General features: G+C 29.0%; 5 protein-coding genes across 6 annotated transcripts in view; all 5 read right to left on the bottom strand.

Annotated features, from left to right (window-relative positions):
• Window positions 1-3,664, bottom strand: part of LOC112682176 — a 5,636-nt gene extending 1,972 nt beyond the window's left edge. Inside the window, exons 1-4 of the mRNA XM_025552696.1 lie at window positions 3,631-3,664; window positions 3,462-3,577; window positions 2,133-2,425; window positions 841-1,150 (exon numbers count right to left, since the gene is read on the bottom strand). Coding sequence (XP_025408481.1) covers window positions 841-1,150; window positions 2,133-2,425; window positions 3,462-3,577; window positions 3,631-3,664 — 753 coding nt within the window. The remainder of the gene's footprint in view (window positions 1-840; window positions 1,151-2,132; window positions 2,426-3,461; window positions 3,578-3,630) is intronic.
• An 8,367-nt stretch (window positions 3,665-12,031) lies between these two features.
• On the bottom strand, window positions 12,032-25,529 carry LOC112682128 (tuberin). Of its 2 annotated transcripts, none has more exons than XM_025552626.1 (29): window positions 25,197-25,529; window positions 24,913-25,049; window positions 24,177-24,394; window positions 23,382-23,582; window positions 23,127-23,301; window positions 22,846-23,046; window positions 22,645-22,786; window positions 22,384-22,532; window positions 22,141-22,316; window positions 21,583-21,748; window positions 21,226-21,456; window positions 20,900-21,134; window positions 20,519-20,643; window positions 20,263-20,425; window positions 19,822-19,983; window positions 19,565-19,761; window positions 19,378-19,488; window positions 19,147-19,316; window positions 18,586-19,049; window positions 18,369-18,529; window positions 17,556-17,733; window positions 16,932-17,169; window positions 16,476-16,866; window positions 16,198-16,364; window positions 15,952-16,096; window positions 15,677-15,892; window positions 15,412-15,552; window positions 15,170-15,340; window positions 12,032-12,486 (listed from the first exon to the last, which is right to left on the bottom strand). In XM_025552626.1, the coding sequence occupies exons 1-29, from the start codon at window positions 25,273-25,275 to the stop codon at window positions 12,208-12,210; spliced, it is 5,589 nt and encodes a 1,862-aa protein (XP_025408411.1). In that variant the 5' UTR covers window positions 25,276-25,529; the 3' UTR covers window positions 12,032-12,207. The 2 variants fall into 2 exon arrangements, with proteins under 2 accessions (XP_025408411.1, XP_025408412.1); XM_025552627.1 differs by having other exon boundaries at window positions 24,204-24,394.
• A 3,881-nt stretch (window positions 25,530-29,410) lies between these two features.
• Window positions 29,411-35,149, bottom strand: LOC112682127 (protein NRDE2 homolog). The gene is made up of 15 exons (XM_025552625.1): window positions 34,886-35,149; window positions 34,452-34,662; window positions 34,261-34,368; window positions 33,853-34,180; window positions 33,587-33,760; window positions 33,319-33,529; window positions 33,024-33,173; window positions 32,606-32,956; window positions 32,245-32,536; window positions 31,980-32,186; window positions 31,580-31,888; window positions 31,360-31,519; window positions 30,831-31,017; window positions 29,760-29,956; window positions 29,411-29,694 (listed from the first exon to the last, which is right to left on the bottom strand). The coding sequence occupies exons 1-15, from the start codon at window positions 34,941-34,943 to the stop codon at window positions 29,569-29,571; spliced, it is 3,069 nt and encodes a 1,022-aa protein (XP_025408410.1). The 5' UTR covers window positions 34,944-35,149; the 3' UTR covers window positions 29,411-29,568.
• Window positions 35,150-41,012: 5,863 nt separating this feature from the next.
• Window positions 41,013-43,707, bottom strand: LOC112682113 (N-acylneuraminate cytidylyltransferase). The gene is made up of 5 exons (XM_025552606.1): window positions 43,466-43,707; window positions 41,888-42,012; window positions 41,505-41,807; window positions 41,290-41,428; window positions 41,013-41,225 (listed from the first exon to the last, which is right to left on the bottom strand). The coding sequence occupies exons 1-5, from the start codon at window positions 43,603-43,605 to the stop codon at window positions 41,072-41,074; spliced, it is 861 nt and encodes a 286-aa protein (XP_025408391.1). The 5' UTR covers window positions 43,606-43,707; the 3' UTR covers window positions 41,013-41,071.
• A 1,545-nt stretch (window positions 43,708-45,252) lies between these two features.
• On the bottom strand, window positions 45,253-54,520 carry LOC112681967 (lethal(2) giant larvae protein homolog 1). Its single transcript, XM_025552362.1, has 22 exons — window positions 54,317-54,520; window positions 53,880-54,036; window positions 53,703-53,818; window positions 53,273-53,370; window positions 53,030-53,114; window positions 52,843-52,940; window positions 52,619-52,762; window positions 52,412-52,550; window positions 52,087-52,292; window positions 51,861-52,018; window positions 51,589-51,800; window positions 51,100-51,486; window positions 50,732-51,029; window positions 50,503-50,659; window positions 50,306-50,430; window positions 49,574-49,854; window positions 49,292-49,509; window positions 49,012-49,226; window positions 47,770-47,881; window positions 47,537-47,697; window positions 47,333-47,388; window positions 45,253-45,346 (listed from the first exon to the last, which is right to left on the bottom strand). Exons 3-22 carry the CDS (start codon window positions 53,784-53,786, stop codon window positions 45,290-45,292), a joined length of 3,291 nt encoding a protein of 1,096 aa, XP_025408147.1. The 5' UTR covers window positions 53,787-53,818; window positions 53,880-54,036; window positions 54,317-54,520; the 3' UTR covers window positions 45,253-45,289.
• Between the last annotated feature and the right edge of the window lie 12,890 nt (window positions 54,521-67,410).

Raw genomic sequence — 67,410 nt, 5'->3', positions numbered from 1 at the left:
TTTTTTTTTTTTTCTGGTTTGGACTCAATTTGTTTTTGACGGTTAACCACGGTTAAAGATGCTGAAGCATATTTAATTTGAATTCGGCTATATGCATATACGAATACCTACTATGATCTTTACGTAAAAGTAATATAAAAGAAATGGCTAATTGAAATAAATAATGAATCCGCATTGTTTAAATTAGATGGCGTACCCTTATGTCGTAATAAAAAGACGTTGCGACATCATATTTGAACAATGCATAATCCCGTGACCGTTATAAGCTATTTGTAATATGTTTTGAATGATTGATACTAGCTTACCCATCATATACATATTTATATATACCCGTCAAATTATCATAGGTAGAAAATAAAGTCCAGTGTACTTATTAGTGTGTAATTTGCAGAAATTCAACGTTATATTAATTCTAGATATCGTCTACGCATAATGTCATTCGATTATATAATGAATCAAAAAAAAAAAAAATGGAAAGTTATATTCAATTATTTTCAATGTAAAAAACAAAAATAAAATCATTTGGAAGTGCGTAGAGTATAATACAAAAAAATGTGGTGGTCGATTACATTGATCTAAGCAAAATTTAGTTCGTACGTACAACTGAACATAACCATGTGTAATTGATATCGCAAATGTTGAAGTTAAAGAATCAATAAATGTGTACTAAATAGGTACATGATAAAATTAGTTTAATTTAATTATATATTAATTGTATTCTTCATATTTTTTACCATACCGACATTTTGCGTTCACGACCTTTTTACCATTACATTTTTACTGCGACATAATTACCGCGGCATTGTGACGTGAATTCATAATTTATCATAGTAGTGTCACCTGTTTCGTTATCAAATATGGTATAAACGTTATTCGGTTAGTGCTCATATCCAACGCTTGCAGGTTGTGTAGTGTAGAGAGTACGTAGAACGTTTTCGAACTCGATAAGCCATTGTCACTCAGGTCCAGATGTTCGAGCAGTAAGAAGCAATGGTAATCGGTAATACTCTCGGGAACAGCCATCAGTTGATTGGCCGACACGTTAAGTTGTTTAAGTTTTGACGTGGACAAGCGGTAGATGTCTTCCGGACCCAGTCGGTTCTCCGAAACGTCTAGACAAATCAATGTATTCGCCAGATCGCCGTCAACACTGTAAAAACATTTATTAATAAAATTGTTGACGTAACACGTTTTCGACGGCCACGCAAGCATTACAATAATACGGATGACTCGGAATTCGATGATGATATCATCTTTAAGATACGTTTTTTTTTTTCCAAAATAAATCAAAAACGATAAACTCGAATTCATCGTAATTGTTACGGACCCGACCGTCTGAGACGTTAAAACTTTGCACGAGCATTTCGGGAAGCTCAAACGAATACGCGTTTCGGTGAAACTCGCGCTCATTAGTCGCAGCCGAACGCCGTTCGAACAACAGATTCGACGTTGCGAGATTAAGCGACATAATTAGAGAGTTTAATCGTCTCGCGTTAAACATCACTAAGTACAGAGATACTACTCAACGACCGTTTAAAGACATCTGACGAATCATTTGGTCAGTTTTTTCAGTTACGTACGAGTGTCAAAAAAAAATGTATAGCGCAGACGAATATTTAATTGAAACAACAAACCATACTTCGAATCGATATCACGCTATAGGAAGAACATATATGGCATAAGGGATATATATATATATATATATATAACTTATATATATTTTGTATAATGTATATTATGTATTACATAAAACTCCGATTTCAACCGAGATTCGAACCCTAACGACTGGAAATCGAGGGTGGATTCGGTCCAAGATAACGGATGGAGAGGGTGACTTTTTAAGCCCGAATGACATGCATTAAACAGAGAACACGTGTTACCCGGTCCATAGCGTATACGTAGCGTAAACTATAGTTTGAAATATATATTAATTTAATTACGTATTTGATTAACTGTCGGTAAAATATTACGTGCCATTTCATTATTCTTTTTTAATTTTATTTTTTACGTTAAAGGAAGAGGGTTGAGTAAAGTGATCGCTTGGATCACCCGAATCCCGCATTCACTGCAGTGAGGGAAGGAGACAGATTTTTGACACGGGGCTAGTGAACGGTTAACAAACGGGAGCGTACGGTTCGACGGATTCTAGACGGTTACGTCGCAGGCTCAGCCGCCAGACGGATTTGAACGTGCTAAACGAGGCCAATCGTAGCACATTGTCGTCCGCGTTCACGACGGTGACGCGGTCGAACGGGTCGCCCGCAAAGTGCTGACCGTCCGCGTGCACGAAACCGCGACCAGAAACGTCCAGGAAACGTTCGCCGATGCCGGGCACGATCGTGACGCTGTCGACTGTGAACGCTGATCCGGTGGGCAAGCGTCCCGCGGCGGTCACCCAGTCGCGACGATCATCGGCATCGGGCTCCTAAAAATACCGGCAGAATGTTTTTATTCCATCCGGGTGGCAGTGGTGGTGATGGTGGTGGTGGTGGTTGTGGTAACGGGAGTGGTGGCGATTTCGGTGGTAGTGGTAGTCGGACGAAACCATAAAAATAATTATATTTGTTGACGCCTTCCGATATCAAAATCCTCACCATAACGAACGTCTTTAAATATCTTATTTTAGAAATATACTCTAACGTAATAAATCAAATTAAATAAACACTCATCTGTCATACGCCTACAAATACGTCAGAGAAAACGTGCTTCCAATAAGAGTACTAGGTAAACATTTTTCACATATTTATCAAGACCAATACGCTTTAACCACGCACTTCAAGATATCTTCGTTCGCATCGGTCTTATACACTTCAAACTCATAGATGATGATATTAAGTATAATGGATGAGACACATTTTGTCGCAATAGTCGTGCGTGGGATTTTAGACTTTATTTTTTGTTCCACAGAAAAAAAAGATAAAGAAAAGATCACACATTGGATTATTGTTATGGGCAAAAATAATGGCAATTATCTGGGGTAATTTTTAAGGTTATGTACCAGTAAAACGAATACAATGAATCGTACCCTAGAAAATAATAGCAATTAATCCCTGAATGATAAAGCCGGTTGACCCGTTCATTTACTTTTTTTTATCTATATACGATCAAACTGAGGTTACTTTCGTGCAACGAAATCCTGCACACCAAAGCTTTAAATGTATTTATTTTTTTTAGGTAAGCGAATGAATACGTTAACGGCAAGAACGATGTGCCTTTTTGGTATAAAAAATAAACATTTACGTTAGATTATCATTTTCATAGGAAATCGCAAACCAATTGAACCTAAAATTAATTCTAAAATCATAAAATCTACAATGATGTCGAAATAATGTAAAGTCGATTTCTTCCGGTACAAAGCTAACGATATGATTGAAAATGCAAGGTTCAACATAATTTATATAATATGAAAATCAAAAATTTTCCATGGCATCGCTAACCACCACAATTTTTTGTTTACTTACGTCTTTGACGAGTACCCAGTGTCCAACTGTAGCTCTTCGTTTATATTCCTCTACTTCTGAACCTGGGTAATTATAATAATAATAATATGACACGATTAGACGCTGGATTATTACAACTGTACAAACAACATCGTAAAAAGTCTTAAAATAAACAGTTTTTTTTTTTTACTTTTGAGCACGAAACGTTTTATTCCCGGCAACATCGTTCTTTATTTTACATTATTTTCCTGAAAAACTGATATTATACGCCTGTGTTACACGCACGCACGCAATCTCGCACTGGTGTTTACGGAGTCAACAAAATCCCATAGATACACCTGGGAAACAAAAGTGCTAAACTATAATATATACGTAAAAGTATAATGTCACGTTCTCAACGGTGGATTTATTATATATTACATAGATATTACGCCAGAACGGTCGAAGCAATTTCTTTGTGGGCTTTCTCCATCTTTTTCTGGTAAACTATGTGTAAGTAACCGTAATATTATTATAGGACCTCCGTGAACACATTAAATATACATTCAATCTTTTTCCCACCCCGCGGCCACGATTATCTCGATAGAAATAACGTCTCGTTTGCACGCGCATTATGTCCGTGTAAACATAAAACGTGCAATCCATGGATGAGACGTTATTTTGTTGTACGCGCTCTAATACTCAAAACAGTGGTTTTCAAACTATATGTGCCATGAACATTCTCTATAGGTGTACCCGTAGTATTTCAAAAACAAATATATTATACATAATAATGCACAATATATTGCGATTTTGTTAATCTAATTAGATGGAAAAATTAAATTATGACAAAAAAAAATGTCTTAAACAGTTGTTCATGGCTAAGATATGTGGCGTGAAAGCTTTGTAAAGAACATTATCGTGTTCAAAAATAAAAGTTTTAATATCATTGGTGCAAAACTACGTTTTAAATAAAAATATAGGTATAACAGGAAGTAAGTATAATATTATCGTCGAGTACCTTATCCTTATATTTGTGTCCTTACCTACACACGGTGATTGAACGCCGCGAAAAATAGCTTACTCGTGAGAACCCAAATTAGAATATTACATCTACACATAGGTGCAATTCGGATTAAATATTTGAGGTTCCAAAATTTATGACGACTAAATTAAACTGTGAGAATCTTCTAGTTTTACATTGATGTTTATTTATTTTTATTTATTTTCTGTAAATATTTTTTCGGATAGAAATACTGGTACAAAAGTTTCATCGAACAACTTTGTGTACTCAAAATTTACCTACGGAGGTACTTTAAAAATGTAATATTTCCAAAATCTCTATATTTTTACCAAACGTGAAGAAAAACAGCCGAAAAAACAGTAAAAACGGTAAAAATGCGCTGTAAAAGAGATTTCCACATTTCAGTTTTTATTAATTTAGTCATAACTTTGAATGTAATGTGGCTATAAACTTGAAACTTTTACCTTATATCAAAGACATTTTTTTTCATAATTGGCAAAATTTTTAAAAAAAATTAAAGCACTTTTGGTTTAAATGAAGAATTATGAAAATACCTCATTTTTTAAAGTTTTTATATAATAACATTTTTATGTTTAGATATTAAGACTTAAAAATATAATATCACCTAACTCATATATATACTAACCTAATGATACTAAAAAAAAATTAAAAATCGTTAGTCAAGATTTTATTTTATGAACGTTTAGGTAAAATGTTCTACGATTTTTATGGAATTTACTGTTTTTATATAATTTATAATCTATTTATTTTTTATTTTATTTATTTACATATTTAAATTTGTTCGTCCAATCATAATAAAACTTTGGATAAAACATTATGTTTTTAATTTGATGCTGTTTTTACCATGGTAGAATTAAACATCCAATCTGAATAATATTGACTACAAAAAAATATATGAGAGAAAAGTAGATTAGATATAATTACATACATGTACCTTCGTTTTAATTAGATAGGATAGAAGTAATTGGAAATATGGATATTTGTTACTAGACTCAATACACTCATTACCGTTATCCATTCCAAGGCCCGTAAGCACGAAAAAGAAACTTTTACCATCATTACTTTACAGGATTTTCAATAATGCATTGATTTTTCACCCATTGAATAATATTAAAATAAATTAAATTAAATAAATAAATCAGATTGATCGTTTTTAATAGTAATAAATAATAATAATGGTATTTAAAAACCCGCTAAAATTATTAGTGTTTTTTGAATACATTAATATAATGTATTTAATAAAACCTCTTTTTGAATTGAAAATACTAAAAACATTTTTAGCATTTTCCAAATTAAATATGAAAAGCAAACAATAAACCACCTGGATTAAAGCAAATAATATTCAATTTAGTAAACAATATACACGTAGGTCACATAGACATAACGATTCAGACACTAATTCAGACTAATACAAGTAATTTAAATACTAACTCAGTATGATACTACGATCAGTATGTGTAATTTTTGTGTATTCACAGAAAAAATACAATCGATATAGTCAATTCGGATTGACAATAATTGATTGTGTACGTTCAATATTAAAGTTATGGTGTCCAATCCATGGCTACTACTGCAACTACCGGGATGATCAGCTGCCATTGCCTGCCTGTTGTTCTTCGCCGGTGATTGGTCACTGCAGTTATAAAAAAAAAATAAATAAATATAGTCTTAGCGCTCGTACAGTAGAAACCTATTTATTAATACTGTGTAGTATTCGTACTAATATTTAATATGGTCAATACATACATTGTTAACAACAAAATCGTGCAGCTTTTATTGGACGAAAAAGAAGAAGAAAACAAATTGTTATCAACCATTATCTAACCATCCAGTAACATAGTTATTGAATTATTACGTACTTCTTAAATTAATATTTCTTTTGGTCAGGCAAAAATACGACTTGGGCAAAGTTTTATGATTCGACCATGGTGTTTAATGGTAAAAAATATAAAACAATATTAAAATTTGCTGACGACCATCGCCGTACACTTCTTTTGACTGAGTAGAGTTGCGTGTCACTGCGACCCATTCATAGTCGCAAAGCCGCAATCGTTCATTAAAAAACCAGCCCATAGGAATGACGTAAAAATAGTGTGCCTGCTGCTAAGATATTGTACCTTTAGAGGATTTCTCCCATTTACTAAAAAATCGATAGACCTTAATCGTTATCGAATATCGACCATCGTCTTTCGTCCTGTAAAATCTTCGTCGGTCATTAATTGATAATTAATACCTACATTAATTTTTAATCATAATATAAACAATATTATATATACTATTCTCACTCTATCTATCTGTATTATTAATATGAAAATGAAGTCTTACAAATAAATGTATCCCAAAATTTCTATGATTTACATAGCATAACTAATACATATTTAATGATGGTATTAAAAATTTAGGGCTACTAAACACTCCCAAGCAACCCCCATATTAAACCTGAACATTTACATCACCGTAATTGGAAATAATGCTATCGTAGTAAATTACATTTTACCAGGACATAAATCGACTACAAATATTGTGATCCATAACGAGATCATAACTATCTCGTATCCCTATATAAATGAACGTATGCATATTTATCGCGGAGATTACAGTTCTCTACGGCTGAGAGATAGTGATTGATCGTCATTTTCATCTACAGATAACCACGGATGACGTTTATTTCATTGTTTCTCTGTCCCCTTCTGGAATAATCAATTCACATATTAATAAAACGATCATTAGATTTTAAACTCTCTCACAAGATGGTTAATAATTACTTTAAATCTAATCCCTGCTCTGGTAAGCGAATAAAAATATCAATTTTATTTGATGAATACGTAATCCAAGAACCGTGACGATACCGTCGTCAGCACTTATCTCACGGATTAAACGATTATATTATATATTGATATATACATATAGATGCGTTCACCGACCGTTTTATATAGTTCGCTACCTTTTATAAACCGTGGTCGCTTTTCTTATCTACCGATGGCGCGTATTTTTTTCGATCCCAGTAAAACGTTGACTCGTCGTTTCCGCCCAATCTGTAGATATCGCATATCTACATTATGGACTCGAATGTCAATAAAAATTTACGGACTCAATTCATTTCCCTAAGATCCCTTAGAGATCTGTACTTGTTAGCACCAAATTTGCCGTATATATACGATTTTGACTTTATGGATTTATTCCGATCTGTGAGTAATAAACGCAATGTTTCATGGATTTCAAAATAGCCAAATCTTGAATGTGAAAATGAAACAATCACCGATGCCCGGACCTGTTAAATTACTATTGGTTGTTTAAGCTTGAAAATATACTTTTAAAGTAGAAATAGTTATATGGCTATCGATTTTTTAAATTAAATTAAATTTCCGCCCCGAATAATTTATTTATGTTTTGAAATAATATGTTTTTATTTATAATCTTTGACATTCGTATTAAATTGGAATTTAATCGGGTACCACACAATAAAATGTACTAACATAATGTACTAACTAAGGTACTAACAAAATGTTACCGTTTTTTATTTATCATCATTGGAGAGCATTAAAACGATGAAAAATATTTTGATATCATATCAACACATTTGGATAAAGCTATTGTTTTTTTATAATTACTATTTATGATAAAATATTAAAACAATCACTTATGCTTTACAATTCTACATTATAGTATGGTTTTTGTTATTATTTTATGAAAATATGTTCAGTTTTTTTAATAAATCTACATATTTTTGTGTTCTTAAGTTAATAAATAGAATTTTCTTAATAAATTTTTAATTAGTAAGTTTTTCTATTTAAGCTAAGAAAAATTGAAATTATTTTATAACTTCTATACCCTGCAAACTCTAGCGGGACGTGACTAAAGGACACGGTATTATGCATTGAACCGTAACACAGACGATTTCGAAAGAACGAAGCCCAAAGCGGTGGTTAGTGATCGAGGGAAACTTCGTGACTGCATCTCCTCATAAAATATTTAATCTAGGGTTCAAATTATTTAGTTTATTTTTTTAATAAATATTGTTTAAAAGTTTTTCGGGTCGAAATAATTAATAATTAATTAATAATAATATAATAATATAATATAATTATTAATAATTAATTGATAATTCTGTGTAATGCACGATTTTCTTTGTTTTTATTTCGTAAAAACGATGACGACTTATTTATTATAATGACATACTAGTACGTTTTGATCAGTGGTGGATCCAGATTTTTTTTTTTTTTGAGAGGGGGGTTGAAAAATGTTTTCTCTTGAGATATTTTTTATAACATAGCAGTCAGTGATTGATAATGAATTAAGATAATAGTAAGTAATATAATACATCAATTTAAATCTAAGACTATTAATTTCTTGTATGAATAAAAATACAAATTATATACTTTCCCTCATACTTAAAAAAAAAAAATCTTTTTCTCAATTTATAAAATTATTGATTTTTAATATATATTTTTCCTGATTTTGTGGTGGTTTTAACACCCAAACCCCCTCCTCCACGAGAATCCACCACTGGTTTCGATTTAAATAAAATAAAAGCACACACTGATATGCAAATTCAAGACGAAAACCGGAGAGAACAACATACGTTGTGTGTCGGTATAGCAAGCATATTATTTACGTGTATTCCATGTACATATCAAAGCCGTTTCTCTGTTAGTAATATTTGGATATTTTAGAGTTTTTCATTAAGGGTGGTTTAGGTTTAGTTTTCGAAAGTTACATTTATGTTCGATATTAATAACACGGCGTCATATATAGGCAAACTTAATACACAAATGTAATGGATACATCGATTTACAAGTATTATTTTTTTATGTTTCTGAGTGAAACGAAGAATGTATTACCGTGATGTATTTAGTCTTTTTCACCCCAGTTCAACGAGCATGAAAAAGCATCCGTAGATGGTGAAATTAATAATTGATAATCGAATTCCGCGGTACACATTTGACATGCAACAACTAACTACGGACGATAATGTGATTCGTAAATATTGTAGTCACATTCTTGAATATTGTTCGATTTTCAACAGTGGTCATATGTTTTAAATTCTTTCAAGTTTTTACCAGAGAGTCTCAGATTGTGTGTATTGTTGAATAAAAAAGTCTCATATCTTCATTAATTTAAATTTTAAATTAGTTATCTTTTATCATATATATTATCTGGATAAAAAAATTATTTATCTAATGCTAACCCTGAATTTATATCTTGAAAAATAGGAATAAATAAAATTATAAATTGAAAGCCCTAGTGTTATGTTTTTAATTTCCGTGAATCGTTTGTACATGTCACTATTCCAATATCTTGACATAATATTCAATAGAAATTTTATAGCAAATCTACTGAAAGATTTTAGTCACAGAAAAATCTATAAATATCTCAGATTCATCAGGTAATGCTAGATTTCGATAGTTAAATGATTCAAAATGTAATTAAATACTTACTAATATCTTGCACTTGTTAGTGTTTCATCGAAACTTCATCAAGTCGGTTGCTTTTTATTTTTATATTTACTAAAAATGAAAGAATGGTCAAATTAATTAAAAAATAAGAATGTAGTACGACATTTTATTAACTTTAGACTCAGCTTGGCACTTCAATATTTACTCATGTGGGCTGTCACTGTGCAAAAGCAGATATATACAAAGAAATTCGTGACAGCGTGTGTCAGCGATTTCCGATTTAACACGTCCAACATATTAACTTCGATTCTGGTGAAAACGTCAATAATTTAATATGGTCGTGGCGAACATTTCAAAGACACTCGTTCATATTCTGCCGAAAATGAGCGTTTTGGAATTGTCCATGACGATGTACATAATACCGTACCGCTGTTGCGGTCGTCATCACAGCGGCGTCTCTCTCAATGTCCGCGTGAGCGGGACCGACAACCGGTCTGGCCGACGGCTAAACAACAACCGGGAGCTATTATGAGGTCGGTTTCGGCACCACCAGTAATTTTTATCTTCTGATCGGCTAATTGCCTCTTTCATTTATCAATGATATTGTGATTTTTTCTCCTTCGGGGGGGGGGGGGGGGTATTGTGGTGGGCCACTATCACAGTGCTCTCTCACCGAGATGACTCGGTTGGTATTTATGTTTCGGCAACATGTCTCCATACGTACATGTCCCCAGCCCCCCCCCCCCCCATACGAAATTCGTATGTTTTTTTTATTTTGGTAAATATTTAATAAGCAATTTGTATGAATTTGTATGCCTATTCCCCAAATTTGTACGAATCCTATTCCAAGTCAAAATTGTTTTTTTCCATTTTAGTGGGTCTATTTATCTCAGCAAACGTATCTACAATTTTATTAATATCAATATTTGAAACTAGATCACTTTCAATGATTAAATTGGATATGTCAGTGAAACACGGCCGTCAGTCATTGAAGAACATAATCAACTTTTTATTCTCCTTATTCACTTATTGGGCGGATTTATGCCACTTGTATACACCCCAAATCCGCCTATGAATAAATATTCTTAATTTAAAACACGTGTTTTCGTATTGTTTGTAAGATAGGGTCAAAAATTTATAAGAACTATATTTGTTGAAACCGAACGCATTCTATGCCACCGTTCTATCTTTGTCTGGCCGAATCATCCAATGGGTGGTTATCTAACGGTGGGTGAAGTTCGGGGTACGACTGCGACCGTTGGCGGCCTGAATGTAATATGTGACCGCCCAAACTTCCCCATCCGTGTCACTGTTTCGTGCCGCCGTACTCTTGATACCGAACCGATATCGTATGCACGGAAAATTTAATATTTCCAATAACTATTTAATTAATTAAATTCTTGAGTTTTTTTTCATTGGATGACTCATCTGCACACAAAGTATTCGCAAAATAAAAACTGTGCAAATCGGTCCAGTAGAACTTCAGATATAACCGTCATAAAAATTGTCTCTCCGTTTAATAATATAATAGTAGGTATCGATACGCTCGAGCGTTACGCGAAAAAGGAAACGGTCGAATCTTTTCACTGCCCAAGCGGTTATTATAATCATAATTATATAATAAATATGTTTTTAATTATTTATTATCTATTAGCAGAAGTGGATCTTTGTAAGCCCGCCAGAATAATTTGCCATAGGCAATCAAAGTTTTTAATTACGCCACTGCACATGAATCAAATATTTACAGAATATTATGTACGCAGGGAATGAAGTATAAAAACAAAAGCAACAGCAGTACATGGACGAAAGTTAAAAAACAATGAGCGTTAAATTATGATGTGATGAAAAATAACCTAATCCTGCAAATCATTTTGTAAGCACTACGGATAATAATAAGACTCAGTGTATCTAAATAAAATATATATGAATATAAAGATAAATATAAATAATTAGTTAAGGAAATGTATTATATGTTTAATACAGAATATACCCATTGATTACATACAAATAATCCGTCATCATGGCTGACCATGACAAATACCGATTCCTTACGATAAAACATATTATACGCAATTTTACAATAATGTTTTTTATTAACATTGGAAAAAAAATGAAAAAAATTCACATCAATTCACAATTAAATTGTACATAGTTAATATCGTTTTTTCTTGTTTTCATAATATTTATATCGCAATATATGTAATGTCAATCACGTTTACATTACATTTATAAAATTAATTTTTTTTTTTTGCCAACACGCAATCCAAAATGAGATCATCACTAGTGTAAGCCTCGCGAAGATGATGCGAATATCTGATCATAAAAAATTATTTGTTTTTTTTTTCTTCTAAGTGTATTCAGTGAAATCGGACATTTGCACCTTAGAACGGCCACCACCGCCACCGCTCCCACCAACCATCATCATCGTTCCACCCGTCCCTGTCGACAAACCCGTTCCTTGACCTCGCACTACAGTCATCGGTTCGCTACCAGTCGACTGACTGCCGTTATCCAGTTTCATCACCTTGTTCTGTATCCTCTTGATCTGTCTAAGACGCTCCAGCCAGTTACTGGCGTAGGGTCCATTGTTTTCCTTGCTCAAGCTACTCAATATCTGCGACGCCAACTGCAAGAAAATAAAAAGGACACACATCAAAAAGCATTCTAAAATCTGCGCCAATGACACAGTGGATATATTCAATTTTATGAACAGCACTATTTAGCAAAACTCATCGGGTCGAGTCAATTCAAATTTATTAATGGAGTCAAATCAATCAAAAAAAGTGTCAATTTTGATCATTTTCAGTTTCTCCTCTCTACACAAATAATTTTCTTAACTGTAATGAACTATATATGTATAGGATTTCCCTAGTCATAAAATTACTAGATTATTACTGCAAATAATTTTTTGCGTCACCTCCATACAATATCACCACAATAATCGAGCTACCTAAGTTTTAACTGCCCAGACTAATGTCTACTGTTATTATAGATGTGTTGATTCTACATATATATTATATTTGTAAATAATATTATATAAAAAAAAAAGTACGAACAAAGTTAAACGAGGAAATACAGATCCAGAATGAAATTTTCAGTCTAAATTTAACAACGGTTGCATTTCATTTAGTTCCTTTCCCTCTTTCCCAAACCTCTTTAATTTAATTTTGTTACATTTTAAATATATCGTTATACACATAATATGTTTTTAATAACAAATAAATGTCTATGGATTTTAATATCTCGAGTCAATTTTAATCATAAATATACTAAGCAAATAATATTTGCTTAATATATTATATTTTTATTATATATATATATAATATATATTATTATTATATATATTATTATTTTTTTAATATATTATATTAAATAATACTAAACTAAGTATACTAAGCAAATATCATTATTTTTAAATATTGGCAACACGAAGAGCCCAAGACAACAGGAATATAGTTTTTAATATAAATACTTATATATACAAGGGCGAACTGAATATTAAAGATCCCGGGGGTTAATCAACTGTATCTATTATTATCATATATCAACTAATAAATATTTTTAATTAATAGTGCTTAATTCATTTCTTTAGTACTTTTTATTCAATTGTTATGTTTTATACAAATATACAAATAAAAATAGAAAATATACATTACATTTTGTATACGAGTATAAATAATTATTATTAATATGATACTATCAAGAGCCCAGAAAGCAATTGCCCCTTTGCCTCCCTGGCTAATCCCTGTAAATATATTTTAGTTAAATTTAAAAAAGTAAAAAATAAATTTTTAAACTATACACTAATATTGTGCGCGATGTGTATATGGTATGTACTTTTGTAGTTAATAGATTCTGTATATTAATTTCATATATAATAAAATCTTCAACCATACATGACCAGAGTTGTTTACTCACATAAGAATAGAAAAATTCCAATTATAAAATGTTGAGTCTTTATTAATTTTGCAATATAAAATTCACAAAGTTGTCATAAAATTTAACCCAAAGAAGTAGAAGAACAGTATAAACTGAATTTACAAATTAAACAATTATGCATGTTTTTAATGAGCTGTACAATAATTTATAATTATAATTTCATAAGAAATGTTTCATTTAAATAAATACAGTTGACTTTTCATCAATTCCAAATATGAAACAGATGCTAACAACGGTGCATAATGTCAAAACATTCAAACTAAATTTAATGTTATTACAAGTTATTCACTTTTTTTTTAATTGTTATTATTTTAGAGTATACCAGTGTTTCTAACCTTTATGCTAAGGCAGTCACAAATATCATCTATGTTTGATAGACAAACCTACAAAATAAAACCTAGTATGTTATAATAGAATAATATCCCTAATCATTTTATTATAAAAAATTTTACATTATACTTTAACACAATACGGCAAAATTAAATTCTGATAAATATAATTATATTATAAGTTATAATTTATAACTAAGATATTTTTCTTGTCATTAATTTACAAACAGCGATCCATCAAAAACATTTTGCAAATTGCATAAATTTCAACAAATTATTAACTTTTATAAAAAATATTAGTCAACATATTTTGAATTAGATAAAAAATTGACTGCTTTAGATTTTAAAGCTATGAACATTTAAATAATTTATGAAAATAATAAGAATATTAAAAAAAATTACCAATATTTTCCAAATTGGTGTTAGTAGTTAACCTACCCTAACCTATAACTAATATTGCAGAGAAAAGAAAAATTATAATTTGTCTTTTCTTGTAGCAGAAAGTAACTTACATATCCAATTTTCAATGCAATTTAATACTTCATGAGATTTTTAGTGCAATTCTATTGTCTAAAGGTTTGATTACAAATCAAAAAATAAACAGATAATATGATGTAAAAATCACTACTTCATTACTAGCTTACATAATGCTCATACAAAATGTATAACATTATTAATAGTATATATATAACTTTTTCTTTCCTATTTATTTAAGGTCAGCCACCCTAGCATCCAAACAGACCAGCCTTCAACCTCTTGCTCATACATAATAGCTAACCCAAGTCATTCTCAATTTTATCGATTTACAAACAAAGCTTAGATCATAAAAGAAAACGAAAGGGAGGAAAAACATAATAAAACCAATACATTCCTTGATTTAACCAAAATCTAAAATTATAAAACAAAAAACCTTCTACCAATCACTTAAAATTAAAATAATTTATGATACTTTAACAGTCTATATACTAGTAGATTAAGAAAATAATAGACCAATTTCTACACTACTAAATGTTAATGTTTTAAAAACAAAAAGTTACATACATCTGTATGTATAGCCAATTGTCTAGCTAACATTGCTGCGTTCTGATCAGACACAATTTTTGGTTCTTGATGACCAACATGATCACGTAACTCGTCCCTTACTTTCACAGTGATTTGATCAACACCATGCTCCAAAGGTTCCACAATGACACAACCATAACTAAACTGACCCTATGAAAAAAAATATTATGTATATTATTTATACATTATACAATAAATGTAATAACAAAATATATACTAACTTTAACAGTTTGAATATCATATTCTTGACCACTTTCATTGTAAACAATAGTAACAAAATCATTTCCAATGTTTTTCTTTTTGTTATTACATTTAGAATCAGATTCAGTAGTTGGCATTAAAGTAGCAACATGGAATATAACCTAAAAATATAAATATTTAATTTTTCATTAAGACATATGATATTTACAAAAATATTAAAAATTTATTGTAAATGTAAAATTTTAAATATAAATGTTGGAAAATATAATTTTAAATTTTACTAACTTGCATAATATCATCTTGCCATATATAAGTAAATTTTCCATCAGTACCGTCACGTTCCAAACCACCAAGAAATACACTTTGTGAATCTGTATCGGATAATTTGATAAGAGTTCCCAAACCCTTGAGAAATTCTGTGTACCTCAGTGATCCATGCAAGTTACGCAGAATATCTACTTCAGAATTAGCTTGTCCCATTCCAACATAAATAACTCCAATCTATGCATCAAACAGAATTAACTAAATGTATTTTTACAGTAAAAATAAAAAAATAAAACCTTATGTAACTCATATGGAGGAATCCAATCTAAAGTTTGTACTGCTCTTTGAATCATAGTCTGAGACAATGGCAATAAAATTGGTTTTGCATCATTATCAACACTACTAAAATGAGTAGAATGGTACAGCTGCAGGAAAACAAAACTAAAAAAATTTAAAAAAATTACAGTTTATAAATAAAACTATTTGAAAGTATGATTCATAAATTAACAAAACTTCCATAAGAATAGTTTTAAAATATGTACCTAGGATTTATTCCAGACCGCACAGGCTCTTTTGATTGATTTGCCCTATTGTTCATTATCAATGAGCTGGAATTAGCAGGTACACCAGTTGGTTTTTTAATAGCATTCATTACAGCTAATGTATGAACACGTCCTCGGAACATCATAGGTGGATCTGTATCACTTTCCTGAATAAACAATCAATAGATTTTTAATTAAATTAATATTAAGTCTCAAATATTATCTAGCACATAAAATAAACAATTTAATAAAAAAAATATGCTCCTAAGAAGGCTTACACTTTTTTCCAAAGTCTGTGATCCATAATTAATTGGTGGTGATAGTGGTGGCTTTTTAGTTAGATAAGATGGTGTTGATGTTAAAGATCTACTTTTTTCGTCATGGTAATGGGTCACTAATGGAAATTCTATATTCTGCTTGATATCAACACTTTCAGCCGAAGACTTTGTAGAGGAGTCACTTTCATTAAATGAATTTAATTTAGGGGTTTTTAATAATAATTTTGGTCTTTCTTTGTCATTAACATTTTTCCCCAACGCTAAAACATCTATCTTCTTTTCTACTGAATCTAAGTTCAAATTAAGCGATAAAGGTTTTGGTGGACATGTATTTGAGGGTGGAGTTGAACCAGTACCACAGATTTCTTCTGGTATTGCTTCACAATTTGCTCTAAAAAATGTAATAAAATAGATAAAACAAATCAATTATTATTAACTTTTAAGATTGATATTTACTTAGAACAGTATCTTAAGTCTTTAGAATAATTTTGTTTGATCTTCTTTCCATCAATTGGAGCATTAAATAACTCTAAATGTTTACTTATATCATCCATATCTTTATTAATACTCTCATTCTCAAATGTTTGCATTTCTTTCATGAATGGATTTTTCCATCCAGAACTCATTTCAGGACTGGAGTTTGATCGACGAACTGGATTCCTTGATCGACCTTCGCCATTATCAAATTCTTCAACTTTATAGTACAAATAAAGTATATAAATATATTAAAATATCACATTATTACTAATTATGTAAAGAAACTTTTTCTTTTATAAAGTAAAATCTAATGAATATTTATTCAAAGCATTCTAGAACATATTGAGTAATTTTATCCACACTAATAATGAATAATTTAATCTTTCTATAAAATAATTTCAATAGAAGTATTTTATTTATTTTAAATAAAATTAATTTATAATATTAAAAACAATACCAAGTTAAATAATTAAATAAATAAGTAACATACATAAATAAAATAAAAATAGAATAAAACATATATTAAATAAACTGATGCATAAATTCAAATATTTAATTATTTCTACAACTATAATTAAAAAATGTTATCAATATTCTGATTACCGTCATAATATTCATCTTCTACTTCACAACTTTCCTGTGAGTTTTGTCGTGAAGGAGTAAGTTTAAGAGGAGAACCAGGAATACAAACTGGTTCAGACGGTATTCTACTCGATAACTTTTCGTTTGATTCCATTTTTATGATTTCATCATTGGCAATATATTGATCCAGAACATGTTTCTACAAAATATGATCAGTATGTATTGGGATCATTAAATATTGCATGAGCTTATTATTCTAGGTTGAAGATTACCAAATAATTAAATGTTACCGAGATCAAAATTTGTAATGATGATAATAGATAAATAATAATTCTGTTTAAAAATAATAATATTGATCAATGATAGACTAAAGAGAAAAATACAAAATCTAATAATATTATGCAATAAAAACTAATTAAAAAAATATATATTCATCTACATTATCCTGAATTGGTACATTTCTAGTTTAAATCTCCCAGTACTACAAATTAACTTCTTTCATAAGTTGAAAATTACTAATTATAATATAATGCAATAAAATATCTATTATCATTCAATTATAAACTTAAATCCTAACTATTCTACATAGACAATATGTCATTCAATAATGACATTAGAAAAACACAATTTTAATTAATGAAAAATTCAAATATAATAATATACTTTAAATTACTAATTTTTAGAAACATTAGTTAAAAAAATATTGTTGTTTAAACACTAAGAAATATGGATTGTATAAACACATCTTTTTCAAACATTTTTTACAGAATACATAAATAGGCTTTTATAGACATATTGTCACCAATACAAGTCATTAAAATATATAAAATTTACTTCTTCATCAAAATATTGACGTAATCTGTCAAGTTCTCCATTGGAAACTTTTGTCCCAAGTGAAGGATGGAATAACGTCGATACATCAAACATAGATGAATCAGAATTTAGATCCTGAAAATTTCTATCATTTTGCACTCTAATCATCCAAGACATAACTCCTAAAAGAAAGTGTTATAGTTATCAAAAAATATAACCAATATAATAATGTATTTACCTGTTGGACACCTCACATATATTTCAGCCCATGATTGACACCAACAAGAACAACTTTGTTTCTTATCAAGTCGGTCTGAACTAGAAAAACTATCTTTTCGTGTCATATCAAATGGTTCATTTGTTTCTATATGTGGGAATTTTTTTGTTTCTTCTCCAGGTGAATTAGTTGCTGTTGACAAACATGATGGTGATGCAACCCCTTTGCCAGATGTATTTACATCAATTTGATCACTGGCTTCACTACTTTGACTTCGAGATACTGAAAGCTTTGACTTTTCATCTAATTTAGGAGAATTTTTGGCCTGATCGCTACTTTGGCGACAAGATTGATAACATTTACCACATAATCCATTTCTCACAGGTTTTTGAGTACATCCACTAGTTGTGATAGTTATAAGTTTTGTACCTAATAACCAAGTAGCAGACTGACCTCCATCCAATATAAAATCTGCTGTGGGATGTCTAAAAAAAGGTTCACAATAGTTACACAATAGTAAAATAATATATTTGATTTAAATTTTTTTTTAAATCAAATATATTGTTTTACTATGATATTTACCTTTTAGGTAGAGCAGAACAAGTAGCAAAAGCATATCTAGCTAATAAATCCATACAAGTTTCTGTTAACTCTTTATGAAATGTTAAAAGTACATTATCTATTGGTGGTTTCAAATCATTCATTGGACTCTTACTAACACCCATAATTGTACGTTCACGTCTTCGACTACCCTAAAAATATGAAAAATGTATTACACAATATTAAAATTTATTGTAATTAAAATTAAATTACTTGTTCTGTTAAACTAGAACTGCGTTTTCGACTTGACGAATCTTCATTATGAATATCATTCCTAGGAATAGTACGCCCTTCAAATGGTACTAAAACATTTTGTTTTAAACCCTAAAATAAACAGAAAAATGTTTATATTAAAAATAAATTCAGTATAAATATTTTATTTAAAATTTATTTTTAATACTTTTTTGATGAATTCAACAAAATTTCTTCGGAATGATGTTCGGCATTTCAAAAACCAAATAGCAATCACTCGATGAGCCAATGAAACAGTGTAATGATTATATTTAAATGGATTGGTATAAGGCAATGCAATAGCAAATACAGACATGTATTGATCAGCTACAAAGTTGGAGAACACTTTTGGAAGACGACTTAACACTGGAAAAATTCAGTGGTCAAGAAACATAAATGATTAAATTTAAATTGTATTATACTTACTAGAGAGAAATTCTAGAACTGGTACAGCAATCTGAGTGGTAGCAGAAAGCTTAGACATATTTAACAGAACTTCAGGTAATAACTTGACCATGATATCTCGCATTTCTAAGATACAAGTAGTCAATGCCATTACTACAGGACGTATACATCGATTAACCAATCCTAAACAATAAATAATAAGACTCAATTATTAAATTATTAAAATTAAAAATGGATTAAATTTTAGATCTTATAAATAAAGATTATAAATTTTTATTACTTATAGAATTAATAATAGTTAAAATTAAAATTAATGAGCAACCCACTTAATAAAAAAAATGCAATAAATAATGATTTAAGACCGATTCAATAATAAATATTAAAATATATGATATTTTAAAATTAAATATTCTATTACTATTCTTCAAATGAGATTTAAAAATGTATATACATTCAATTTACCTGATTGTAGGCATTTTACGAGCTTCTGTTGAAGAGATGGCTCTAAGCTATTATGGTACGAAACAAAAGCGGCTAATGCTGGATAAACAGCAATTTGAAAATCTGTTTTTAACCATTTAGAAGGTGTATTTTTTAAAGTGCTAGCAACACTTTTATCATTCACCTAATAAAAAATAAAAAATACTATTATATAATTTATGCACAAGAATTATACTTCATTATATGTAACAAATGTAAATATTAATTATGATTATACCAATAAACATAGGGTTGAAGCCAATTCATATGCTGGATCAAATTCCCAATTTCCAGATAACACCAAAGCCTTGTTCTTTAAAATTTGAGGTACTTCTTTCAATATATAATTTAACACTTTCCAATCTAAAAAAAAATATTTAAGATCACAAAACATTTCTCAAATGCTCAATAGGAGTTAGGGTTTAGATCTTGAGCTTCTCACATAAAAATGTTTTATAATTTACTCCATACATTTAGACAGTCAACACATACCAGCAAACTCACAGACACATACTCACATCCTAAAAACACATGATGCAAATTATCTACAGTTAAATTGCTTCACACCAAACGCCATTAGATTCCTAAACTCCATTTCCAAATTTTGTTCATGCTTTACCGAGCTCTTCTCTTAACGCTGTAATCACAATCTTGCACGCAGCTGCAAGAGACATGTAATTTAACTGCACCAAGACATCTTCCTTCGATCTTGTATCCTCAGTAGATGAATTTGGACTGGGAGGGACTCCAAAAGCACTGCGATCCAAATACATGTATGGTGAATAATCATTCAATCCTTGTATTCCCAACCTATACCTAGAATCTGCTCGAAGTTTAACTAACAATTCAAAAATCTGTAAAGCAATGAACAATAAATTAAATAGTACATCAAAAATTAACTAACAATATATTATAAAAAATATACACAGTATAAATAAATCTTACCGCAAGTCGTACTAAATATAAATGCTCTAAAACAATTGGTTGCTCATAATGATGTTTCAAGTGAGTAATAAGCATTGTAAGAATAGTATCTGCAGATGTAGTTGAATGTTTGTATAAAAACTTTGTAAACAATTTTGAAAGACCCACAACAGTTAATTGTAAATCAGATATATCATGTTCTGATAAAATAGATCCTTTAATTGTATTTAATTCAAACGGTCTCAATAATACCTAAAATTAAAAAAAAAAAAAATTTATTTTATTTTACTATACATAACTAATATGGTTGCACAAATTATGTTAGTTCTTAATATTGACCACTTTAAAATTTGGTTAAGCTTACACTAATATACATACTTTTTCTAGTATTTGTAATAATTCTTCGTGATAAGCACTATCACAATCATTACAAACTCCAATAATGAATTGGCAAACTGCTTGTCGAACACTTGGGTCATTGTCCTCAGCAACTTTGCTGAATACATCCAGTATAACATTCATCAGTTCATTTTCATATAATGCACTGTATAATTATAAAGTAAAAATTAATTAATAAATAAATAAAGCCTTAACATTGTTAACAATCAACCTTTCACTGAGAACTATTCTGTCCATTTCACTCTAATTAATTTAAATTAATTGAAATTAAAAATAATGATCAATAAGATTAAATTTAACAAAGAAGAAATATGTTGAGGAGAAATATGTGATAGTTTATATAGCAGCCCATTGAGCCATCCTATAAAGCTATCACAAGATATCAAGGGATACAAAATTAAAGTATGTTTTCTTTTTGGAAGAATGGGAAAATGAATTCAACTAACTTATATAGTTGGTTAATTGTAGAATACACAAAAATTAAAAATTAGGCAAGTTGTAAATATATTTATATAAATATATTGTTATATAACAAACCTATTCTGTTGGTAGACTTCTTTCATAATCTGAGCCACAGCATGAATTCTTATAGGTGATCTATTTTCTTTGGTATAAAAATGATTTAAGAACATTTTTAAATTATTGATCCATTGGTATTGAGTTGAAACAAGAAATTCTTTTCTGTAAGCTATTAAATTAAAAACTGAAGATTCCTAGAAAAAAATTTAAATTAATACTGTAGATTATTTTAATACTATTTTAAAATTAAAGGTATCTTACAGGTCTATAAAGTGAAAATGTTTCAATAACATCATAAATTCCATCTAAACTACCACTATATGCATTTGTGTCAACAAGTAACTCAATTTTTGATAAGGTTTCATTAAGATGTTCTGCAATCATTGCTACTGAATTCATGCCATTTCTGTCTAACAAAGTAATTTATTTTGCTATAGAATCAATATTATTAGAATTTAAATAATTTAAATAATATATTAGAATACCAAATCAAAAATAATAATTTTTCAATAAAGTACTTACTAACAAACTCCGCACAACATTTTAATATGTTTAAAACTTTTTCCCAGATTGTACTTTGTATAGTAGCTCCAAGTTTCATTACCAAGGATTCCATTCCTAAAACAACTTCCAGTACAACTGTTGGATGGTCACATGATAATGCCTGTAAATAATAATTTTGACTATAAACTAGTTTATATACAACAATAATAATTACCATACACTGTGAATTGATGGCAAAACTGAAAGAAGAGAAATTTTAAATGAAGTGATTTGATTATTACTCCATAAAGCCATATTAATATAGAATAATCCACCTCGAACAAGACCAGGATTGTGTTCGGAAACATCTTTGTGAAGCAATTGACATATTAAATATATAGCTGAATATCCCATGTGTGTCCCTAAAAGCTTTCGCATGGTCTAGAAGTAATAATGCACATATAAAAAATAAAAAACAATAACAATTTTTTTTTTTATTTTTTTTTTTTTTTTTTAATTACTTTCCAACATTGAGCACAGTACTTTTTTGAATTTGCTGTATGACATAACGTAGCAATAAATATAGGTAAAGATTGAGGAGGCAAATGATTATAACATATAATTGTATCGAGAAGTCGTAAGCTTTCTAAAACAACTTTTTCTTCTTTACTATAACAGCACACATAAAATGAACTCCTAGTTCAAACAAAATAATAAGTCACACAAATTGAATACTAGAAAATTATTTCAGTAGTAATCTTATAAATATGACATACTGAACTACTGTATTGATAACTTCATCATCCAAATATGTAGCGTTGAATTTAATAACATTAATGGATATTTCAAGCCATTCCAACGTAAAACCAGCAGGTGCCAATTCACATGCACCCCATCTTGTTAACCAAGGACAAATTTCTTCTTCTAAGTATACAATATCACGACCATGATCAGTGAGACATTCTAATAATTCCAACCTACAATTTATAAAAAATAAAATTATTTATTTTGCATTATAATTAGAGGTCGGATTTTTTTCTTTGTGTATGTAAGATACATAATATATTTTGTTAAATAACTATACTATACTATACTATACTCCACAAATAAAATGTTCTTTCTTCAAATACAATAATTTTTAATAATTTTATAATCCATGTAATAATAAAAAATCACATCTAATTCATTATAGCTACCAACTTCAAAAATATAGTTAAGAATTTCTTAATAATATTAATAAATAATATATTATTTTTTTTATTTCTTAAGTTTTTAGATTATAAATTAATGATGGTAAATGGCTGTGTTCTGATAGTAAAAAAAAAACTTAAAATCAATAATATTTTGACAAGAAACTTTTTAATTACTATTAAATAAAATAAATAAAAATGTTAATGAACCATTTAAGACTAGCTAATTAATAAATTTAAGGAAATTAAACATTTTATACATTGAGATGTTTCTAATTTTAGAAAATTAATAATTTTTTAAATAATAATTCAACTATCTAAAAATCCAACCCCTAATTACAATAAATAAATTATTAAAAACAGTGTAATATGAATTCTTACATACAAATTAGTACAACTATATTTAACCTGTATGATATATCTTCAGCAATATTATGATTTTTTATGAAATTAAAAAAATGTTTTCTTAAGATGCCAAGATTTCCAAATTGACCAAGAATAATGGATTTAATAAGAGAAAACACTAAATGGCGATGTTCTTTTGCAACATTAGAACTAAACAAATCATGTACATGAACCCATAAACTTGCTACAGCATTCTGTAAAATAAGAAAATTTTATAAAATTATAGAAGGTAAATTAAAAAAAGCATTTATTAATCAAAACTTAAATTTGATTAATAAAAAAGCTAAACATATTTTTATTTTTTTAATGACAGCTAGCAGCTGTATTTTAATAATAATAATTACAATATAAATGTTTTGTATAATTTTAGTAAACTAACTATTCTCGAATAAAATTTGTACAAAATTATTTCACAGATTAAATAGTAATAATATCAAGGAGAAAACTCTATTTAAAATATACTTTTTAGCTAAATAAAAATCAAATATATTTTCTTTTCATTTAATTTCAATACAAACCATGTTTATAAGCAAAACAATGATTTTTTTTTCTTTTAATAATTAAAGAAATAACCATCAACTAGCTAAAGACAAATAATAAGATAAACACATTTCTGCAAACATTCAATAATATAATTATTCAATTTATCAATGTTGTCAATTTATTGAGAAAAAAATAGTCATCAAAAAGTTCAATTAATAAATGATGTTACCTCTTCAAGACGGTGAGATCGAGCTACTTCTGCAAGTTCTTTAATGGTTTTAATCCTATTTTGTATTGCAGACTCTGAGGAAATTTTTTGCCCTTGTTCTTCAGTCAGCGTATAGTCTTCCTTAACACGAAGAGCTCCTAAAAATATTTAACCATCAGTTGGTTAACATATAATAAAAGCAAATTAACAGATGAATCCCTAAAACCCATTAACGACATAACAATATTGCCAACAACCGACCATAAGAGCCTGCTGATGAGCAACGGCTCACTAGACCCACTAACCCAAATTCGTCGCTCCTTTGTTGATTCTAAAAAACTGTTTAAGCTTCTCAAACGTCTTGTTGTCCTTGTTGTTACTCATCTTTGCAGTGCGAGAAACGGATCCGTGAAAAGAGAGAAAAGCTAACGGACATTCAGCTATCTAGCCGGTCGCATCACAAGACACACACACATACGGAAACAAGAACGCGAAAACTGTGCGGTCGGCGAACACGACAACCGATAAATGCCCGTTCCGAACGCGAAGTTATTTTATCAAAACGTTGAATTTTTTTTTTTTTTATTCTATACGCACATTTGTCTGATAGGAGAAACGTCTATATAGCACTTCAAGTAGCAGTAGCAAACAGCAGCTAGTCTGGTCTAACCACGCGCATGAAGTTGGATACAGGTCGCTCTCGACCAATCCAATTACGTGCTCTTATCGCTACGACCGATACAATCCTGTATGAGAGGATCGTGGGAGCAACGCGAGTTATTTTTCGGAGCTGGTTATCAGTTTTCTTATCATCTAAGTTTATTATCACTGAAAATAATATTAATTATTATAAATTGTAATATTAATTAGTAATGGGAATAATCGAGAGAATTTAACGATCGAGAGATTTTCTCGAAAAAACCTCTCGGTCAATTCATTAGTTATTATTGGCTATTACCATATACTTTATTACGAAGTCATTCGCTCAGTCATTGGTAACTACTCTGAGTAGATAACCGTGGTCGCTGGCTAAAAATTACATTATACTATTTGGACGACATTACACTTAATTTAAAGAGTATTATAAGACATTTTACAAAAATAATGTAACATGATATTGGTAATAACCTATAACTTATTTTATAAATACCTAATTATTAAAATAAAATAAATTGTTATAATAACAACAACATGAAATAATATATAATGGTCGATTGTTAAATAATAAATAATACGGTTTTTTATAGATACCTACATTCAATTATGATAGATTGAAAAGGTTATCAAAAAAAAGTAAACTAAAATTAAATATTTATCGATATGTATTACAAATTTAAATACAATATTTAAAACATTGTTGTCCTTTTTCGATTTGTATTAAATTGATTAATTTTGATTAAAAGAAATTAATACTAAAATTAAAAACCCAACGAGATATTTTTTATATGAATATCACTGTATTATAAAGCTACTGCTTTATTCAATACGATACTTATTCGATTCTCTTTTCGAATTATCATTTGTCAATATTATCTTTCGATTTGTGGGGATTCGCATCGTATTTCCGCAGATTTATAAATTGAGAACGTTTTATCATAGCACACGAGTTATCTACTAGTAGATAATAGTGGTTGTAAGCATTCTAGTATTTTTCATTCGAATATCTCAAATTGACATTGAGTGATTTCGATAACCAAGAGAAATTCACTCGAAAAAATCTCTCGGTCAATCTAGTAGTTACTTTCAACTGATTTCGAATACCAAGAGTGACTCGATAATGTTCAAACAATCGAGTATTTCGAGTATTTTCTTTCGATTATTCTCATCACTAATATTAATACGCTATTTCATTTTCATTTTCTGGATGTGTCTTTTGTATACTTAAAATATACTTATTATAGGTAGTTAACCATTGTTACAAATGTTGGTTTTCGATTTTATTATATTAGGTATTTCTTAAAATATTGTGTACACTTCTAAACTATTTAATAGAGAGCTCTTGCTATTGTAAATTGTTGTGTGTCAAGTTGTTATATTCAACATCAGTCAGTCTGTGAGTACAATCCGCGACACACCGTGAATTACACTCCGCGATATATTCGGCAATTCCTCCGCAATTGTAGCGTGTATCGATATTTGTACATACATATTTATATAATATAGTATCTATTTTAATTAAATTAAATTGTGAGTGATTTTTATTACTTAAATCCCACACAACTAAACAGGTGATCTCTGGATTTGTTCGGGCTCGGTCCACCTTATATTAGCTAGTCAAGAGGAGGTGCCGCAACGAGTAGCCTAAGCTCACCTCGCAAGGATCCGTCGCTCCTCGACGGGTCACCTACACCCGTACCGTGAAAATCCCCGGGCGGCCAGTATTCGCCCGAAGCTATCCAGCGATTCCGTAAACCCCGTAGTAGAAGCCAACCGCAATCAAAAGTGTAAGAGCGCAGCCAGCAGGACGGGTAGGCGCGCGCCAACCTGGACTACGCCACGCAACCCGACGTACAGTCACGTTAGCGTCATGGTAAGACATGCGTCGACGGTAAGTAATTACCAAACTGTCTACCGTGTTAATACAGGATTCAACCCACCACCATCACCGCTCGAGGTTCGTCGTTACCGCAATTGGTCACGGGAACCCTGAGGCTAAAGTGAGACGCGGCGACACGCCGTCCGGGCCCCGTAAATATGGAGATCCGACTTCGGGGGACGGTAGCACCTCGAAGCCACCAACTACCGCCGACGTGAGCTCACCGGACAGTTTCAGAGTAAATTTTGTGATCGCGCGGCCGTCATAACGGCCTAAATACACCGTTCATCGATAGAGCCGTTGCCCCGTACCGACCATTGCGCAAGTTAGCAGTTCGGTCGGAGGTATTAAGTATATTCGTTCCGTCTCTCCTACTACGGGAGAAGACCATGAAGGAGCGACCGAGGTCCGTTCCCTTAGCCACTGTATGGCTAAATTTCTAGAACTGTGTTGATGCCGGATAAAGTACGGACTACATGCCCCAACCAACAATCATTGTCCACAATAACAATAATTATTATTAATAAATTAATTTGTAAGTTCTGTTTGTTCAAAAGAATCATCAATTCTAAAACTATTGGAATTATTTATTTGATTCTTGCACATATCAAATTTCTGTCTACAACCGTATATTTCTTATTTAAAAATTATTCTTAATAAGCTTTTTTTTCGGATTTAACCGACAACGAAGGGGGAACTATAATTAGTTAACTTAATTACGATGTGTCTTATTTAGTTCAGGACCACCAAATTATTTGTTTAAAAATTAACGCCCCCTCCAAAAAATAAACCCGGTCTAAGGTAACTAACCGACCTATGGTACCGCAGTACTATAGTACTTATAATTTTTATGAGAGCCCTAGTGTTTAATTTTTGTATAAGAAAATATAGATTTTTAATTTATTTTGCTGTCGAGGGACTTACCGGACCGGCCTTCTGTTTTACCGCTACGTCACGCGACTCTCGTGAGTTATTACTGTCGTTCTCTGTTGTTACTTTACTTTTAATTCAGAAGTGGAATCATTGGCGTGTCCACGGGAATGACAGGGTATGCAATTGCACCCCCTGCGAGATGAAGCGGCCACTGCCACAAGCCTATACCAACTTTTTGCAAAACCAACGTGATTACTCATAATAATCTATTAATTTATAGTAATATAATAATACAGATATCCTATAATTATTTACCTATATCACTATCACGATTAAAGATATAATGGTTGCCCAGATAAAATATCTCGTCGATACGATAAGATAGCAAAATGGATGTATTTAAAAGGTCTCTTAGTAAGTTTTATTTTTTTGCATATGATCCCTCATTTAATGAAAGACCGAGTAAATTATACTCAGACAACCTTATTGAGTTAGTAAGAATTGTTATGGTTAGGGTTGCATCCTCTGCGAAAAAAGTCCAGACACGCCTATTAGTGGGATACAATTCTTTTTTTTCCTCTCGCGAAAGAATTGATCGAATCCGCGGTTTGGGCTGTGCGATCATTACACGTCATTGTTTATATAGTTCCGTGCCCAACCATCCCCCAATTATCGTTGTTTATGAAGTCCGTACCTCGTTTGTATTGACCGCGTGTTACGTTTTAAGCACGTCGAGTACCGACCATTAGGTTTTTTGAGATTTACAGTTACCGCGTACGTGATGTTATCCCCAAGGTTTATAGATTATAATCTATAAATCTTGATCCCAACCGCATCGCGACGTTATCACAATCGCATTCGTGATGTTATCAAACGTTCAATTTACGTTTATTTTATTTTGTCAAATGATAATGATTGTTTTGCTTTCACTTACAGTACTGGCTTACGAGTGCCGTATACCATAATGAATGATGAAAACCCATGGACAATCGTTCCGAAACCTCCTTCTCATATGGAGCTATTCAAGACCATAACCGAATTACGGAGAGGCTATAAAGGTTAAAGTTTCCGGCTACTTGGGATCAACAAACTTTAGAATGGGAGTCTATACTGGCTACAACTTCGTCCATTATTTATTTAAAAAAAAACAAAAACAAATTTTTGTTATAGACAACTTTATCATTTTAAGTCAAAAAAAATAAATAATATATTTTACAATACGTCAACATTTTTTTACAAACCTATTATTTTATAGATATCTATGCAACTCAATCTTCCCTTAATACTAACAACTCCTCCTGTGTTATATGTATTCGTAACTCCTTTTCAACTAAAATGTCACAAATGTTTGACAACTCTTCTGGAAGGTAAAATGCTGCTTCCATATATAAAAACTAGAAATAAATACATTAATAATATTTCATATAATTACAAAAATGTAGTAAAAAATTAATTATACTTTATGCCATGGACAGTTTTCAACAGCTTCATAATAACACTTTTTGTAATCAGATTGTGAGTTTTCAAATATATATTGCAAATAAAGGCGCCAAAACATTGGACACTTTTTCATTTCGGTAATATCACTAAGATTTCTGATAAAATAGTCAAACAAGTTACGCATATTTTTGCACAAATCCAAAATATTTCCACCTCCTGAAAAAATAATTTAATTTTAAGGCTAATCCTATGTTTTATACAAAATAAAATGTGATTTACACATATGAACTATAAAATAATTTATTTAATAATTTTATTTTAAAATTACTCAATTTCATTATGGTATAATCTTTATTTACTAAAATTAATATCTATACTTTTCACTTTGTAACTAACAAATTAAAAATACTGTCTAAAAAAAAAATTCTAAGATACAAAAAACTCTAGTGTAATGTAAAAACCTTTATTTTAGTAAAATAGTGATTAACTTGAAATTATTATTAAATATATAAATCTACAACTCTGTTTTTAAAATAAACATTTATATTTCATTATTTTAAAATTTATATAGAATGTACAAAATATAATACTCAAATATAGATGAACATAAATACAAATATGGACTGGACAGAGGTAGTGGAGAATAAAAAAGGATGTAAGAGGTTTTGTTATAATAAGATGGTCTTAAAGGCCTTAAAAAAATATAAATCCCAAATATATATTACTTCTTAATGAAAACATTGAAGACTGAAAATAATAATAAAATAGTTCATAAAAACTGATTAAATCAATATGAATAACTGAAATCAACACATTCCAAAGTCAAGGACTGTGGAAAAAAAAATCAATCTTCAACATTTATAAAGCCTTATAATTAAATATTTTATTTAATTTTTTTCTGAAACTAAATGGATGTTATTTTTTTAATTTAAGTTATAGTTAGCATATTACATATATTTTTTAACTGATGAAACATAACACATGAAATATTTTTCATACATTTAGTCAACCTTTCAATTTTGTATACAACAATTTATCAAATATTAATATTTTTGAATTATAAAACAAATCTGAAAACTTAATATATTACCATATACATCCATTGAATTTTCATTATCATTCAAATGTTTTCTTGCTATATCACTTGCTATTCTTAATCTTTCCCTGCCTACTAGAATCAACATTATTCTAACTGTTTCCAAATTTTCAGCATTACCATTATCAACATAAGTATTTTCAATTTGCCATAATGGTGTTCCAAAACCTCCAAATTTGATCTGTATAATGCAAATATTTAAGTAGAATTAAATATAATGAAATATAGGGGAAGAAAAAAATAAGATGCCACATATTTATTTAGTAGGTATATCAGATCAATCAATATATTAGATAATATTAACTTTTAAATAGTTGGTAATTTTTTAAAATTGGTTTAGTCTAAAAATATGTCAAACTTTCAAATAAAATTGAAAATCAATTTTAAAAATTTGATGATAAATATTTAAAATTTAAAAATTACTACAATTAACAAAATAAAAAAATAATACTAATATTTAGTTAATTCTTAGAAAAAAATTCTATAAAAATCTATATCTGATAGATACAATATTTTTATTTACCTCATTCCAAAGCATTGAAAATAAAAACTGCATATTGTGAGAATATTTTGAAATAGCACTGCGTAAACAGATTTTCAATTCTTTATGATAAGTTTTTGATTTATTACAATGATAATTTAAAATTACAATCATAGTTTCAGTCAAGATTTCTTCAGCTGCACTAAAATTATATAAATATAAGTAAATAATATGAACTTTTACCAACAGTAAAATTTCTCACTGATTTTCTGGATAACTCTTCAATTTAATAATATTTTTAACTTTTTCAATTACATCTTTAAGCATAGCTACGGAAGTTTGTACATTCATAGTTAAATACAAAAACCAAGCACGACAAATGACCCATTCAATTAAAAACTGTGGTAAATAATTATATTGCAAGCCATAATAAGCAAATTGTTCCTCATTAGTTAATAGATCTTCAGTTATCTTGTCAAATATAACCATTGCCTCATGTGTTAAATTTAAATTTGCTTGATCAGGTAATACTCCATTTGCAAGAGCTATAAGTGTTAGTAAAGCTCTTTGTCTAGAAATAATAAGATACAATAACTTTCTATAATGATAATTTTGTACAAATTGAAAATAATTAAATAATATCAAAGAAAAATAAACCATACTTGCAGTCGGATTGAATTAATATTTCAACTAAATTCTTATAAATAGCAGTATAAGCTGCTCGATAAGTAACATTTAAATAAACAGGTTTTTTGTCCAACAAAACACATTGGCCATCAATTAATTTTTGCAAAATTTTCAAAGCATCATCTCTTTTGCCAACTTGATTTTTTAACAATGCAAATTCAATGAAAAGAGGGATATTATTTCTATAATACAAAAAAAAACTTTTACAATAAAATTAATTTAGTTTTAATAATATATTACCTATATTGAGGTTTTCCCAACAATAACTTTACTTCAGAAACCAAACGACTATTATCAGTATTAAATTTAACAATAATTTGATATCTTTCAAACCTTAACCACCAAACTAAAAACATATTAGCTTCATCGATATAATCCATAGCATATAAGCAATCAGTTATATGTCTTAAAACTGTAGTTAAAAATCTAGAATATGTATGGCTTGAAATAGATTCTTCATAATAGTTTGGGGGCATTGCAGTCTTAAGCATCACCAACAATGCATTACTAGCTTTTTTATCACTGACATTTACTGAAAAAATTTGAATATGTTTACTATATTAATGAAACATTTTTTATCTAGAAATAAAATGTAACTTACAATCTTCAAAATGATGAGCCATAAAGAGACTACTGAGAATACTTTCAAGATCATCTAAATAATAATGACATTTGAGAATACCTATTTGACGTGCAACAAAATGACGAAAAGGTAAGATTGGCATTTTAAGTAGAATAAAACTAGCAGTAACAAGATTTTCAATGACAGACTTGTGAATAACTAAAGGTTGAACTAATTCTGCCATTTCTTCGGGTAAAACAACTCTTTGGGGGTCTTCTGCATCATCTGCCATGTGTTTAGGAAGAGGCAACCAACGATCACAAGTTCTTATGGACTCAATTTGATACCACGCTTTATTCAATGGCATTGTTTTCAAATTATCATCAAAAACTGTAAATAATTTATATAATAATTTTTTGCCTAAAAATAAAATTAGTATACAAACAATTTTACATACTTATATCATCAGATGAATCTATATAAAATGTTTCAATAAGATTATTATCAAAACGGCTAATACTAATTGTAAAATACATGTTTATCAATGTTAACAACTGCTCATAATGTCCAGCTTGCCTCAAAAATAACCCACACTTCATAAACAGTTCTAGAACATAAACATCAAATAAAGAAATAGATATATTTATATTTTTTATTACTTTTATAAGTAATATTAATATAAAGCTTTCCATGTTTTCTCAGTTTATCCACAGGGAGAACACAGAAAAATTTAATTTTACTAATTAACTAACCAATAATGTTTTGTTGTATATCCAATTGCTCACTCAATGGCAAACCTCGTTTTATTTTACTTAAAGCAAACATAGCATCTGAGTATCTTTTAAGTACAGTAGAAGTTGAACACTCTGATAAAGAATTCTGGTTGGCATTTATATAATAATTCCATAATAATGCTTTACCGGACTTATATTTTTCTAATTCTTTAACTAACTCTCTGTTAAACTAATAAATGAAGAATTTAATAAGAATTTATTTTAATGTTAATTTATAATACCTTACTTCTTCAGGAGTAAAATAATCTTCAGCAAGAGTCCATTTTAATTCTAATAGTTTATCGTTATCACAATTAAGTGAAAGTGCTTTATCTAAAATAGCAATTTGCTTTTCTATGATAACTTTTTTGTTCAGTTTCTTTTTATAACCATATCCATTATTTAAAGAATATAAAGCTTCCTGTTAAATAATATTAATACAATATACACAATTAACAATATTATAATATTATTAAGGTATTTTTGAACAATATAATAGAAATAAAATCTTACTTGATGATGAACAAATTTGATCCATGTATCAATATCACATGGATGTTCTGATAATTGTTTATTAAATTCAGCTGTTAAAGTTGTTAAATTATTTTCACATTTTATTGAACTTAACTCGACTTTTTCAATATTTTCATTGATTTTTTTAGGAATTTGAATTAACATTTTATTTTGTATTAAGCAATCTTCCTCAACGTGTACCTCAAGACTTCCATCACCATAATCCTTTTCTTTAAAAGTATAGTAACGTTTAATATGTTTTTGCTTATAAGAATTATTAACCCATCCACAATGATCTAGAACACGATACTTATTACTAATACGAAACCTATAAAAAAAAAAGTCAGTTTAAAAATGTTAATCAAAGATAATTAACAATAGTTAAATAAATTTAAACAATTAACTTACATGGGAGCTGCAGGTCTATATAGTTTATCAACTTTTAAATTTCCTGGTTCCCGTTTTCGATCAATTGTAATAAAATCACAATCATTTAAAATATGTTCTATGTGTTTCCTACAGGTTTTCAAGATACAATAAACACTAGTAAATATTCAACGTTCATGATTTAAAAAATAAACAATCAAATTATAACTCACTTTTGTCGTTTAATTTTTGTAATATGCTTTTTATCCTTTTTTTTCTTTTTTCCGTGTAATTTTTTGTATAATTTATAAGAATTTCTAACACTTTTCTCATGATCTTTGTTTTTCAAATTATCATCCTTTATAACTTCATTTGTTATATTTGAAGCTTCTGGATGGAAGCTAGAATTTTGAAGCCATTTTGATTGAATATTTTCTTCATTTACTAAAAAAATAATTTCAAATGTTTGAAATAAAAATAAATAATATAATAAATAACACTAATATATGAGTGGTATATAATATAACACTCATATCAGAATGATATTAGGGCTGTTGTTGTGTGCGTAGGGGATGAAGAAAATCAAGAAGAGTGGAGGTTTAGGACAAGGGTAACCGACCCAGGATAATTGGGAGAAAGGCGAATGAGAAGAAAAAGAAACACTCACCCTTTACATCTGCGTTCAAACTAGGTGTATCACCAAAGATAGCAGGAAACAATGACATAGTGGTTTACACGTTTGGTATGTATTAGCTTTAGATGGCAAAGTTTCCTATTTTCTTTTCGAAGTTAGTCTATCCATATCGGCTGTCATTATTTGAAAACTTTATTCCGTTATACATACATACATACATTATTTAAGAATAATGTACCTACTAGTGTTGAGATAAAATAGCAGTATCAGTGATTTTAAAGTAGTAATCACAGCCTGCTACTCCATTACCATAGAACATGTTCTATGCCAGTATGAAAATAACAGTGACTGCCACTTTTGTTACTATTATAAATTATTAGTTGGTAACATTGTAAGTATAATATATATTTTCTGTTATTGCTACTTATAGCTACTGCATTATATCCATAGATAATAGAAGACTACTATCGGTTCGGAAAAAGAACACAGATACCCGATTAAACCAATAATCCTAATATCGGGTATCGGTATTGGCCCAGCTCTAGATATTATCGTTGATTATAGAATATATTTTTTTCCCCCTCAAATTGTACATAATAAGTACTTTACTTGTAAGTGCTATTGTATATATATTAAATTAAAGTCTTATTAATAAATCAATAAAAATGGGTGTATAATTTATTAATTATAAATTAAATATAACTATAAAACATTATGATAAATGAGCATGCCCAGTGGCGTATTTTCATTTTTTTCTGGTGAGGGGTCCACAGTTTATACATAATTAATATAAACTATATATTATATTGTAATAGTTACGTTCTTATGGCAGTTTTTGGAAGAAGTTGAACTAAATATATAATGTAATATTATATATATATACTTATATATTGTATTTAGCATTATATATTATAAAGTATTGTTATAAAATAAATTCCAGTTGTCTCGATTTTTTGGCCAACTCCTCTAATACTTTATTAATAGTAATTTCAACTTCCCTGCGAATGTTTAACATAGCCAATTCTGCAAATATGTAAGAATTTTAGTTTATTTTTTATTTTTTTTGGAGAGGCCCCAAGGGGGGGCAGTACCTCTGCCCCCCCATAAATACGCCACTCAGCATGCCCATGCATCAGAGTTAGCATTCGCCACTGGTAGTCAGTACCGTATTTCCCAGTAAACACTATATTATTTATATAAGCTAGTGTTTAGGGCGGCAAATAATTTTTAATATTACATTTTTATTATATGTAACTAGAACTAAAATAAATCCAACTGATAGTAAAATGTTCTATTTCAATAAAGCCGTTGGGTACTAGGCACTAACTATTTAATTTTGAATATAATTTAAAAATGAACTATTTAAGCATTTTTTACTATCATGTTTTTTATCATTGTATTTTATATCATATTTTTATAATTAAGTTTTTCATATGGAATGTATGTATGCATTTTTATAACAGTTGTATATTTTTATTTTACATCATTAAAATTTCAAGTAATGAAGGAAACAACTATAATTGTATGCATTAATAACATTTTTTATACCATAAAAATATTTATATTAAAAGGCGGCAATTTTTTTTAGTGTTTAAAGCGATACACTGGTTAAATCCAGCACTGCCGGCAGTAGTCATTGGCGCCCTGAGCGAATAAATATGCGCCCGTCCCCTTATAATAAGCAGTTGTTTTATTTTAAATCGTTATCTGATACAATGAATATTTAAATTCTAAATAAATAGCTATTATGAACGGTGACTGACAATAAAAATAATTTATTATCAATGGACTAAATTATTATATACCTACCTATCGTTATAAATAATAGTAAATAGAATGAATAAAATACTAGAATTATATTCCTACTATTTTTTTTAGTTTTAAAATTGTATCATTGAGGCGCCTCCTTTCAACAAGCACCCTGGGCGTATATCCAATTAGCCCACCCCTAACGCCAGCCCTATGTGTAGTATACTTTAGGACCTATGGGAAAATTTTCTATCATCTAAATGTTATTACGTTTTTAAATTCTTGTTAACATTTCGAGGGGGGGGGGGGTTGAGTCACCATAAATCCCCCATCAACAAACCTCTGTACATTATTATTGTTGTAAAAATAATTTACAAACCATCCATCGATTCTCAATATTCCATGATTAATATTCTTAATGTCCTATATTGATCATTATTATTTACGTCGTGATTTTTTTTATAACATTATGTATATTCTTTGCCCAAATAGTCATTAATAATTATAAGATTACCACAAGTTTTTTTTTTAATTAAATTTATCAACATTTTCAATGATTATAAGGGAGTCAAGTTTCACAATTGTTCAAGGATTCCAAGGCCCGGGGCCTCGGATCAGGGCCGTTCAGAGGGGGGGGGGGGTTGCAACGGGACCATTTTGCCCCAGGCCCCATTGTTGTAATATTTTTAAGGGGCTCCCAAAAAATCTTGATGTATAATAAATAATAATAACAAATTGTCGCCGACCACCGTTATTGAAACAAAGATTATCTTCTTTGCGTCATTCACATATATATTATACAGTCATACAATGCGCGCGTAAGAGCATGATCAGTCACGCAGTCAAAACAATTTCCTCCACCGGTGCGGTTAGTAACATATTTGCATTATGTATGTAGTAAGTACGTGATGCAATACACCAATTTAAAAGAGACTTGATTGGTTAAAGTTTGGAAAAATACGTTTACAAAAATGTTGTTATTTTCAGTGAGTATTTTGTTTATCAAATCTTATTATTATGGTCGAAGGGCCCTAAAATTAATTTTCCCCTGGCCCCGAAAAACCTTGGGATGTCCCTGCCTCGGAGCACTGCCCCGCTTTACCCTATGATAGTTACGCCACTGTAAAACGTCCACGTTGACGGCCATTTGACTATGGTCAAGGATACCGGTTATTCATCGCCATAATTTCTCAATTAAATCGTTGTCAAACCGATCCCAGTGGTTTTTTTTTTTCGTTGTTGTTTTGATGCATGTCGACGATTCGGTTCCGTTAAGGATAAATCCGACACCGAAAGCTGTACAATATATTATAGCGCACCTGTCCACATCATTTCTGTCATAACAGTATTATAATTCTCTTCCTTTTTTTTTAAAAAAATAATCAAAGAGGCGCCTAGTACTAATATAACAATGATCAGTGGCACCCATGTGTATTTTATATGATATTGCATACAGTGCTCGACTTGGCAAAATTAAAGAAAGGAGACTCTATTTACTTAAAAAAAAGAACGTCCCCAAAACTGGCTGAACGTTATGATTATAGCGTAATAATAGTAGGGAGACGCTAAAATTTCTGAAAATGACATGGGGTAATGCGTCCCCCTGCGACCCCCCTCAAGTCGAGCACTGATTGCATAAGAATAAAATCTGTTTACATCTGCAATAAATGCTTAATATTGAAAACAAAATTTAAATATTATTTTTTTGGCGGCACACCGAGGATGGAGCAACGATGAGACAGATACTCTGTGTCCAATGTTACTCGTATAATTCTATTTGTGTTGTAATGGACTCTATACGTGCTACACCTACGTGCACCTACATAGGTGCAACCTATGTAGGTTGTTCAAAAAGTAATGATAAAAACGTTATATAAAAAAAATATTTAATCATCCATATTTACATGCACTTTTTCAAAGTAATCTTCCTCTGATATAATTCACTTTTTCCATCATTCTTGCCACTTTTTAAATACGAGCCAGTCCATCTTTCTCGAACTCTTTGCACGGTGCCTCCACAGCTTTGATGACCTCCCGATTGCTGTTGAATTTCCGACCCGATTTATAATAGTCGGTCGTGACTGTTCGGCCTTGGAGGACAGCGTGTTATTTGACACCATACACTGATGTTAATGATTCATATACATTTTTTCGGTTCATTCCAAGTTTCACTAAAAATTTCAAGTTACAACGTTTCTCTGACTTATTATCCATACTAGAAATGATAGGCGAATATCTAACACACGTTATAAAAATTGATACATTTGATCACAAGCGTCGACTCACTGCACCGTTCGACTTGTAACTCGGCATGTAGATAGATAAGATAATGGAATATACGATAGTATGCATTGTGAGCAGCTTTTACAACAAATTTTTCCTCAGCATCATTATTATCATTACTTTTTGAACAGCCTACATATTTATTTACTCGGGTTAATTGGGCGTCAATTTGTAGTCTTACTGACTACAAATAATTGACCAGGATTTGGTATTATGATAATTCTATAAATTTATTGGTATGACATAATTGAGAGAATCTACAATGTTTTAATCATTTTACACAATATTGAACATAATAAATATTAATGTAGTTATCATTTGACTCGGCAAATGTCAACTAAAGAAAAAAATTTCGCGGAGTAATTATATAATCTTAAAGTTCCATTCACAATTATAACTATTCGTTTATGTATTCACGACTTAGGAGCGTATTTAGACTTACTTCTAGGGGGGAGGGGCGACTCAAATTTTTTCTTTAATTCAGACTTAAAATGTACAAGTCAAATTTAAGTTTTTTTTAATCTAATGTCGGATCCACTTCGAATCCACTCAGAATCGACTTTTGTGTAGTTTTTTTTTAAGGGAGTTTATCGATTCCGCTGAATATCTGTATATATTGATTGCGCCGAATATTTTTATATATTGATTCCGCCGAAGATTTACATACGTATATAAGAATATAACATATATATTATAATATTAAAACATTTTCGGATTTTGTAAATACATAATATTGTTTCCAGCAGATTTACTACAAATACTGAGACAGCAAATAATATTTTATTCTACTTTACAAATTCTAATTTAAAATTGCTATGCTCTAGTGACAAAATATTTGTAGATGGTGTATTTTATAGTTGCCCAAAATATTTCTATCAACTGTTTACGGTTCATATTTTTAAAAATGGACGTATGTTCCATTATTCTATTACTTATTGCCAGAAAAAAGCACAAACACATATGCTATCGCATTTAGATGTATTATTAAAACATGCTCAGCTCAAAATTTATATTTCAATTCAACTACAATTGTTGCTGATTAACAATTAGTGATTATTATATATATTATTATTATTTATTTATTCTATAAAATGTATTAGTTTTTTTTCTTACTTAACTTCGTGCCACTATACCGTTGTTCTACATATGGGATATATTTATTTATTTATTTAATTTTAATTCATACAATGAATACTGGGCCCCACTGAGGTTGGGGGCCCAGGAGTTCTTACATTAATACATGATACAAATAGAAAGCAAATACATAATAATTAAGAATAGAGAAAAAAGTGCTAATGAATATACATACATAAATAAATATAAATTATAACAATTCACCTACTATTATCATATTGAATCATCTAAATCTAATAATCATTAAATTGTATTTATTATTTCGGTACCTACTATTTGAAAATGTCTACCTGAAGTGGTTTTATTCAGCCAATTTTTTAAAAAATTGTTTTTAGCATACTTGGTATTAATGTTATGTGGTTTAGGATTTATCATATTATGTTTTTTTAGGATATAACGATCGTTTTATAATATAATTTTTGTATAGGAAGTAATTTTAATTCTTTATAAAGATTTTCAGTATGGTATCTTAGTGTTTTATTAAAGTTTACTTTCAATATTTGATTTCGACAGACTTGTAATTCTTTTAGAACATTATTGAACGCACCACCCCAACCAATTATACCATAGTTAATGACCGATTCTACTAATGTTAAATATACTTGCCGCAATTTAGTCGAATCTAATATGATATGCAAATCTCTAAAAATACCTATCGCTAACATTATATAGTTAAACAATAAGTCTTCATGTTTAAATTTTTTATACAACAATTAATAGATATTTTTTAAAAAAAATGTGATTCAAATTTACTGTTAATATCTAACAATTTCTAATCCAATTATTCACTATAAAAACAATAGTAGGTACAACATATATACTTATGTATGAAGTTAAATATCAACTGTAGTTACTAATTTATCATATTTATTAAAAGTATTTTTATCCAATATATTATAATTAAAATATAAAAAATGTTTATAATAATACATTTGTATACTTTTTGTGTACTTTGGTGTCTACTTTATTTTTAAAATCTTTACATTTTAAACAATAATATTTACAAATACATTACATTTTAATCAATAAAAGAACTTATTTGCCTCATATTTTTCAATTGACTTGTGATTTTTTGGTAATTTGGCTAGAATTTTCAGTAGTATTTTTCGATGTATCCAATAATGGAGCTAAAAGGCGAGCTGCTTGCAAATCGAATGGTGTGTCAATTTCCAAACTTCTATTCATAGGTATAACAACAACACCCAATCTAAAAATAAATTACTTACTTTATTAAATATCTATGAGCCTTTTAAAATAAGTAAAACACTTACTTTCCCCCTTGGAGTTTATTATTTACAATAAGTTTTTTGTGCGCAAAATAAAACATTCCATTTTCCACATATTCACCATCCCAATCTTGTCTTCTAGGTCGTTTGGTAACATCGAAATTAGATGGTTGCAGTTGACCATCTATTAAAGACCATAACTTAAGTAAAATTGATCATACATTACAATCATTTGAGAAAATATTAGCAGTAAAGTTTACCAGAATCAAGTTTCCAACGTAATTTATGGCTACGTGTTACTGAAAATACAGAATCAAATTTTTGATGCACTGCCATTCTATAGGCTCTAGTTAGATATTCAACCGTCATAAATGGAGAGGTACACTGTATCACGGCGAAAATGTCAACTTTTTGATGGTACATACTAAATTCTTTAACCGCGCTAAGTGATGTTGCTTCGTCTGAAGCTGTTGCTGCATTACGATGAAAAACTTTGGCACCCCCTAATTCAGCTTCAGCAGCTATTTCTTTGTCATCTGTTGACACCCAAATATCCTGAAACACTGAAATTGAAATTAAATAAATGTATTAATATTATATATATATATATATAAATGTACATATATTAGGATTATTTTCATACGTCCACATTTATTAATGGTGTCTAAAGATCTTCGGAGTAATGTAGAGTTTTGTATTTCTGCTAAATTCTTTTTCGGTATTCCTTTGCTACCTCCTCGAGCCAATATTAATGCAACCACATGAGGTCTATATCAAAGAATTAATGAATTTCAAAAAATTGATTTGCAAATCCAATTATAATTGTTAAACTATTTTCGCTTACACTATGTTACTTGGTACCCTACACAAATTTTTAATAAGAATTTCTCATATTATGATAAGCTAATTGTGTCCCACATTCTCGGACGTAACTTGCCTATTGTATTTATTGACAGGTTATCAACGTCACTAACAATAAGACAAATTACCAAGTCAATATAATTTGACATCTAGAATATAATTAATTAAGATAAATATAAATAGATAAACTACATAAAAATGAATAGTGTATTATTCATAATTCACGTTTGGTCATAGATATTATAGTTTTTACTTAATATTGATTTCAAATAATTAGTATTTACCAAGGATAGGATGTGTATGTAACAGCATGTTTTTTTTTTGCGACTTCTAATTATTGATTTTGTCAGTAGGTAATGTCCATGAATCATCTCATGATGATTTGAATGGTGGTAATTTTATTTTGTATATTTTGGATAAAATGAATATTATTGCATATTTTGATTATAAGAATGCGAAAAATTAATGTTATATGGTATATTTCGTAATTTATATTAATATTTAGTATTTAATTCTAGCTTTGCCGATTAAAATATAAAACTTCTTTTTTTTATCAAACATAAATTTTATTTTTATAACAAAAGTTATAAAGTTATGAACAAAATATATTTGGATTTACTAAAAAATAAAGGATTTAAAACTCTATAATCAATATATAAAATATTAAATGGAAAATCGGACGAGGACAATTTCAGTTGTAACCTAACACCAGGACAAATTTATTTATTTAAATATCTGCCAACTACATCATGTGACGTTGAACGGAGCTTCAGTTAATACAAAGCCATACTACGATACAATCGCCGATCATTCATTTTCAAAAATTTAAAAAAGTATGTGATCATAGCATGTAACACACGCAGTGAATATGAATTATAAATTTTATTTTTCAATTATATTATATTATGACAAACAGCCAACCACTGATGTATTTCAATAAATATTTTTTTTGAACCTATATTTTTGTTTACCCTATAAAAATGTTAATACATATATTTGCATATTTTGATAAATAAAATGCATATTTTACAATTTTTTATTGCATATAAATTTTAGCCCTGGTAATTACTATTAAATACTTATAGTTAATTTTTTTTATTTCAATATTATTCAAAAATTACTTTCATCAAAAAATGGCTTATAAATTAATTTTTTCAAATGATACTGGCATAGTTTTTCAATATGCAATTATTAAATTATGTTTTAAAAGTTTAGGACGCAACTTAAATCAAATCAACATCAATAAACATGTAACTTATCTTCATAATGTTCTAACAAGTCAATTACTATTGTCCTTTTGAAACACAAGTAATTAATACCGCTTTATTTTCTAATCAATAATACGTAAATATGTACTTACTTATAATTAGATAAATGATTTTGCTCAAAAGTGATGTGACTCCAAAGCAGATAAATTGGAATCAAAAACAAAATAACACTAGCAGATAAAACAAGTAATTGAGAAAACAGAGCCACCCAATAACGATTCCCAACAGTCATGGTTTTAAAAAATATATAATTTACCAATAACAAATAATTTATGAAATATTTTTATTTTTACCATATTTTTCCCAGTCATCTGCAGTACTGCAATTATAGCCTCCACCTTTAATTATTGACCCGCCTCAGGGCGCTAAAGGGTTGCTATGGAAACAACAAGGGTAGCCACATTACAAACAAAAAAAACAGATTTTTTTTTTTATTAAAAATGGTTACAAATTGTATTATAATAAAGTTGGTGTTTACAAAGTATATATGGGTTACATAAAATTTGTTTTAAAAAACAAAATAAATGTTTTTAAAAACTATCAATATTAAACCTATAGTACATACCATCACCTTAAACATTTTTAATGAATGATTTAAAACAAAAATTTTTGTTTATTTTCAGTTTGAGAGCCAGATTTTTTTTAATTGTAGATTACCTAATAAAGAGTAAACTTCAGTAAATTACAAAGTAATTACTACATACAAGTTTAACAAAAAAAAGACAATGTCAACATTATAAAAATCACGTAGAAAATAGAAATATGACATATAAATATATATATATATAAAATATTAATTAGAAACAGTATATTGGCCAAAAAATGACAAATTGAACATATGATATAAAAAATTAAACATTATTAAATACATATAAAAACTGTTCAATTATATAAAATAATATTTTGTTAATATATTTAATTTATTAGGTATAAAAATTATAATAAATAATTGACTAAAATATTTACAAACAACATTTCTGATTAAAAAGAAATAATAATATAAAACTCCATATTTGCAAGAGATCTTTATATTTAATTTTTACACCATATCTAAACGGAAAAAACGAATAACATAATGAAATATAAACACTGAGTAGTAAAAAAATAATTAAAAATTAGACAGTGCTCATACAATTTAGGAATTGAAATAATAGTTTTAATATAAATTGTATAATGGAATGTTTTTTAAATCAATTAATTCTTCGCATGACACACTGAATGTAAAACATTTATAAAATATTGTATCCTTTTTATTTGACTATTTAACGTAATAATGCAACATTAAGAATAGAGTAATCTTATTTGAAAATAGTGGAGAATTTTTAATTGAGTTACATATGATCAAAATTACTTAATACATACAATACTATCATACCTACTTGATTACTACCATTTAAAATGAATATAAAATATTTTATCAAATTCAAATGAATGAAAACTCCAGAGAAAATAGAATATAATATAAAAAAAATAATATTATTTTTAAATACAATAAAAGAATATAGATAATATAATTTATCAAAATCTAAAATTTATAAAATTTATGTCATGAAAATAGTGTAATTTTTTTCTAAAAAAAAAAAAAAAATAGTTTTATTTTAGCATGCTTCTCTAAAACACCATAAATGAATCCAAGTTAAAAATGGTGAAAAATTTGTATAAGTGCAATTTTTATGACATTATATATTTAGTGTAAAAAAAAAAAAAAAAACATAAAAGATGCGATAGGAATATTGGACTTTTACCTGAAAAACAGGTACAAAAATCATTTTTGTCATACTAATAGTTTTATATTTGTTAGTAGTTAATAACTAAAAAATTAATATTAAGAATTTAATGTTAGACTTATATGTCGCGAATAACATTTACATTGAGTATATGTCGAGTTAATCGCACACGCATTATTAGTTATCACATTATGCAGCTGTCTCTACTTCCAGGTCTTCCATAAGAGCTAAAGGAGCCTTAAGTATCTAAAAAAAAAAAATATATATATATATATTGAATATTGTAAATATTAACAAATGTGTGCATAAATTAGAATAAAAAAAGCTTCTACATAAATATAAATAATAATAAGTATAATATTATAATAAGTAAATTATTATAACATATTATTTAATAATAGTTATTAATCAATATAAAACAATAATTTTATTAGTTGTTTAGGATATTTATTCATATGAAAAAATTGTAAATGACTGTGAAATTCTAATAAAAAATAAAATCACGATATTTATTTAATTTAGTTTTTTTTACAAATATTACTCAATTTAAGGTAATAAAATAACATAATCCTTTTTTAAATTAATAAATCCTTAGAGAGCATTAAGAATTTAAAATTAATATAATATTATATCAACTCAGATGTATACTTTCACAAACATTTACATCCTTTAAATGTATTCCAAAGATAACATTAAATTATTTATTAATATATTATAATCATTATTATATATTATAATTTATGTAATTGAATTACATTTATATATGATTTTATTTAAAAATATAATATTGTGGCCATTAAATTAAAAAACCCTTAGATAGTTATATATTATTAAATTTAAATTTTTACAGTATTACATAAATTTAAAATTAAACAACAGAGTACAATCACTACAGCTGTTTTATGAGTAAATATAATATTATTTACTTACAAAAAATTAATAAATTTATTTGCACTTTAAATTCAAATAATCTGATTTATTTGTATATTGAATATTATGCTATCTTTTGGCAAGCTAACTTTTAAATAAAAGTTGTTTCTCTCTCTATAATTATATAAGGGCATGTAAAATTTGTTGGTATTTTCTTTGTATTGTGAAATATATAAAGACAAATCAGTATGAGTTTTTTTATATGGTCCACCCATGATATTATATCTTTAAATATACTTATTATTAATATATTATTAATATTATAATGAATTCTTTATTTACATTTTTAATTAGTTATATTTTAAAGTCCACCCTTGCACCAATTAAATATTTTGAAGGAAGTTTTCATTATAAAAACTTAATTTATAATATAATAGGTATTTGAATCAATTCATACATAACACATATAATATATAAATATATATTATATCAGACTTCTATTCAATGTATAAGTTAACGTTAAATACAAATTTTAGTTGACAGCTATAATCCATACTCCTTGGCTTAAAATAATTTATGGTCAGTTATTTCACCCACACCAATAATCTACCTTTTTACATTTTAAATATATTTTTATTGATACTACTTGTAAGCTGGACAAAATATGTAGCAGAATTACATAGGCGTGCATAGGATTTTGTGTAGAGTGCAGCATACATTTTTAACCACATTTTTAACCGAACCAACAAAACAATAAACAGCCCATTTATTTCCCTCATCATGAAATTGAGAAATATAGTAAATAAAAAAATAATCATAATTATATATAATATAATAAAATATATTATATATAGTTTTAAATTAATAACTATCATAATATTATAAAAGAATTATAGAAATTACATAAAATTAATAGTCTTACAATATATTGTATTACTTTGAATCTGTATGTCTAGCTTGTATGTTGGATTACCCCGTCAATATAAAACCCATTTATTTTTCAACTTCTTATATTGATAAACAATATAATTTGAATTTCATAATAATTTGAATAAAGTTAAATATTTGTAAATTATTTAAATTTTAAATTTAATATTTTAAAAAATTATTCATTCTATGTATGCTTTTCAAATAAATATCCACCAACCCACTAAATCAAAAATAAATCGTCAGGTGCAGCAAAAGCAACATTCACTGCACTCATGCACACGCCTATGCAGAATTAGCAAAGAGCAATTTGGGCATGCTCATAAATGCACAAACAATTTAAGAAGAAATTTGACTAATCTGCTTATTACAATTATAAATGAAAACTAAAGTACAAGTTTACATATTAGCCATATTTTTTTAGGACTGGCTAACCTCAAATTTGGCCTGTGTTGATGGATCATCTTCTACAACTAAACTTGTGGATATATCTGACAAACGAAAAAAACTATTTAGGTGCAAATACGTAACTACACAATCATTAAAACAAAAATACAAAACAAAAACTAAGAGCACTATCAAAATATATATTATATTATATTTTAGTGGTTATTAACGCTAATTAAAAATTAGACTTACTGTCAACAGTAATAGTTTCATTAGTAATCACTGTTGTCGAATTTGATGTCTTCACAGTAGTTGTAGTAGTCGAAGATAACTCATGTTTAGTGACGGTTTTCTGATGGTTATTAATTTCAACATTGTTTGATGTTGATGTTAAATTCAAATTGGAATTTGAACTAAAAATGAACAATGTATTATTATATAAAGCTAAGAATATAATTAAGTAAGCCCATGGTAGATTTTCTTACTTTCCTAAGTGGTCTTTAATAGAATCAATTGTAATATCCCCAACAGAAAGATCATTGCTATTGTTTAACTGTGAATTACTATCGCCGTTTTCTTGTGTACCATTTGTTAATCCTGTATCATAAAAAAAATTAAATTTATTTATTAATGTAAAAATATTAAATTAATTGATTAGTTATTACTAGGACTAGGATAGTATAGGATTTTGCATATTTTTCTTAGGATTTACAGGATATAGCTTATCAAACACAAAATGTGATTTCATCAACTACAAGACCAAATATATAGTTTTTATATTGCATTTTCTGCGTTTATTGTACTTTATTGAATTTGGGGTCATTTTGTAGCATTTTTTCAACGTTATATTTTTTATAATTTTTTGAAATCTGGGTAATATTTTTATAAATTTTAGTTAACAGTAGATGTTGTCGATAGAAATTTTAAATTTTTAACAGAAATAATATCATATTCAATATTTCAATTATAAAGATAGTGTATTAAAACTCGCTATTGCTAATAATATTACTTATATATTACAACAATAATCTTTATACCGCGAGTTATCTTAATTGTTAATTGTTATGTGTGAATTAAATTTCAAGGGATGTGGAAAGTACATACATATGGTTTTGTTAAATACTTATTTAGTTAGTGTCACTACTTTTGGATTGCGTATCATATTTGTGTAATATGCCGAAACAAAAATCATAGCAATCTATTCATATGCGTCTTTGTTTCGGAATTTAGCGCTGATGGTTCAATGATATATTGCAAAGTCTGTGAAGTTAAAGTTGCAGCAGATAAAAAATATACATTTCAGCAAAATATACGCAATAAACATTTACGTGGTATTCAAAAAATGAAACGAGCAAACAACTTCTTTAACACAACCAATGTATTCTGTGTACAGATATTCTAGTTTTAATCTAAATTTGAACTAAGAATTTTAAAGTGCAAATATACCATTACATAAATTAACTCATCTGATTTTATGAAATTTTTTTGAAAACTATACAAATAAAATTAAATAAATTAAAATTGTTATTGCTATTTTTTCATATTATAATTTATATAATTTTGTACCGAAATATTAATCAATAGTTAATAATACATTTTTATAGTATTTTAAGATCATTTTTTATCTTTTGGGCAATTTTTAAGGTCATTTTTTTTTTAGGTTTTTAGGATCATTAAAATCCTAGCCTTAGTTGTTACCTACACACATTTTTTAAATAAATACGCACCATTTACTTTAGGAGAATCTTCTTGTTCATCATCAGTATACCCATTAATAGGCGTAATAGATCTACTCTGTGGGGTTCGATCTCTATCAGGTAAGTTTAAAGAACAATCAACTTGTGTAACACTAGTTGCAGATACAGAAATCCTCTGAAGTTCACTACTTGAATGTAAATATAAAGCTTCTCCATAGCGTGTGAACACTAAACTTGAAATTCCACTGGAAAATCAAATAAAAATTATTTTAATACAAATATATTATACATTCATAAATAAAAAATATACTTGATATCTTCTCGACGAATAACTGCAGCATGTATTTGTCTTCTGAGGTCTGGTACACTAAGTACTATTACTTCACCTAAATTAGTCAAACAGAGAAGACAACTTTCTGCATAATCATTTATTTTGAAATAAGCCATTGACATTCGTCGAACTCGAGCACCTTCAGCTGCTGTTAGTTTAAGTTTGCACATTGGTTTTAAATTAGGTAAAGAAAATATCTAAAATAAAACAAGAAAATAATTTAATACAATAAATTCACAGTTTTTAAAATAAATAAAATACCTTAAATTGTTCTTCGGATGCAATGATAACCTTGTGAGGACCACAAATATCTAAAGGTTTACCTGGAGTACTATTTTCTTGGACTTCAATGACTGATCGATTTTCTGCATCAATCACAGTGATTCCAATCACAGGTGCACGGTGTTTTAATTGGACTTCTTTTCCTAATTGGGCAGTAACTCGTCTTTCTTTTCGTTTATCATTTGGTGGTATACTAATGGTAAAAATGTATACAGAACCACTATTGGTACCAGCCCACATTGTTGGAGTAATGTGTGATGCTAAATCAATATTAAAAATATAATAATGGTATAATATTTAATATTTATAATAATGACTACACAAAAATTCAGATTTTCAAGTTATCCAGTATCTATACAGTACTGTACTAAGATAAATATTTTTAAAAATTCTTAAAATTAAAATATAACTTTACCTTGTATACTAAAAATACTAAAATTATATTTTAATTTTAATATTAATTTATAGTTTCATTCTTAATTAAAAATAAAGAATTTAGGGAGTTATTAAATTACATAGACAATTACCCAGACAATTTTTATTTTAAATATTATTATATTAAGCTTTTTATTAGCTTAATATTAGGATATTTTATATTTACTTATTTATTTATTTTTAATTTGCCTTTATTAAAAAACATTACAGCAATATAAGGATATTTGAAACCTGGAATTTCAATAGAACTTACATATATGCAAAATAATGAAATACCTGTTACAATGAATGTTTTTGTAAAACTTAAGCAACGAACCATACTTCCTAAAGCATCATCAACTGGTCTAGCTTCAATTGCTCGTTCTACAGGTCGTGCTTCCATTGGAGATAAAGTCCCAGAACTAAAATAAATAATTTTAAAAATATAATTATATAATATATAACTGTTATGAAGACCATAATAAAAAACTAACTTTTCTCTTTTTTTATCAGGTGTGATACTTGCTCCTTTTTTATCATTAGCAATTCTAGTAGAGTTCCTTCCTTTTCGTAGTCTTCGAAATGATTCTCTTAAAGACTTTTTAAATGATTTTCTTCTGGATATAGGAGTATCTCCAGCAGTAGACAAATCTTCAAATTAAAAATAGAAACTTTTAAATATTTAAAACGTTATATTTTAAATAGTTGTAATTCAATAATAACCATTAGGGTTTAAAGTGCATTTTGTCAACACTGGAGCTTGTCGATAATAATCAAAAAGCACTAGACCATGAGCTGTACCAGCAGCAACCAAAGACCAATTTGAGTGTAAAGCAACAGCTGTAATTGATGCTGGAGGATATACTTGTAAAACAGACGAAGGCTGAAATCCAGCTTTAAACGTAAGACAAGTCATATTTTTGCCATTATTATTATTAGTTTCATCTCCAGTTTGTTTTAAACTTAAACGTTCATGACCTTTCCATACAAAGCTTTCTCCAACAACGTTCATTTGTACAGCCTGAATTATAAATATAAAATAAAAATATGAGTAAAATCTTTCAAATGTTTGAAAAATGTTTAAATATTACTTTTATTTCATTAGAAGATGATTCTTCATTAAATTTAGAAATTATGACATGGCCAGCTGTACCAGCAACAATCATTGTACCAGTCCGAGGACAAAGGATAACTTTTTTAATTGCTAATCGAGGATCATCCGAATAAGGATCAAAATTTCCAACTTTTCTAAATGGTGGCCATTCTTCTTCTTCCTCCTCTGGAACTACACTGTTACTGGAATGATTATCAGCATCATCGCCAACTAATACCCAAGACGATTTGAACACATATATAGGAAGTAACGGTGTAGCATTTGCAACCCACAATTTAACAGAACCATCTTCATGGCCTGTTATTAAGAGGTCTCTGCTTTGTTCATCATCAATGTTAGCTTCACCACCATCAACAGGCCATTCCTAGTATTAAATAAAATACAATAATTTTTTTAAAATAGTAAAATAGACATACAATTTTTATAATTAATAACTATTAAAAATTTAATGCTATTTTAAACTCACATTTGAAGAAAAATTATTTTCATTTTGTAGGTTTCCAACAGCTATTATGTTATTCCATAAGTCTTCATTTAAATCAGAAACATATGTAGTAAATGTGATAGCACTTGCATGAATTGATACAAGATATGGTAACTGAATCAAAGGCCAATCTTCAGTAGATAAATCAATACCAACTATTTCTTCTTCAGCAAGAATTATAAGGAAACTACAACCTAAAATAATTTACCAATCTATAGTAACAATATTAATTTGGTGCAATAATTTCATATTACCTTTTTCATCAACTGAAGCAGTTGTTGTAAAAAAATCAATAATTTTTGAAGTGAGCTCAAAAGCTACATGTTTAGCAGTTCCTAATTGTACAGTAACAGCATGACGGTCACCATAACATGCTCGTGGCATCCCTCCAGTAAAAATTAATAATTTTTCACTAAAAATTAATAAAAAATAAATGAATAACATTTATAACATATATTTAATTTATTAAGGTAACATTACTTGAGGTCTTGAGCAGATTGTTGGCAAACAATTTTAGGAATTGGTTTACATGGAAATGGTCCATAAATTGTTTTAGTATTTTCATTTTCATCAGATGTTTCATTTATTTTCCAAAGTGTAACTGACCCATCATTGTGGGACGAATAAAAGCTTTCTCCATTTTCTTCCCAACATATGCTTTCTACTTGCTGACTACTTACAAAAGTCTAAAAAAAAAATAAAGAGAAGCAAAATATTTACTAATAAATTCAGATAATATATTCAAGCACAGAGATCTAAAAATTAAAACTAAGATTAGGTTTGAAAAAAAAATTCATTATCTTACTTTTACGGCCACAGAGTTCAAACGATCCCATAAAACAATTAACCCTCTATTATAAGCTATCAAAATATGATTTTGATTTCCGGGTTGTTCCGCTATGGCTTCTACAGCACCAGGATTTTTCTTATATTCTTCTGTAACCCTATGGTAAAATTTAAAAAGTGAATGAAATTTTATTTTCAACATATTATTTACATAATATAAGCATACTTTTGCATCACAACATCTTGATAAATAATATTATCCGACAATTCAAATGTAGACAAGTCAATAAAAAAAATATTTCCCCCTTCAGTTCCAAGTAACAAATGTTCACAACTTGATTCCAAGCACATTGAGGATATTTGCTTAAGTCTATAAAAGGTTAAAATTTAAATTATCAATTGACATCATTTAACATTCATCTACAAATTAAAAATAATTTTAACACCCACTTTCCCTCTAACAGATATGATTGGACTTCATCAATGGCCATGTCATTTATTTCCCAGTAATGAAGACTGTTGTCGTCAGACAATGATACCAACCGACCCTAAATAAATTATTTATAACGTTTATTAGCATAATATTAATAAATATTTTTATTTTAATCTTAATCATAAGTAATATAATAATAATTACTTGATTAGGAATAAATAATAACTTGGTAATCGCTTGATCAGAACATGGTAAGTGACCATAAAACTCAACGCCAGTTTTACCCAATCTACACAAGTTTAGTCAAGAAAAATACACTTTTACATTTTTTTAGTTAAATTGTTACTAACCTAACATAGGGGAAAACATGTGATTACTGAGTAAAAATCAGTATCAATAATTTGGTCGAGGATCTTAATATTAATAATTAAATTAAATAAAGGATACACTTTAATCGATCCAGTTGAAGTGCCAATAGCCATAACACGTAATAATGGGTCCCAAGCAAGTGCTGTTGGTTTGTTTGGAAATCCATACTGTAAAGTCTGAAATATGAAGAACGATTAGTATGAATGTAATGCCACTGATAACAGTTAAATGCTAAGCGAAAATAATCTATTTTCAAATGAATCACACTATTTGTTGTGTAAATCAGGTGCGTGTATGATTTAAAAAACAAAAATGTTTTTTGTTTGTATTGTTCATTACGAAGTTAAACAAACAACAAACCAACGTGTAAACATTGATTATAGTATCAGTTGAGAACAGAGTGAAAAAAAAACAGTCAAAACAATCCACATTATTGTTCCGTGTTTACGAACGGACTACGGCGAGAAAATAAAAAGCCAACACATTGCGCAAAACAATTTGTACTTACCCGTCTGAAGGCGAACAAATCTTTTTGGATCTTCTGGCGTTCGGCCGAAGGCTGTTGGCCTTTGCCGCGAATGAATTTGAGCATGTCGCTAAGCACCGGCACTCTTCCTGGTGATGCTACAAAACGAGAGACGGACGTTTAGCAACAGTTAACATTTACCGGACGGTCAATACCGACCTCTTACGCTGTTATTATGTCACGTCACAAGGGAGACGTTCGGCGGAAAGCGGTCGCGGTTTTAAGACGGACGACGTTGATCCATTCGCATGTCGCGCACCCGGAAACGCAGGTCGTGTCCGCTACGGTCGTCGTATCACTGCTGGTGCCGTAGGTCCTGTCGGATAAGCAATCAAAAATAACAACAACAACAAACCGATCGGCGATTGCGCGAGTTGACAGTGTGTGCGCGGGCGCGCGCGCGTCGTCGTCGTCGTCGTCCGGCGCTGAGCGTAACAACAGCGTTACACGTCGACTGTTGCCGTGGATGTCACGGGTGTACCCTGATCGGTACGTGTGCGCACGCACGCACAAACGGACGACTCACGGAATCGGACGGACGGCCGGTGCGTGTCCGCGAAATGGGGTTTATATATATTTTTTTTTTCTCTCTATACCTGAAACGAGTGTGCCGCCGTGAGCCGTGCAAATGCGAGCATCGCTTGCGTGCAGATAGGTGCCGTACGCTACGCGCGCAGTACGTATTTGATTCGCTCACCGTGACGCGCCGGAGCCGATGAAAAGAAATAACAAAAATCGCGCTATCACAGCTCCCCACCGCCGCACACGTACGCGCACAATTGTGTTGGTGTCTTTTTATTTTTATTATTTACCATTTTTTTCCCTTTTCATTTCTCCCTCTATCTATCTCTCTCTGTGTAGTTCAACAACCTCCCCACCGCGTCGTGCGTCCGTTTCAAGGAGGTTGAAGACCTCCGGGCCCGCACGAGGTGGCACAGTGGTTTCTCGACGGCGGTGTGACAGCCGCGGCCGTCCGCTCGTTTCAATGACCGTAGATAGAGAATTACGCGCGCATATTATTGTACAGAGTGTTCGACGAGTCGACCGTCGCGGCGTCATACGTGAACACGATTTTGGGGGTCGCGATTAACATAACAGTTAAATGTTCATACAGATGGAACGTGTCGAAACGGCGACTACTGTCGTCCGGACAAGGACTGTCCCCTCTCTGTTTGGGTTTCGGCGGGGGAGAGGGCTGTACATTTGCGGAGGCGTCAGCGAACGTGTTCCTCCGTTTCTCCGGTAAAATTAAAACGTTTATTATTGTTTTCGACTGGTGGGTCCGCTGCGCGCGATTTTTAATTCTTATACTCTCAATCGTTTATTTTTCTATTACACCATTGTACTTGGGTACCTACCGAATATTTGGAACACACGCGCGTATTTCGTAAATCCGGTAATACGTGCATAAGACATTTTACGTGTGACGACCGCGCGACAATGTCTGAGAGCAAAATCGCAGGTTCGTCCTTGCCAACGTACAATTAGGCCACACGTTCGCGTCGTACACCCTGTATACATTGCGTTTTAAGTGTCCGTTCCGCTACCGAGCCGCCGGCTGGCCCGGATCTTGACAAAAATGTATGTACGCACATAATATATACGTATACGTGTGCGCGCGAGTGTGGTACAAAATAATAACACGACGTGTACGCGCGTATTGTGTGTAGAACCTCGGACGGACAGGCTTAACTGCAACGTGCACTAGTGTTCGTCACGATTTTAATAACACAGTTTGATAGGTACATATACGTATACGTATTCCGTACCTATGCGTCTAAGGCTATGTATGTGCATAGTGTTTTAAAGAATAAGACGACTGTACAAGGATTATTATTGTACGGATAAAATATAATAATATTACAGATATGAACGCGGTACGTAGTGAGTGTACTAGGTTTTTTTTTTTTATAGTTCGGAATGACCGAGATCTGTGCAGAATAATAATAATAATAATACTCGCACGTATCGCGTTTTTGATTCTGGACAAAGGAATGGATGTCGATCATGTATTACAATGGTGTTTAAGAAAATAAAAAAATAAAATGTACAGGTAGTAAATGTTCACCGAAAGTCTTATTACTTACTTATTTCGTTGAACCGCAAACTAAACGATTTCGGTAGGAAAAGTCAAATTTCGATTTTCGACCGTTTTTCTTTGTTTCCCGCAAAATATTACAAATATATTTCCTTCGGTAAATTCTCTTACAACATCGAAAACGGTATATAATAGACTTGCCTAATTAAAGCATACAATTTTTAGATAATATATTATTCCCATACTTTTTAGGACTAATTGCGTCATTGCGGGAAAAAATATTTTCTAGTTCTCGCAGGTAATTTTTTTATTCCGTGTCCACGCGATAAGCCACAAAAAAACTGTAAATGAAATACCAAATATTAAAATTTATTATCAGATTCCTAATTATTTCTACATACAGCGTTCATAAATAAGCTATTTTAGATTCTGAGCAGAACAAGGAATATATTTTAATTTTTATGATATTTTAACGTTGAGTAGTATTAGTGGTAGTAGTAATAGTTTATTACACTTCGACAATTACGTAAAAGTAATACCATATTTTTTTAAACAAAACGTTCCAATTTATATTTAACATTTTTACTCTGGTGTAACAGTGAATATTAAATGAATTTGATAAAATGCAACAGCTCGTTTTTCTTAATCTATAGGTATATTATATATATATATATAATACATAATGGCATAATATATTTTGAGTATAGTTTTATAATATTATAATAAAAGTAAAAAATAAATAAATTTACTTACCAAGTGCAATGATACGAAAAACCAACCTTATACATCAGTTTTTAAATCATATATTATAATATTTAATTACATTTGTAAATCACATTTTATATAGTTAACCATGAAATACTAGATATTATAATATTTAATAACTAAGTAAATAAAACATTTGATCACTATTGGGCGTAATCCCCGTGGTTTAATCTAAATAATTCTACGATACTATAAATAAAAACACCACAGATCCTTATTATAATATAGGTAAGGCATTGGTAATCGTTTTACACAATATAGGTTCAACAAAGTGTCCAGTTTCAATTTATACTAAATTATAAAGTGAACGGAAAGAAGCCCGAAGAGACGATATACATATTATACGAATATAAATAACGAACCCACAAAACCTACACCATCTCACTCACCGCCTTACAACAATGAAGCCCTCCTAGTCGACTACGCAAGTACCCATATCTAAATATGTGTATATATATATATATATATATATATATGTCTATACAAAAATGTATACATACTAATTCTCAAATGTAATTAAGTAACCTGTAAATAATACATCACTACGTATTAGTTAAACGTTTAATATGAAACTTAACGCATGATACTCAGTGCCGGATTACCAATTAGCTTCAATCATTTAAAGGGCCCAGTGAAAACGGAAAACTATATTTTTTTTTAATTTAATAATACTTGTATTTTATTTAAGAATTTACGGGACAAAATGCATTATGAAATATAATATATATTAAGTTGTAGGTGTTGTATGCAGTAATAGTAATAAAATTATTTTGAAAAAAATAGAAATAGTATGATTAATTAATTTTTCTCGCAAATAAAAAAATTTAATAAACATGATTTTATTTATTAATAATACTTGGTTATTATTAAAGCTGTTTATTATAATTATTAGATAGTAATGTTAAAAATGTATGTAAAAAAAAATGTTGTAGGACCTAAAATTGTAATTGTCTAAGGGTCCCAAATGTTTAATCCGACACTGAAGATACTATTATGTATCTATTAGGTACTACCTAAGTAAAAAAATCTATAACGCGTGTGTAATACCTTTATGAGTCTTACACGTGACTATGCAAATAAAATACAATGCAATATATTTTATGTAATATTTGTTGTGTACAATTATGCGAAATACTCAGGTACGTGTGTAGTATACACACGCATAATTTATATCAAGTATAGTAACTACCGAAACGTCCAAAAAAGATAATAATATATTACATACTAAATAATATACGTGGATCTAACATACTTGTTATTTACTTATTTTCTATGAATTATTATTTTTATACGATTATGGTGTATTATAAATAACCCTAAAATAATAATACGAATAAATCATTACAGAAATAATTATTCCAATTAAAATCGATTGTAGTCATTTATTATATTTTTGTAATTACTAAAATATCATAATACATAAATAAAAACTTCACGAAAAATATTTTAACTAAATATACTATACAGAACTGATACACGTATTAAAATAAATTACTATTTAAAGCTTTTGAAAGCGCAACATTTTAAAGTTATAATTATTTTTTAATAGAAAAATAACTCAACTATTCTAAAAATTAATGTATTTAAATATTTTACCAATTTAAAGCTTCATTTTAATGCATAATATACTTGATATACGTACATTTTATTTATGTTATTTAAAAGTTAAAATTATTTGGTTTTTGCATTATAATTATAACAATTAAATTATTTATTGAAGCAGTGAAGGAAATTCATATTACGTCTCTTGAGTATGATAAAAATAAATTCTAAAGATTTATAACAAATTTTATATTATTTTTTAGCAATAAAAGATTTTAAGTTTTAAAGAACTATGAACCCTACTTGAAATGTGGTTTCCCTCGACAGTAAAATATATAAACATATAGTATACATATAATATATGTATACTACATATTATGTATTATGCATAAAAAGTATAATAGAAACAGCTATTACTTTTGCAGATTTATGTATGTACTAAATCTATATTACACTAGTACCACAAGTTATTCAAAATATAATATTTCAATTATTATTTGTGTACGTAAGTTGGTTCTTAGAAATGTTGTCTAGAATGAATACATATTGTAGAATGTTTTACAAATATAATACTATAACAATTAACAATTGTGTTTAACAAATATTATACTTACTGTATACGGATATATACAAATTAAGCAAGAAATGCAAAACTGCTGTTTAATTAATTTTATTTTCAAATAAATATTTTTCTTGTACCTAATTAAAATTCACAAAAAAATTTCATGAATTTTCTTCCTAAATAAGAACATTTAATCGAATTAATGGAGGTAAGATTCTAACAAATATACACCATAAATTTATTATATATATATATATATCAGTGGTTTATATATCATACGAATCGAAAATATAATTACAAGTTTTATTGTTTTTAATCTGATTTTTTTAATTCTTGTGAATTGAGATAAAAAATAAATAAATATGAATAAGATACAGGTACCTATAAACAAAACTGTTAAGCGATTATTTAAGTAAAATTATTGATAGACTCACACAAGTAGACAAGTACACTGGGTCTAGGGCATTTCGCCACTGGAATACTCGCTGTCGGGCTATTCACTGCGAAGAAAACCTAAATTATTATTACCATTGATTATAAATACTATAGATTGCTCACTGACCGGTTTTTCGGTGGCGTGAAAAAAAAATTCCGATAGAGAGCGGTATGAATTTAATAATAACAAAATCGTATTTTATTTTGGCCGTTGTGCCGCAATTTTGGCAAGGTACGGTCGCATGGCGTGGGGTAATCTTATCTTATTTTATCAGTTGCCACCACAGATATCTATATTATACTAGATGACGAACTCTCGATATCACATGGATCACGCATTGATTATGTTCTCATTTGTCCGCCATGTTTTGGGTTGGCAAAATATTGTATTCTCCACATATCACAACATTAATTATACACTATTTAGTAACTAATATTAAATTAAATATGCCTGTTTCTTGTGTTGCATACGGTTATTCAAATCGCTTTAAAAGTAATTCCTTAATTCACTTTTTTCGGTACATATGAAGTATAGATAATATGATTTAAAAACACCTCAACATTTACATTTTTAATTGCAACGTATATTCTGTACATTCTCTGTATCTGTATATTCTCAATTAGCTGAAACATTCCAGTCTCATTCGTGCACCGATCCCGAAAAAGACACAATTATTGAAATTCAACAATTTCTATCAGCTTCGCTACCTATGTCGCTATCTGCAAAACCCATCTCTCCTGGTGAAATATAATTAAAAAATTACCTCCCGACAAGGCACCTGGAAATTCCCTCATTACAAATAAAATTCTAAAAAATCTGTCTCAATCTTTATCATTGCTCACCCACATATATAATTCTATACTAAGATCGTCCCACTTCCCTAATATCTGGAAATTTTCAGTCATTATACTTATACACAAACCATTTAAACCTAAACACTTATCTTCGTCATACCGTCCCATAAGTTTACTTCCAGTCTTTGGTAAACTTTTCGAAAAGGCCCTTTGAAAAGAATCTCAGTCCCATCCTTCAAAACAACCATATTATACTGAATAATCAGTTTGGTTTTCGAAACAGGCACTTTAACGATCCATCAAGTTTATCGTCTTACTGATGAAATCTCAACTGCTCTCGAAAATAAAGAATACTGTTCCGGACTTTTTTTTAGATATTGCTCAAGCATTCAATAAAGTCTGGCACAATTGCTTACTATACAAATTAAAACTTTTCATGCCAGCTCCCTACTATCTTATTATAAAATCTTACCTACAAAATCGTTCGTTTGTCGTACGACAGGGTAACGATATTTCATCTACTCACTCAATATATACTGGAGTTCCACAGGGTAGTGATCTATCCCCTGATCTATATAATGTATTCACAGCAGACATCCTTCAATCTAGTAACACCCTTCTAGCAACATACGCTGATGACACAGCTATTCTTTCCTCCAGTCCAAATCCTATCCTAACTTCAGCTGAACTCTAGGATCATGCTAATAAAATTGAAGAATGGGCCAAAAAATGGAAAATAAAACTTAATACGGAAAAGTCTGTGCAAGTTACTTTCACGTTAAAACAATCTCCATGTGAGTGCTTTCAATTAATTATGAACAACGCCCCCATCCCTGTCCACGATTAAAGATAAGATCTTATCTTTAATCGTGTCCCTGTCCAAACCAAAATCAAGTACTTAGGCATAATGATTGATAAAAGACTAACCTGGGGCCTCCACCTAAAAGAAAAAAGAAAATCATCGAACAACAGACTTCACCTCCTCCGACCACTCCTAAACTCCAAAATAACACTCCAAAACAAACTTATTATATATAATTGAATCATAAGACCAGTCTGGTCTTATGGAATAGCAATCTGGGGTCCAGCAAAGCCCTCGAATATCAGGCCAATTCAGGCTTTTCAATCAATTGCGCTAAGGTTAGTAACCAAAGCCCCCTGGTACGTTTCAAACTCAACCTTGCACAACGACTTAAAAATAATAACTACTATTGAACTAGCCAAAACAATGTATAAATGTTTCCACCAAAATTTAAACACGCATAGCAATACATTAATATCAACCATGTCCTCCCTTACCCTCCTAAAAAATGTTAGACTACATCATGTTGCTAAGTTAAAAACAGATAAAAACGTCGTTTACTAACAAAACTAATATTGTTTAATAACCAGTAGAAATTTGTTTAAATGTACTTTTTAAATCTAATTTACTACATCATTTTCTTTTTATAATTTTTTTCTCCTAATATATTTATAGGAATTACCCTTAAGAACAATTTTTAGTAAATATACATCAAGGTATGGGTGTGATTACTTGGAAAACAAACCCTACTACAGTATATCAGTACATAAACATATATTTTATATATTTTATTTAATATATATATATATAATAGTTAAAACCAAATAGAGCAAGTATAGTGATTTGGTTTTGTGTATTTAAATAAGTCATTTTATTTATTGTATACTCATTGATTACGAGTATAATATAATCAATATATATTATATACACTATATAAATAATCAATAGTGAAATTTTAAATTAATATTCTTAATTTTGTAATGAAATTTAATTTTGATTAAACGTAATGAAAAATGTTTTATTTAATAATTTAGTGTGTTCAACTATTTTATATAGTGTAAAGTAATGTTTTGCCAACCGAAAACATGGCGGACGTATGATGAATCTTGCGTCCCCGGGCTTCACTTCTCTCAATGGAAAACATCGGTAGTAGTTCGTTATCTAGTATAATATAGATATCTGTGGTTGCCACACGTCGGATGGTCGATTGCATCGTCGTCCATCAGTTTAAAAATAACAATAATAATAAAGCGGACCCGAAAAATTTGTCCAGAACGAATTTAATAAAATTATTTTAATCGTATTTCTTTTTTCTGGTTTGTATTTCTTCTTATTATTTTATTTCTATGTGCTAGTATCTACTATAATTACCAAGATATTTAACTTATCCGGCACTCTACAGTAATATAAACATAAAATACATAATTATACAACTTACAAATAAAAATAATAATATTGAATATCAAAATAATAATTAAATGTGGTATTTTATATTTAACAACTTTCGTAAATAAAATGAAAAATTTTTGTACAATTTATTTTTTAAATTATTTATTTTGTAAAACTCTTAACTTTGCTGCATTATGAAAGTGCTTCACTGTATTCACTTCATTTTCCCATTTGCACTGCTTGAAAATTTTGGTTCGCAATAGTAGTTCAATAATATAGTTATTATGTTCTATACACGATGATGGAGTAGAACTGAATAAATTTAGCTTTAATTATTTCTTTGTGTACTTCAGTTTTTAATTGTTTTAGTACTTGTACTTCACTTTTTATTTTATTGAAATATTTATCAAATACGTATAAACATAATTTAGTGGTTTTTATCACTAAATCAGATGGCGCTTTAAGTCCTTGTGTGGGTCCTAGGAAATCGTATATCTTAAAATAAATCAAAATTTGGTCTTCATCATTCAAGTTTAAATTAGATTGTGTTAAATTAGTGTGACAAATTGCACATGAATATTTTTCCAAACATTTGTTGACCAAATATCCAGCAAAATATTTAGTTGAGCAATACTCTAGTGTTGGAGTTTTTTTAATAACTGAACTTATTGAAACAATTGACGATGGTGAATTAGAACTAGAATTTGAATCAGTTTCTCGAACTTCTGTCTGTATACTGGAGTTTGTTTCTTCTGGTATTTCTATATCCTTTAATACGTCAGTAGTTATATACTTCTCACTATCCGGTTCACAGTTATTACATGTTGTAGAACATTTCATTAGGCTATATGAACAAATATGGCCAAAACAACAACGAAAAGTTCTAGCAGTTGGATTTCTGTTATACCTAGAAATATTTATAACAAAATTTGTACAAGTACATTGATTTTTAATGAAAAACTAATTTTTAAAATACATTTAGGTATAGCTTGATAGGTACCATAAATTATGTCGGAATACATTTTTGTTAGTTTTTCATTATAAAAATAAAAAACATGTTTTACAATAATAACTGTAAAACTAAAGTTGTTGCAAGTATACCTAATAATTATTGCCTATACATAATTGATAATTATGCAAATATAATTTATAAAAAAACTGATACCTATCACTAATTACATAATTTGTATACATACACATTTTTTTGTCGTATTATTGAAAATAAATTCTCCAGAGGATCTTGCGTTAGCTTATTGGTCATTAAAAAATAATCATTTTCTGTATGACAATGTTTTTCATCTATTTTTTCATTTTTGTATAGTTGGAAAATCGCAGATACAGTCCAAATTACCCCAGTGAAACAAGAAGGCACACTTGATTTGTTTGTTTTGTGACATATTTTGACCGCATTCTGAAATAATTTTTTAGCCGTATTTAAATTTTCCAATACTTGTGGGTTATGACTACTAATTGGTCTCCGGTTTAGATTGAGATCATATAGATTTTTACTATTCCTCGAATCGAACATGTTATTGACTTTATCAATAAATTCAGTTATATCAATGGCTGAATGTGATTTGAGTTCTCCTGTTATTAAACATGTTTTTATTGACGCCGAAACTGAGTAACTTAAAAGCTGAATAGCCAATTTGCAAGACATTTTTTGAAATGGATTTGGAGCCAAATGTGTTGGTGTGATTTTAGGCATTGCACGTGATTTGTTTTTAATGTCAATTTCATATGTTTTTATTATGTCTTTCATAGATCAGGGCCGTATTTGGACATTTTACGCCCCGGGGCAACATATTTTGGCCACCCTTCCATAACCCTCCCCCACAAAAAAAAAGTTATTTTCTTTAAATGTAAGGCACTTTGTTGTAAACATTGTTCTAGTCCATAGAAAATGTTGCCAACTATCTTATATAATATGCGAAGTCCATTCTTAGACTAATATAATACCCCATAAGCCTCATTGTCATAACCCCACATGTAAAATATAGGTAAATTATAAAAAAATATTAAAATTAAAAAAGTAAATACTTACTAATCTATTAATCTATATTATATATAATCTTGAAAAACTCACTACATCCATGTCTTAAACAGTTGTATCTACTTAAATAGCGAAACTTCTTGTGTAATGAAATATAATTTACACGGAATACTTGTATGAGTACCTACTTAAAATAAACTCTAGCCTCTAAAAATACTTGATGTTATAGATTTATATATACAATTTTCAATTTAATGTTACAAAATAATATAATCAGACAAAATCATTTCCTTATTTTACAATATAATGCATATTTATGGGTATTAATACACTTTTCTCCTAATAATATTGTAAGAAAATATTATAGTCTTAGTATAGTTTATTTACTTTGTAGCGGGATATCCCGAACGGCCATTATTACTTATTACTATTGTGTTATTATTATTATTACTATTTTATTTATTATCTCGATAGCGGATAGCGATTTAGTAGTCGTAGTGAAGTACTCCCGTGAGGTACTGTTCCTCGGTCGCCTTTGATTTGTATTATTATTATTATTATTAATATTATATATTTAATATTTAAGAGTGTTGTGTGTTTATTTTTTGTATACATATGCGCCAGGTGATCCTGATAGTGGCAGGATACTGGTGGCAGTGTTATTTTATTAATTATTAATTAAATTATTTAATATTTAAGTGCCCTCTCTACTACAACTTAAACCGTATATTACTGGAATGTTATATAATAATAAATATATTTGCTTTGATTATGTTATGTTTCATATTTGTATACATTATTTTCACATATTCTTTTGGCTTAAAAGCACATATATATTCTGATTACAAGAAATTTCTACACTCTGTCTTTCATAAATTATTTATATTTTTATATATTCATTCTGTATATTTTTTTCATTATTGACGATGAGTACTTTTAAGTTCTCTGAATGTGAGAAAGGGGTTGGTGACCTCCATGTGGTCTTTCTTGGATACGTTTTTCACTAAGAACGTTTAGAGTGTAAATCGTAACTAACGCCAACATTTATGTATACACACCTATTACAAAGTATTCAATTATCGTACAATTTCTTTTTTTTTTTTTTAAGACAACATCTAGGAAGATCTATCCCCATTCTTATAGTTTGTGGTCAGACTCACTTTGTATACATATTCATCAATTATTATTGATAGAATACGTTATGCTTTAAGTCTTTCTTTTAACCGACTATACTATACTTAAACGTGTTTTTATTCTCATAATTCCACATTTTGAAAAATGTCGTTTTCTAGCGTTTATGAGACTTATAAATTGTTGTATCTAACATACTTTTAATAAATGTGTCCCTTCGTTATACTATAGGTTAGGTAACTAGAGAAGATACTTATAATGTTTTTGTAAACATAAATATATATTTTATTCTGTAATTAAAATATCAAGATCTATATGCATATTTATATACTTTTTTTTAAATTCTTTGCCCATCTATTAAATATAAAAATAATACACATATTTAACCTCTAACAGTTGATGAGGAAACACATAACTTTCTGCTGGTACTATTATTATTCTTGATTATTTTAAAATGCACTGCAGTTTGTTCTCTGCTATTTGATTTTTTTATAAACATAATGTTTTATATATATATATATATATATATATTATAATGGTTTTTGACACCATATATCGATTGTAAGTATAGTACCGTAAGTATGGTACCGTGATATTTTTAAGAAAACAATTAGGTGGGTGTCTCCTAGATAGCGAACGCCTTTGACGCCGAAGGTGTATTAATTTTCCAACCGTATATTATCAATAGTAATAATTATCACGAGTAGTAACCGTGGTAGTATTGCATGATACATTGTATCTACATAATAGTGTTTTGAATATTATTAATTGATATTATTAATATAATTTTATTAATATTAATAATTAATTACTAAAGTAATATTAAGTGAATTTCACCCGGAGCGAGGCACACAGAAGCTAGTTTAATATTAAATAATAATTATCAAAATAGTTTTTCTAATAATTGTATTGAAATAAAAATAAAAACCATTTTTTTTGTTATTAGATACGCCATAATATTTCAATATAAAATTTCCGCCCCCCTAATAAGCTAAAAAATTTGCCACCCCGGGCAACAAGGGACACTTGCCCCTCCCCTCAAATACGGCCCTGTCATAGATGCAAGTTTGGTATTATCAAATTTGAAATCACCGTTCAGTAAATTGTTTCGTACACTTTTTATAAGGTGAGGTAAATCATAAATCAAAAATATTTTTTGTCCAGATATTATTGTGTGTGGATTTACTTCGGTCCATTTAAGAAGTGTGTACATTCGACGATTTTGAATACCTTGATCACAAACTATGCTAGTGGCCATCAAACCCAAATTAATAATTTTTTGTACGCACTCTTTTATAATTAGAACCAGATTATCGCCTTTAATACCACTTCCCGTAAAAAAATAACAAAGAGGAAACTTCCAATTTGCATAACGACCAAAGCATGAGAAAAAATTTTGTCACTTCGGCCTAAAGTTCCTATATCTTCAAATCCTTCAATAACATCTAAAGTTTTGTTGTATTCTATACATTTTATGATTGATATCTCGTCAAGAAGGATAACATATTTTTTTTCTGAATAATTGAATTCGGAAACCTTTGATTTAATTTGCTCCATGTACTCGACGGAAAATCCAGTGGAATATTTAATAGAATTTAGCCAATGACGAACAGTACTTTCTCCAGGTAATATAATGCCGTTTCGGCGCATGTATTTATATATTGAAGGTGATTTATAATAAATAGATAGAGCAACTTTTTTTTCGTCAGGTGTCCATGGTTTACGTGTTTTGTGTAGTATTTGCATTGTTGATAGAGCCTTTGAGTTCACTGATGGAAATTTAGTCATTTCAAAAAAATTTTTTAATTAAATTTTTTTAGTTTGTTGCTTTTTTTTTGAATCCTTAAGACTTTGAATAATATAACGCTTTTGTTTTAATAATCTTCTCATTTTGATTAACTTTTTTCTTAACTTATTATTTTGAACAATCAAATTTTCCGGGTTGCTTGTATTATTACGGGTTTTTTTTATTGGTGCAGTATTTACATTTGGAAGACTAATTAAATTTGACATCCAATTTTTCGTAGTAGGAGAAATAGTTATTTTAATGATGCAGGACTACTTTCGCATATTGAAATATTTTTAACTGGTGTATTACTATCAGTTGTGATATTTTTATATGTATGTTGCGGTGTCAATACTTTTAGTACCGGCGAAGATGAAACAAATGAGCAGTTTGGACCTACATTAAAAAATAACGTAGTACAATTTTACAATTTTAGATAATTACACGACTGT

The sequence above is a fragment of the Sipha flava genome, unplaced genomic scaffold (genome assembly GCF_003268045.1).
Source record: "Sipha flava isolate LNK unplaced genomic scaffold, YSA_version1 1_pilon_pilon, whole genome shotgun sequence".
Taxonomy (NCBI): Eukaryota; Metazoa; Arthropoda; class Insecta; order Hemiptera; family Aphididae; genus Sipha; species Sipha flava.
Note: the sequence above shows the minus strand (reverse complement) of the source record. Positions and strands in the feature narration are given on the sequence as shown.

Excerpts from the sequence above, each read along its gene's own strand:
- LOC112682128 (XM_025552626.1), bottom strand. The coding sequence starts at position 25,275 with ATGAGTAACAACAAGGACAACAAGACGTTTGAGAAGCTTAAACAGTTT. Across the intron at positions 23,583-24,176 it reads ATAGTTGTACTAATTTGTAT|GTTGGAATTATTAGAATGTC; the intron begins GTAAGAATTCAT and ends TATAAATTGTAG. Across the intron at positions 16,867-16,931 it reads GACTTAAGATACTGTTCTAA|AGCAAATTGTGAAGCAATAC; the intron begins GTAAATATCAAT and ends TACATTTTTTAG.
- LOC112682127 (XM_025552625.1), bottom strand. The coding sequence starts at position 34,943 with ATGTCATTGTTTCCTGCTATCTTTGGTGATACACCTAGTTTGAACGCA. Across the intron at positions 33,174-33,318 it reads TATACAACAAAACATTATTG|AACTGTTTATGAAGTGTGGG; the intron begins GTTAGTTAATTA and ends TTTATGTTCTAG. Across the intron at positions 31,018-31,359 it reads TTTCAATGCTTTGGAATGAG|ATCAAATTTGGAGGTTTTGG; the intron begins GTAAATAAAAAT and ends TGCATTATACAG.
- LOC112682113 (XM_025552606.1), bottom strand. The coding sequence starts at position 43,605 with ATGACTGTTGGGAATCGTTATTGGGTGGCTCTGTTTTCTCAATTACTT. Across the intron at positions 42,013-43,465 it reads AATCATTTATCTAATTATAA|ACCTCATGTGGTTGCATTAA; the intron begins GTAAGTACATAT and ends TCTTTGATATAG. Across the intron at positions 41,226-41,289 it reads AATAAACTCCAAGGGGGAAA|ATTGGGTGTTGTTGTTATAC; the intron begins GTAAGTGTTTTA and ends ATTTATTTTTAG.
- LOC112681967 (XM_025552362.1), bottom strand. The coding sequence starts at position 53,786 with ATGCTCAAATTCATTCGCGGCAAAGGCCAACAGCCTTCGGCCGAACGC. Across the intron at positions 52,551-52,618 it reads CAAGATGTTGTGATGCAAAA|GGTTACAGAAGAATATAAGA; the intron begins GTATGCTTATAT and ends ATTTTACCATAG. Across the intron at positions 50,660-50,731 it reads ATGCACTTTAAACCCTAATG|ATTTGTCTACTGCTGGAGAT; the intron begins GTTATTATTGAA and ends TTTAATTTGAAG.